Source organism: Schistocerca americana, chromosome 2 (genome assembly GCF_021461395.2).
Source record: "Schistocerca americana isolate TAMUIC-IGC-003095 chromosome 2, iqSchAmer2.1, whole genome shotgun sequence".
Lineage (NCBI taxonomy): Eukaryota > Metazoa > Arthropoda > Insecta > Orthoptera > Acrididae > Schistocerca > Schistocerca americana.
This window is the reverse complement of record NC_060120.1, coordinates 420,895,139-420,956,086: the sequence shown is the minus strand read 5'-3', so window position 1 is coordinate 420,956,086 and position 60,948 is coordinate 420,895,139. Positions and strand designations below refer to the sequence as shown.

General features: G+C 42.0%; 1 protein-coding gene across 1 annotated transcript; it reads right to left on the bottom strand.

Annotated features, from left to right (window-relative positions):
- Positions 1-201: 201 nt before the first annotated feature.
- LOC124594063 (Down syndrome cell adhesion molecule homolog) lies at positions 202-25,687 on the bottom strand. The gene is made up of 6 exons (XM_047132413.1): positions 25,597-25,687; positions 25,245-25,483; positions 11,699-11,762; positions 8,834-8,980; positions 7,535-7,690; positions 202-329 (listed from the first exon to the last, which is right to left on the bottom strand). The coding sequence occupies exons 1-6, from the start codon at positions 25,685-25,687 to the stop codon at positions 202-204; spliced, it is 825 nt and encodes a 274-aa protein (XP_046988369.1).
- Between the last annotated feature and the right edge of the window lie 35,261 nt (positions 25,688-60,948).

Below are 60,948 nucleotides of genomic sequence, written 5' to 3'. Positions count from 1 at the left end.
TTTGTGCCTTTTACTTTCCTCACAATTGATAGAGAAGTAATATACAGCGAAAAAAACACGCAAAACCGGAAGAGATACTTTTCAATTTTTTAAAGTAAAAGGAGAATCTGTATCGAAAAACTAACTCTGGGAGCCGATGTAACTTTGTTGCATTAACATACAGTATTTTTTACAGCAAGAAAATCGGAATTCTTATTTTCCTTATGTATTTGAATCCGCCGCCGCCGACCGGAGCTTGGGAAACAGCGACGACTCCAGTCGTGTTGCGGCCGTGTCGCCGTCTGCCGGGGCGGGAAAAGAGAAGGGGGCAGCGTCGCAGTCGCAGCCAACTGTCGCGTCTTGCACAACGTAACTTAAGCTGGGCAAAAGGAGGTTCGTCACGATATTAGGAGGTACTCCACCTCAGTGTAACGCATCAGTGAGGTGTCAGTGCAACGGTGTATTACTTCATTGAAGGTTGTAATCTGATACTGTGTTGACTGCCCCTTCCCTTACCACAAACTCACCTTCTTGTCTGCAATTGAAAACGCTATTTTATGTGGTAGCGTTCTGTTCAGAGGTAGCCATGATTTCTCAAAATGTGGGAAGTTTTCAACGCCGGTATTTGGCTGGCGGCAAGTGGAGGACAAGTGGCGAAGCGAAGTTCTCGATCACCACACTTTGCGCTCACGCCATATACTACGAAACCTGTTCAAAAAGTTACGGAACTTCGCCCAGAAAATTTTTTTACTCTTACCTTTCGCTTATTGTGCACGCTCTCCTTCTAAGTACTCTCCTTTACAATTGGTACACCACTCCCAACACTGTTTCCACCTCTGGAAGCAGTCTTGGTATGCCTCTTACGGGATCGCGCGAAGCGTCGTCTGCGAATTTTCTTTTATCTCGTCTACCATTCCAAATCTTTGTCCTTTCAATGCCGTTTTCAACTTTGAAAGTAAAAAACAGTCCGCAGGCGCCAAATCAGGACAGCACGAAAGATGAGGTAGTAGTGATTTCGTTTTCTGCGCAGTAGTTACATACCAACGTGATGCAGGTGCTATGAATTATCTCGCCATATTTCAGGCCGTTTCTCGCAGGCGTCGTACTGCGTCCCAATAGTACCATCAATTAACAGTCTGTCCCTGTGGCATGATTTTATGATGAACTAATCCCTCGAAGTCAAAGAAAGCTATCAGCATGGCTTTGACATTTGACCTGACCTGACGAGCTCTTTTTGGTTTTGGAGAATTTTTCGACTCCCACTGTGAAGATTGAACCTTCGTCTCAACAGCATAGCCGTAGACCCACGTCTCTTCACCAATTATGAGTCTCTTAAGGAAAATCTCATTCTCACTTGGGTGATCCGAAAGCTCTTCACAGTCTGCAAGGGTGAAGGTCTTTCTGGTCATGCCTCATGAGCCGTGGTACGAACTTTGCGGCAGCACAGTGCATTCCAAGATGCTGTGTCAGGGTTTCATGACATGATCCAACTGAAATCTTATATTCTACTGCAATTTCTCGGGCAGTCAGTTTTCGATTGGCACGCACAGTTTCATTGACGTTACCGACATGAATGACGTCGGTAGACGTTAAAGGGTGTCCTGAACGAGGGTCGTTTTTAATTTCCGTCCGGATATTTTTAAACTGTGTGAACCATTCGTAACACCGAGTACGACTGAAGCTCTCATCAACGTAGGCGTCCTGCATCATCTCGTGTGTCTCCGTAAAGGTTTTCTCGAGTTTCACGCAAAATTTAATGCACACGTGTTGCTGCTCTAACTCTACCGTTTCGAAATTCTCGAACTGTGTGACACAATGTTCCGCTCAATACAGCGCTGAACAAGAACTAACAGGCATACAAAAATGAAACTTCCGGCATTACACATTAAACACGGGTATGTGCAGGGATGCCAGCCGCATTTCTCTCCAAAATACTACTGGCACGAAATTGTCACTGTACCGAATTTTTTTTGAAAAGATAACGTATGTTATAAATCTTACCGTAGTGTATAATGGGATGAGGGTATGGGATTGTTAAGGTTTTCCTGCATGTGTCATGTGTTAGACGGGGTTGCTTTGGTGCCACGTTTGATGCCATTTGACACGATTAGGTTTTATGTTTCGATACTGGGTTTGTTTTTCTCCATCCCTTGCCTCTCATCACTTTTATCACACGCGCTAATGAACACCTCTACCCGTTATGCATTCACCTAACTTGTAGTTACTGTAAAAGTGCATGGTTAAATTAAGGCTCACTAATTGCCCTTTCCATGGAAAACTGAGCAGAAATTATAATCTGCAGGCAAACACTGTAGCAGCAGTTGAAAATGGGGTGACAAAATGCGTACTTGGGAATACTCAACGTGTTTCAGTATGTTGACCATACGATGCAAATTGTGGCGCTGCTCAGAGGAGCAGAAAGTAGGATTTCATCCTTCCTATGTGGTAACACCAACAATATTTATACATCAAAAATGTCAAGTTGTGACACTACAATCTAGTGCCTCACGTATTTTTCATCTGCTTGATTTCATGAATATAAAATCGTTTTGTGTAACTATATCTATTTATGAATTTTTCAGTAATTAGTGTTCTTGAAAAAAAAAGTACGCTGAAAGAATAAGTAAGAAATCAGTATGTCAAATGGTTGCAGTAAACACTTTGGCAATGTCAGGGAAATTTATAGTGTACGAAATACAAAGATAATCTTTCGTGTAACCATAACATTGTCGGCGCGATAGCGCTTAGTCGGAGAGGAGAGGGAAGAGCGGAGTTGTGAAGCATCTGTGGTTTTATTTATTATCCTTGATCTGTGGTGTGACGTGTCTGTTGGCGTGTAATTTCCAATGGAGATTGTGCTGGAAACGGTGTTATAACATGCGTCAAGGCAAAGTACGCATATCGGCTCTGTACATGGTCACAAGAAGATATTGAAATTAATAAAGAATGCTGTGTGGCCGAAATTTGTTAAGCCTGTTCGCTTATCAAGAAGAGCCTATGGGCAGTAATGAATTTCATAAGTATTACATCGCACCACAAACAACTCATCGCAAAGTAAGATCCAACCAGTATTTTTATAGCTGTGTAATAGGCATGTCACCGTAACAATAAATTGTCTGGAACATCAGAGTATGTTTACTCAAAGAATAAACTTTGCGAGTGAAACTTTATTGACTCAAGTCGTTAATCAGTAGCAGTGTCCTATCCTTGTAACTTCCGAGAAAGTCAAAAATGAAAGAAATAGTTGAAAAACGGATTCAGTTAAATTTACATATGATTTTCAATCAAATAATTATTGTAATAAAATGCATTGCTAACTGTAGTTGTTCATATAGTATTGCACTAATACTGCAACAATCATTTCAAACTAAAAGTGATTTAAATGCAATTCATATTTCGAAGACAAAAGTATGTTGGCTCTCTCGTAGTCAAAATAATTTTATGACTTCATGTTGTGTTTCGTAAATGATATTACACTGACCAGCCAGAACGTTATGACTACCTACCCAGTTGCCTGTATGTCCACCTTTGGCACGGAAAACAGTTGCGACGCATCGTGGCGAGGAAGCAGATAGGCCTTGATAGGTCACTGGAGGGAGTTGGCACCACATCCGCACTCACAAATCACCTACCCCCATAAATTCCAGGGAGTGGTCGATGATCTCTGACGCCATGTTCTGCCACATCTTAGATGTGTTCAGTAGGCACAGATCTCGCTAGTTGGGAGGTCAGCATATCAACTGAAACTCACCATTGTGTCCCTCGAATCAATCCATCATAATTCTGGCCTTGTGACATGGGGCATTATCTTGTTGAAAAACGCCACCACTGTCAGGATATATGATTGTCATGAAGGGCTGTACGTGGTCTGCAAGCAGTGTACGATACTCCTTGGCCGTCATGGTGTCTTGCACGAGCTCCATTCTACCCATGGATGCCAAAGTGAATGTTTCTCAGAGCATACTGGAGACGCCACCAGTTTGTCTCCGTCCCGCAGTACAGATGTCAAGGAGCTGTTCCCTGGAAGACGACGGATCGCGCCCTCCCATTGGAATGATGAAGAAGGTATCGTAGTTCATCAGATTATGCCATACTCTGCCATTGCGCCAACTTCCAGTGCGATGGTCAGGTACTCATGTCGTGGTGTTAGCATTGGCACATGCATGAGTCGTCGGCTGCGGAGGCTCGTCGTGCACTGCGTGTTCAGACACACGTGTACCCTCCCCAGGATTAAAGTCTGATGTTGGTTCAGACACAGTTCGCCATCTGTCCTGTTTCAACAGTCTGCCCAGCCTACGATGTCCGACATCTGTAACAAGGGTGGCTGCCCAACCCGATGACGTCTGGAGGTAGTTTCACCTTCGTTTCGCCACGTGTTGAAGACACTCACCACAGAAATCCTAGAAAACAATCCTCGAACACCGGACAAGTCGTGCAGATTCCGAAATGCTCATGCCGATCCTCTGGGCCATCACAATCTTCTCTTGGTCACACTCAGACAGATCGATCACCATCCTCATTCTACACATGGACTGCACGCTCACTGACACTTCATGTTACAGTTCATGTGTCTGTCTAGCAGGCACTCCTCGCCAGGTGACGCAGCTATCGCCTGAACGGCTATATATCAATAGCAGGTCGGAGGTCATGATGTTCTGGCTAATAATTCTATGTGCCTATGGTTACGTAACATTAAGGTTGACAAATATTTGTTGCCATGAATGAAAGTTTTTACGGCATTAATCTGAAAAGCAATCATTTTCAAAGTAATTAGCGAAGAATAATAATCAGTATTGGTCACCAGTAAGCAAATTTTCAAATAAACAACGCCATCGTGAGTTATGTAACGCAGTGCAGTTTCCATGAAGTGTCGCTAGTCGTTGCACGTAATTGGTTTTCATAGTTATAATTAACACCATTGCGTTAAAAAATTAACGCCTGAAGTGTTCATCTTAGAAGTGTATTCTACATCTAAGCTCGCGCGAGTGCGTTTTGCTCAGTTACTGCATTACTGTCCTTGCTAATTGCGTAATTTCGAAGTCAATACATATACCAAATTTAACTTTCATTAATTCTGGAGCTGACGACTGTTTTTTATTGTACACAGCAAACAACTGTGCGATAACGATGAGTTGTAATTATCTAGATTCTATTGGGAAGCACTGGCCTTCGGATTCGATGTCTTGTTTCCATTAATTACGGAAAATTAGGTACAATTATCAAAAGGACCTTTTATGCACCGGAGAGTACAGCTACATTATCAACTATTCATGGCCGTGGTGTGAAAAATGTCGGGATTACCTGGTCCCGTTAGGTCTGAACCGCCTATACACAGCTGCCCATTTCCTAACAATAGAATGACTGCCCCCATTGCCATCTTTTGGATTAACGAGCCTTCCTATCCTTGGCGCTACATTTTCTTAAAATTGCGACTGTGACTTACAGAGTCTCTGTGAGAAAATGATTAGCAGAGTCCTCAACACTAATAATTATTATTTACGTTATTTTGATTTAATGTCTCTGTGAGGAATAATATAACACTTTCAAGTACCACGCATCCACGTATCAGCAACGAATTAAGATTTGTGTCTAGCAGAATGTGACCTGTAGTCATAATGCCACTAGGTGGAGACATATACCAGGTTTCCCACGCAAAATGTACATTCTAAATACTACACATACATTTCTTTAGTGATGGATGCGAAGGTGCAACTACTTTGATGTTATAATTTCAGGTGGAGGGTGAGAGCACAGGAAGTGACACCAAAAGTGACAGCCAATGCGCCTTAATAGCCACACAGTGGGCTTGACAGCGGATGCCACCAATGGAGACAGAGAACAAAGAATACACGCTAGAACCCGCAGCTGCGAATTCTGTTATTTCAAGGCTTTCGACCTTATTCAGATGGGTTCGTTTGTGAAAAGCTATTGACATAATGCAGTGTCACTCCAGGGCATCCTTATGTTGCATCAACAAATTCGTAGAGAGCGGAGACCACGTCCTCCAACGAGATGATTTCTTTCTACCAAAAATTCGGTTTGCGTAGCTGGAAACACAAGCTGGCCAAATGGATATGAGACTTGCGTCGTTCAAGATTTACTGGAGTTACGTGACAAGACAGAGAGATAATTCCACAGTAGGGTTCCTGTTGAAGACGTCTGCCTCAGAATTTTGTGTTAGTCCTGCCACTGAAGACCTCTACCTGAAACTTCGCGCAGGCCTTTGGTTGTGGATTCTGTTCGGAGAAGTTATCAGACAATGCCTGGTTTGTGACGTCGTAGAGTTCTGCGCAGGCTGCTAGCAGCAGCGAATGCCAGTTACATGCTAATGTTAGCTGAATGTCATTGCCTTTCCAGAGCTGCTTACTAAGATGATCCAGACATCATTTACCGCTGGATAATACAAATTGATACGGAACACGACTGTAATTCTGCCTGTTAATATTCTGGGTTAGCCTAAAAGTCAATAACATTGAACACCAAGGAAAACTACATGACATCATAAATACAAAGAGCAACAATTTTACTAAATGCTAATCTGCAATGAAAAAGCTTCAACTTCTTAAGTATTGTAAAAGTTACGCGTCTAAGATTGCGGTGTTCTGAGAAGTGTCGGCCTAAAGTAGTATAATAGTTAATAATTCATATGAAATGAAAGTAATTACGACATATCTGCGTTCCATACAGTATGATACGTGCTATGGTCGGTTTTGATGTTGTATCATTGTTTACTATGACTCCTCTTAATCAGATGATATTGCAGTTGGAAGGCATTTTCACAAAGGATATTGCTGATTTCTTTAAACACTGTCTCATATCAACTTACTTTGAGTGGGACAACATATTCTATGGTCAAATCTGTGGTGTGGCTATGGAAAACCCACTCAGGAAAAATTTGAAGAAACTGCTCTTCAGAAGGCCAATAAGAAATCCTATTGTTGTTTATATGATCTCATGGAGAAAAGAAGTGTCTGAATTTATAAATTTTCTGATGTTAGCTCTAATATGAAGTGTAATATGACAAAAGAGAAACAATGTCAAATTTCATTTCTGGGTGTACAGGTACTTAAAAAACTCGACAAAATTTTAGGGCACGAAGCCTGCAGAAATCTCATGCGCATGGATAGATAGCTCCACAAAAATTCCAGTCACCATCCCAACCAGAAAAGACGTGTGATTAAAACATTGGTCGGGCTAAATGTATCTGTGGACTACAGCAGTTCGAGGACGAGCTCGATTATTTAAGAAATACTTAGGGAAAAAAGACAACTCTGACAAACAGATAAGTACGGCACTGCATCTGAAGAGTTCTGGAGCTTCCAGTGAAGAAAGACAAGTTTTGCTCTCAATCATCTTGTGGCGGTTTGTGTGGTGGGGAAAGCTTGCTTCTTTTGTTTCCTTCTTGCCATTCTATTACTACCCAGAAGTTGATTACATACTATATCTGTAATTGCTACAACCTAATTTAATAGTTTCTACAAGAAGCAAAAAGAAAAATGTTCCGTTTTTTAGCTTATCGAACATGGATAGACTACGGTACTTTTTAAAAACATACCATCTTCCTGTGTTCTGCAAAAGATCGGACGGCTGGGAACTCCATCACCCTTCCGTGTGAAGGCTTTCACTTCTATGCTGTAGTTACAGAAAGGAGTGAGATCCAATAATTCAATCTTGTTTTCTATTGTTGTTTGCTCATCCACAGTGAACATATCTGAAATAAGAATATAAAATAAGATTTCAGTATAGCTGAATGCTTTCACATAGTTACGAAGGAAAACAGAAAGGTCTTTCTGCACCTACGCTCAAAATATAATACATTTGAGAAAAGGAATAAAACAGTAAAACAGGATACGAAGAATGATGTTATCTGCCTGCATATTAAAAAAAAATATATTTTTCCAACTTTCGAAATACGTTTACATGTCACGGTGCTTACAAAAAGGCTCACTTTGGCTTTTAACTTGTTAAATCATGTAAAAACGTAAACTTGTGTCCGAACAGGTCATGAATGTTCATGCATAGCACTTTGTATCTGGAGATGGCTTTATTTTAATTGATGTGCACAGTAAAGTCACTTTACTGTTTGGTTATCAGAGCGCTGAAATCGGTATTCTCATCCAAAACGAGAAGTTTCTTATTGACAACTCTACTAATTTCCTAGAGATATTGGTGTGAAACACAGTTAATGAAGACAGATTTTGGAACTTAATTTTGTGGCGATTTACTACAGAATTGTGCATACTCTCACTACAGGGACACACAGAAACATCGGTAAGATTGTTGAATAGGTGTTTTAAAACTGCCATAAGTTCAGGACATTTGAAGAATATTTTGAAACAAGAAAAGTGTTACTTATTTTTAAAAAAAAGTTGTATTATATTTCCTATTCAACCATATAAAAAGGCTACATTTTACTAGCGTTGCCTATGAATCTCTGTAGTAGTTACTGCTGTAAAATGTTCTGGTTTGTTTTCTAAGGACCAAGTCAATTATTTAAGTGATAGAAATGTCTGATACAAGATACTTTCAGCTCTGTGAAACTAGGAAATGCATCTTCAAAAAATAAACAGCAAAATTGACACATAATCCGCCAAAGTGTTCCAAATTGCGTTGTTTGCAAGTCTTGCAAACACACAACGTGATGAATCTATTTCTTTTAGAAAATACATTCTGCTTTTAATATAATAAGCTTCTAGTATTTATACTCGTATATCGCACTGCACTGCGCATCTTTTGTATTAAATGACAGCTACGGTATTACTAAAATTAAAGGATGTTAAATGGCAGTTAAAATTTTGCAGTATGCTGTTATTGTAAGTAGCTGATCAGAATGAATATGAAACTTTAAACTCACCATCCCAGTTCGAGAGAGCATGGTAAATGACTCGATAACCCAGAAGAATTCCATTTATTTCTGTCTCAGGGGGTGGAGACCACAGAACCAGAATGCTATATGCCGATAATGCAGTGCATTGCACATCAGTTGGAGGAGCTCCAGGCACTGAAACAAAACTACAGTGTTCAAGTTTATGTGTAACAAACTTTCCCTGAAAATACAAGTAAAAAGATTGCGTTTACAAATTTTAATACATAAAACTCTTTCAGTTATTCCGAATAACATAAAAGAAATTAAAAATTTTGAAATTTATGCAAATTTGGGTTCAACCAAAAAGTATCTATGGTAGAAGTAGGTCAAAAAAATGTAAAAGTCTGAAGCGAGGCGAATTAGTGTGACAGGAACATATGGGGCGGCAGAGGTGAGACTGTTGAAGGAGAAGGATTCGTAATTTACTCTTCTTTTGTCTCAAATTCACACTTATTTTTCTAAGCAGTTGCAGGGCGAAACAAAATTAGCATTGTGGCACGAAGCATATGAATCATGTCTAAATAATCCACGTGTCTTTTGCGTTCATAGTTCAGTTCAAGGTACTCAACATGTACGTCAAGGTTACTGAAGGATTGTCAATCACTCGCAGACTGACAGAACTTTTGTGGGACTTTATAGTGTGACGTATGTGATACCTGTAATCCAATAGCTGCAAACGACACCTTATCGACACTGAAGATAGTACTGAAAGCAGTACGCTACGTAAGCCCAGGTGTATCAAGGCCGTTATTACGGCCAGAGGTGGTTGTTCTGGGTACTGATTTCTCAGGATCTGTGCACCCATATTGCGTGAAAATGTAATCACATGTCTGTTCTAGTATAATATGTTTATCCAATGAATACCCGTTTATCATCTGCATTTCTTCTTGGTGTAGCAATTTTAATGACCAGTAGTGTATCTCGGTGTTGGGAGACCCGTTTCAGTACGTCCTCCTGGCGGGGTGGTTGCCCGCACGGTCTGCCTGTTGTGCGGAGGAATTGACTACTAGGCGGATACAACAACAGCGTTTCTGGAAATTGAAATCGACGTTGCAGGTTTTAGTGCACTGCAACTCAGCTTCTGCTGAACCGCTCATTTCTTTGACTGCTACTATTTTTATAATGTTAAGTTACGTTCACAGTAAAAAATGTGAGCATAAACTATGTCAGATTCCTAATAAAAGGTCCAAAGTGTTGTGACCTTGCAAATGAACGCAGCCGGAGCTGGAGCACTGAGACAGTTCCCGACTGGCGCCACTGGCGGCGCTTTGAAGTTCACCGCCAACCACAAATGCGGTCCAATCAGCAACCTCCACGGTGCCGCCATTGAGATGGACCTCCGCGTTGTGATAAGCGGCGGCCAAATGTAGCAACGATTCATTTTCGGCAATTGTGTATAACAGTTCTGGTACGGAGTTCCAGGATTGCTGTTCGTAGCTACAGTACATAGTGGAGATCAGCCACCCAGACTTAGTCTACAAGTGGGATCGCCTATAGCCTTCGCGTAGGGACAAGTGTTTACTACAGCGATTGACAGTGTGATGCCCAGGACGGACGTAGTCTTGTTGACAGTGTATTCGGTAACGCACGCCTTGACAGGCCACTGCTTAGTTGTATCTGTCAGCAAGCACATCCAATGAACTGTCGTAAAACTTTAGTTAAGTAAAGCTGTTTGTGTGTCACCAATTTGTTTGCACTGCCAAGGATCCTCCGTCCACCTCAAAGGACCTGAACTTGATACGACGTGTGTGAACTATTCTACCCTGACGACCCGTACACATAACAAAAGTTACTGCAAAATTAGTTTTCTCGTATTTTTGTAGTGGCAGCTTGCCAAATGTAGCACCTATTTAGCAAATTTTCCTCATACTTAAATTTTCATGTGAATGTCACTTACTCTTTCTTATAATACTCTGTGGCGACAGATATTTCATGTACCTTCAAGCGGCAGTACCGGATTGTACATATTTTTTATGTTTTCATCTGCAGCTACAATTTTGAGGCGTTCTTGGTGTGGCTCACAGTGATTGAGTTACTCATATGTTTCTTAACTCCTGAAGTTATGGAATAGACGCTTGATAAACATTAATAAACTTTGGACGAAATTTTGTTGTTAAAAATCTGTCCAAAATAAAATAATTTCGTGACAGCAGAGTACTTTAGTTATTTGATTTTCATGGAATTCCCATAAGGTGGCTAATGTAGAAAGCTACATAAATATAACTCTCCTACAAATCAGTTTGGAGCCTCGTTACATTAATGTGCAACATATAACAATAGAACAAAGCACTAACATCAACAATGTCGTCTAGAGAAACCGAGAAATTTTTCTGCATGTACCAAGTAAATAAATAGGACTACATGTTAATATAGTGCCACCTGACTTTAGAAATGTTCAATAATGATAAAATTAGCAAAAAATATGGAAACCATCTGCGTGCTTATCATAAACGTGTTGGTAGAAACTTAAAATTACTATGGCAGTAAAAGTGAATTGTTTTAAAAAAATAAATCGTCAGTGACAGCTTTTGTATGCTTTTCCGTGGGAGGTTGTTCAGGAAAAGAGCAATTGACGATATTTACTTTGTTATTAATGACAAAATTATCAAGGGAGTCTTTTGATTTTCATACAATCACGTTAGAACTGTGCAGTGCACTGAAGCTTGTATTAGAAAAAAATAAGTCTGTTGGATAACTCATTCACATTCAATCAGCAGGTACTGGCAGTACCAAACAATCTTTTCAAATCCCCATTCCCTAAGAAGACGAGTTTCTGGACTATAAATACTGTCCATTCAAATACATGTCATGTAAAATTACCAAATAATTATTAATATTATCTCAACTACTTACCATCTTCATCAGTTGAAGCAACAAGCTGCTGACTACGGGGTCCAGCTCCTGCTCTGTTGTATGCCTGCACAACGATAGTATACTCCGTGAACTTTTGCAAATTCGACAACGTTATTTGGAGGTCAGTCCCTGGAATTACTTCGTAGGATTTAAAAAGGAAAGACTCTGTCGAATTTCGCACTCGGTAACCAACATGGTATCCAGTAATCTCACCATGTTGCAGGTAACTTTCAGGCGGCTGAAATCACATGATACATACATGTTAAGGCATTTATTTTAACGATATTCTCGTAAAATAATGTGTCTGTAATATGTGTTTCTGTAATGTATTACTAACGAAAAAGTTAAGTAGCAAATGTCTTAATCAGCCGTACAGGGGACCAAAATGTAATGACATATCGACTACGCGAATGTAAAATGAAATGAACTTATTCATTCTAGCATCATTTACCTGGATTAGAAATGACTGCATCGAACAAGACACATTTATCGAATGTGGAATACTAAACCGGAAAGCAGATTTCGGCAAGTTCCGATGCATTGTACGGAAAAGAGAAGGGCAAAAATAAAAAAACTTCCACGCAAGCCTCTGTACAAAAAAAGCAACAACAGAGGGGTGTACTGTGCATGCATGTACAAATATTTTCAGAATTGTAAATAGACGTGGGGAGAGGATACTTGCTATGTTTATTAGATGTATATGAAGTGGCCCTATTTATATGACATTATTAAATCGTTGATCGTTGCCCTCCAGAATAATGATTAAGGAATCCGTTATATATGAAATTAAACAAGAATGACAAATAACTCATTTTATTACATTAAAATGCATGATAAATGGTTTGACAAACATTGGCAATAAAAAGCTAATTCACTGACAAGCTTGGGCAAGGGATCTGGAGTATGGTTCAAACGAACGCAAAAAGGATAAGATAGTTAGTTCTATTCGCATAAGTCGTACCATTATCTCCGAAAGGTTAATGTTGAAAGACTGAAAGCGCTACAGAAGGATAAGTGTTTGCATCTATGGCCAGAGTTGAAAGCACATCGATCGTTAAACTGCAAACCATGTTAATCTGCAGGTTGAGGCTGAAGTGAGCGCAGAATCAGTCAATGGTTTCGTACCAATAACTTGCATCTGCATTCATACCAGAAAAAAAAAAAAAAAAAAAGTGCGGGTCCCGAGCTCATCAAGTCTGCTCGAAGAGTCCCCTGGCTGCAGAGACACCTGGTTGTAGAGAGGCTCGGATGGAGAGACACTCGGCTGACGATACTCGGACGGAGAGTGATCTTGTGCCGACTGCTCCCTACAGGAAAGACTCGTGTTTCTGCGTTTTTCTTTCGTTACGTAACTTCGATTGGCTGAACAACAGAAATCCTGGGAGCCAACTCGTGGAAAGTTATCTTAAAGGATGCTGGCCTCTTTTCCCTGACTGTCATTTCAGTCATTTGACCACTAACAAGGTACCTAAGACTTGGCACTGTAAAACTGTGTCCGACCATCTTTCTGTTTCTGTGCGTGGTCAGTGGGAATGGACCTCTTTTGGACCTCGTTTGAAAAGTCCGTGCAAAAATAAAAACTACTTACGTTTTTGGGGTAAACCTTTTTTGTTTTCCTACATAGTCTCCTTTTACACTTGTACACTTCGTCCAACGCTGTTCTAATTTGTTCATCCCTTCCGAATAATAGGAATTGTCCAAATCTGCAAAATAGCTATTAGTTGCTGCAATAACCTCCTCGTTTGAATAAAATCTTTGTCCTGCCAGCCATTTCTTCGAATTGGGGAACAAATAGTAGTCCGAGGGAGCCAAGTCTGGAGAACAGGGGGGATGTGAAACGAGTTGGCATCCTCTTTCCATTAATTTTGCGGCCACAACCGATGAGGTGTGTGCTGGTGCATTGCCACGATGGAAAAGGACATTTCTGCGGTCCAGTCGCCGGCATTTTTCTTGTAGCTCGGTTTTCAAACGGTCCAGTAACGATAAATAGTATGCACCCGTAATAGTTTTGGCCTTTACCACATAGTCGATGAGGATTATCCCTTGCGAATCCCAAAAGACAGTCGCCATAACCTTTCCGAGCGAATGAATGGTCTTCGCCTATTTTGGTGCAGATTCTCCCTTGGTAACCCATTGTTTAGATTGTTGTTTCGTCTCAGGAGTATACTAATGTATATATGTTTCATCTACCGTGACGAAACGATGCTTAAAGTCCTGCACATTCTTCCTGGACAGCTGAAAACAATCCTTGCAATACTTCACACGAGTCCGTATTTGGTCAAGCGTGAACAATCGCGGAACCCATCTTCAATCCAGTCCAGTTTTTGACAATCACTGGACTTCCTTGATTCTCACGTCCAAATGTTTGTGCAAAATATTATGTACCTGTTCATTCGAGATGCACACAGCATTAGCCATCACACGCACCTTAACTCTTCTGTCATCCATCACCATATCATGGATTTTATCAATGATTTCTGAAGTCGTAATCTCCAAAGGCGTCCAGAACGTTCAACATCACTTGTGTCCATGTGGTCACTCAGAAGATTTTGAAACCACTTATAAACTGTTCTAATAAAGGTGCCGAGCCACCGTAATGTTTATCAAGCTTCTCTTTAGTCTCCTAAGGCGTTTTGCCTTTCATAAAGTAATGTTTAATCACCACATGAAATTATTTTTCGTCCAGTTTTTGACAATCACTGGACTTCCTTGATTCACACGAATGCCAAACATAAAGAAATAGACCAATATGGCTGAAACTTGGTGTGCGTTCTTTCCAAAGATGCTACTAACTAAACATGACCTCGATACGCGCCGTTGGTGCCATCTCTCGGTCTTTTCACGGACTTTTCAAACGCCCCTCGAAAGTACAGCGGCGTTTCTCTCTCACATTTACGTTAACCAACCGTAGCATTTTTACATGGCGTTAAAATTTTTGTCTTGCAATGCCTGAGGCCGAGGGCAGCGACTTCAAAGGTGTGATAAACTGTGTTGTCCCTCACTCCACTCACAGATGTTATCTATAGTGGCCTGCGTATTTCGAACAATTTCTGCTTTCTACCATTCTGCCTACAAAGCGTTCTTTCAGGTCTCTGCCAATAGCGGCAAGTCCCCTCCTGCCACACAAATTATATTAAAAACAGGCTGCCGTGTCCAGACACGACGGGAGATACAATCTGTTTTGCGACTTTTAGCGTCCGTCACCGAGGGACGGCTTCCTCAAAGGCGATCGGCTTTTGCAGGTGTCCGAGAGTCCCTTCTGCGAATTCTCCTGCGGCGGTCCTCTTGGTGGCTGTTATGGCCCTTAACATGTTCGCTCGCTCACAGTCTAGGGCAAGATTTTTTTATAGAGGGCTCTTATTTAGGTGAACGTCCAGTTCGTTATGAAAATGTAATCTACGTTAGTTGAGTATTGGCAGTCACTGGTACTGATGCACATTTATATATCGGTGGAAATTAATTATTCTGATTTGAATTAATTTTTTAATTCTAGTTCTACATCAGTTATGGGGCAATTTGGGAAAAAGGTGGAGTCTGGGAAAAAGGTGGTGTTAAACCGTTTCCAAAAAAACGAAAAAACAAAAAAGTGCAACATTGAGGTTTTATAATGCATACATGTACAGATCTTTTCAGAATAATTACACCATTGTTGAGGAATTCTTCGTAGCGTGGTACACTAATATGGCCCTCGTACAAATGTTCCATCTTCTGTGGTCAATCATGAAGGACTGTTCGGCGATTTCAAGAAACTGGAACGCAAATATCCTCATTATAGAATGTTGATGGTTTTTAAGTGTTACATCATATCTTTCCATCACTCCTTTCCTCTCTGCAGAAGACCATAAGTTTCACTTTTTATTATGAACATCGTAACTACCTAAGCTGTATATTCGTCTCCGCCTGATTCACAAAGAGCCTAGTTCCCACAAACCTCTGATTGTGAATGCTGTGGTCATTTCGATTTGGTTCATTTTTTCGACCATCTCTAACAACTCATATATATGTCACAACTAAATACCAAAGGCTTTTATGTCTAGCAGAAACACGACTGGTTAATGAAAGTTACTTTCAGGATAATGAAGTATGTGGAACAATTTCTAGCAGTAGTAAACAAGAGAACTGGCATGCCAACATAAAAGTCACAAACAGGATGTTTCGTATCATTTGTTGCTTGATGGACCACATAACTTTCCAGCTGATAAATCTAGCTGTTTTGTTGCATCTCTAAGTCCCATTACATCTCTCTCTAAGTCCCAACACTGTCCGTTAGCTCCAGTTGCCCAGTTATTACCAATATATGACTTACATATGATGCCAAGTTTGTATTCAGTTTGCACTTAACGGTAGTGACAATTTTTTAGGAAAATGAACACACTACACATGGCAAGTTGAGCATGTGTGTTACAGAATAATGTACGATGACGTTTAACATCGATGACAAACAATCAGGTTTCACGACAATTTACCTGACAAAGGAAAATAGCAGGCACAACATTTGTGACAAATAACTGTCTTTTTCAGAGAACTGCTCTCTCTGATACCAAAATTTCCACATCTATTTTAGCAGCTCTAAAGAAAATATTTTTTATTTCTTCAGTAATCGGAAATGCAAGCTGGAACGGAACATGATGATATTTCTTCATCTTCTCTGCGAGTACTTTGTGAAGTGAGGGACAGGCCCATCTAACGCAGGCGGGATTAGACGGAACAGGTCCGGACACAGGCGGACATGGCCGCGAGAATGTAGCGTGGAGTTATTAATAAGAGCAGACAAAAGCTCGCATGATGTACCGACCACGAAGTAATTGCCGGCTGCTATAAGGGCAGGATACCTTGAGCTACCTTTACTTTTACCGTAATAAAAAATAATCAAGTCAAATTCAAAGTTTAAGAAAGTTTTATTTAAACTGATTATACACATATACAAGACAATGCCACCTTACGATATAAAAAAGTTACAACTGTGGTTCTCTTCCTTAAATGATGAATTCAATTAGCCTATTCTTCCTGGCAAATTGTTTAATTACGTCGTCAATAGGACAATCAATGTCAGGGTGAGTGTTCAACAGACCTAAGCCATTGTCGACCTCAGCCATGTCTTTGTACGCCGCAATGTTCAAAAACTTCTTTCTACTGTAGCAATAAAAAGATTCAAATGGCTCTGAGCACTATGGGACTCAACTGCTGGGGTCATAAGTCCCCTAGAACTTAGAACTACTTAAACCGAACTAACCTAAGGACATCACACACATCCATGCCCGAGGCAGGATTCGAACCTGCGACCGTAGCGGTCGTGCGGTTCCAGACTGTAGCGCCTTTAACCGCTCGGCCACTCCGGCCGGCTACTGTAGCAATAGATGGAGGTAGACAAGCAAATATTTTGTACAGACAACGCTTGCATAACAGAATCACGATCATTAAGGGCATTTATGCTCGTTTGATCGTAGTGAATAATCTCTCCCATTAGTCTCTTTTTAATCACAAAGACTGATTCTTCTTCAAAGAACGGTAGTTCAGTTAAGCACTGATTCAGTTTATGTGCCAGATCATTACCGTCACGTTTCAGTAGTTGTGAGGGTAACAGTATGTTGAATTTTAAATGATAAATGTTTTCTTCAGCAAAACGTTCTCTCATGTCAGTCGTAACATGGCCCAGTATTGGAATAAAAACAGTTTTTTTTCCGATATGTCATAGCACCAATGCCAGACAGAATAACGTATCGAGATCGCTAGAATGGCCGCGACTTTTCTCGTAGGTATGTGTTAGATATCTATCTGCCAGACAGAAACGTATAAAATACGGTGACGCGGACGCACGTGCTACATAGGAAAAGCACAACTACTCGATTAACTCGATTCGGTCCAGTCGACTGACGAAAGAAACGACCGAATAGCGTGCGGGGTAACTGGCGAGGGCGGCGCGGGTGGCAAAGTGAGCTGCCCCTCAAGGGGAAAGGGGAGGGGGAGGGGGAGCGGGGCGCCCCGCGCGCTAACCATTTGTATCCACCACTGCTGGAAATACGGGACAATTTATAACAGCCATATGTGGATGTATAGTTAGTTCTCCTTAGGTTTACGTAGCTGCTGGTGACCACTTCAGCATAATGAGACGCAAATAACACAATAATTAGGTCTATTAGACTTGTATCAATAGGTTCAATGTAGTGTTTTATTCGAAGAAAAGTGCATAAGTTACCTATGAGAGGTGTTACCCAAAAGTTGCTTATAAAAAACTGTCCAGTTCGCACATTTCAACAGTTCAGTGATAACAGCTCGTAATTACGAGTTACACAAACCTTTATAAGTGTAGCTGTAGCAATAATGTGTACTTTAGATGCATTTTTGTGAGTTTTGAAACGACTGCTGGAAGGCATTTAAGAGCAGCACCCATATTGACTAGGGCGCACTCTGTACAAAGTAGGGATGGGCTATTAATTAGCCTTTTAGATTATATAAATGAATCGATTAATCATATCGATTAACTGAATCATAATAATCGAATATTAGATTAATTGCTGCGCTACATACTTATTTTTAGGTCTACAAAGAACTATCCTAAAATTATTTTTTTATGATATGAAGGTATGAGCTAGAAAAATGGACTTATATTTCTCCTTTTGTAACTAACAATACGTGCTCAGTTACATGGAATACATAGTTACCATTTTTATGTGTGGCAGAATTATAAGGGTGTGTTATTAATTAATGGCGTAAACTCGTACAGTAGAAAGTGCACGACACTAGAAGCAAAAAAGTCTTATTAAACATAGGTCTGAACCATTTGCAAGATAACTGCGACGTTGTGGTTACCAGCCACTGCTGACGTGATTCTGTATAAATGCCGCATGCCAATCCGGGTTGTGGTCTTTGTTTACATTTTCGAGACGTGGAGTTATGAACAAACTGAATACGACGGCAAAGTACACAGTAAGGCTGCCACTCACGTCAGTTGCTTGCGGAGCGTCAGTTGTACGAGTGTTGGTGATAATGCGAAAATATTACAGTAATGAGGAGTATGCGGATGTGCATTTCATTACTCGCATGGTAGGGCTAACAGGTATTGTACGGAAGGCAGCACGCTTTTACCAAGAAGCATATCCTGCCCGAAGGCACCCAGAGAGTCGAGCGTCTACAAGAGTGCTTCAACGCCTCTCTGATGCACATGGCTGTGTGTAGACCAGTGCATATTACACCTGTGCTTAATGATGTTGTGCTGGAAAGAGTCGAACACTTGCCAGGTCTCTACAGGCAGATGTGACACACAAATTCCTGCAATGAGCCACAGTAGTGTTTGCAGAATATTACGAGGGTTGAATCAAAAGTAATGCCTCCACCTTCGTTAATTGGGTTTAGATGGGAATATTTCAGTAAATCAAACGTAGAAATAATCCTTAGAATACGATCTTCAATTACCAATATTCACTTTTCCACATAATCACCAGCCAATTGGATACATTTCTGCCAACGAGGAACAAGTTTTCTGAAGCCGTCATGGAAGAAGTCAACACTGTTTCCACAACCGCAGTCTCACAGTTCTCTCAACGTCTTCGTCAGAAGCATAATGATGTCCTCGCAGATCGTCTTTCATTATCGGGAGCAGATGGAAGTCAGACGATGCTAAATCTGGACTGTATGGAGGATGCTGTACAGTGGTGAGATTCAGTCTCTGAAGTTCTGCTGTGGTGGCACGTGAAGTGTGTGGTTTGGCACTGTCATGCTGCAGGAAAACATTTCCATTTTCTTTTCGGACCCTTGTTAGCCGTCGTTTCCGAGTTCGCAGCGTTGTGATGTAACGCTCTGGATTTATTGTTCTTCCATGATCAAGGAAATCAACATGGATAACGCCATCTGCGTTCCAGAACACTGTGACCATGATTTTTCCAGCTGAGGGCTACAAACCAGAAATCAAGAAAAAGTTATTTTTTTAACCAGCTATTGGCCAAAAGCAATGATCATACCATAGTTGCAATTCTTTTAAACCCACTTTCTCATTCTTGCTTGCTGTGACGTTAATTTTCGCTTGCAACATAACGCACGCGAGAAAGAATAGTAGTGGGAGGAACAGCTCCAGCTTCTCGCAGCACTTTATACAACTTTCTAGCCAATTTACCATCCAGAGTAACGGTCGGCTTAATTGTATACGAATGCGTTAAAGCAGTGATATTACCTGATCTTGATACATCTCTACTGATACCTCTAATTTCCAGGGTTCCTTTCACACGCATTTACTCTTCAAATCCGGATTGGTCGGATTTGAAAAAAAATCCTTACTGAACGAGAGATAAGTTTATCTCATCTAAAATTTTTTGGGTCGATTCCGCGGTTTGACGTGCATCGTCAATTGACGATTTGTTTGAAATTTCATTATCTTACGCATTCCAATTCCATAGCACTGTTTGAAGTTATGCAACCATCCACTTCTTCCTTGAAGCCACTATGATCTATGTCGCTCGCAGTTTGATGTGTATAACGTAATAGGTCGCTATCGTGCACATCCTGTAAACTGTGTGGAGCATTCTTGAAACGCGCGAACACTAGTTTCTGTAGCAAGTGCGACTTGTCCTCCCTTGAATATGAGAAGTTTTTCTTTTGCATTACACGATCATATTGTTGCGGGCTTATTCGAAATATTTTCATAACTGTGACTTTGCTATTTTGCGACGGTCTTCCGTGTACATTATTCTGTTTTGTACCCATTCCTTGGACAAGCATTGATGATGATGATGATGTTGTTTGGTTTGTGGGGCGCTCAGCTGCGCGGTTATCAGCGCGGGTACAAATTCGCAACCTTTGCTCAGTCCAATCTCGCCACTTCGATGAATGATGATGAAATGACGAGGACAACACAAACACCCAGTCATTTCGAGACAGGTGAAAATCCCTGACCCCATCGGGACCCCATGCTCGGGAAGCGAGAACGCTACCGCACGACCACGAGCTGCGGACGCTTCTTTCTCATTTTGTTAAATCCTTGGGCTCCTTTCTGACGAAATGTCAACTTCGGCAACTGTTATTGCTTTGTTTATCGTTGCCAATGCTATACTTTGTATCAACACCACTAGCACTATAGCACTGTTGTCGATTAAGCAGTTCATCTAAGCCCCGTAGCCTCTTGTTGTGCTCACCATTGGATACCTACAGTCCCGTCTCGCGTTGCCATTATCAGCCAGTATTGTGTTTACATTGAAGACAAAATATGGTGGTCGAATACCATAAACATCATTGATCTTCTATGAACTCGCACTCAAGGGGTTCCTTGTCAGTACTGCCCTATAACTATGATCTTTTGTGGCAGTGTGAATAAAATAAAAAATATTTATCACACAGAAGAGTGCAGTTAGAATATTGTATTAAGTTGATAAAGGGACATCCTGCAGCAGTGCCTTCAGATACATAGATATTCTTATATTTCTGTATCATTTCATGTCCTGCCTTATGGAATATGCAATTTATAAGAAAGACTGAACTGTAGAATTCACTACTAAAATATTAGAAGCAAAACTTTCCAGATACACTATGAATCCTTTCCTAGAATTCAGAATGGAACTTAATGTTCTGGAGGAGTAGTTTATGAAAGGTCGTTTATACATTTCTGGCAGGAATTGAAAATCGCCTTATGTTAGGAATAAAGTAAATAAGACCTCATTGGCCACTCCTATAATTTAGTCTACATCTGCATTTATACGCCGCAAGCCACCAACGGTATGTGGCGCAGGGCACTTTACGTGCCACTGTCATTACCTCCCTTTCCTGTTCCAGTCGCGTATGGTTCGCGGGAAGAACCACTGCCGAAAAGCCTCTGTGCGCGCTCGAATCTCTCTAATTTTACATTCGTGATCTCCTCGGGAGGTACGGACTTGAAAACGCGTCGAAGAATGTAAAAATATTATTTATACCACGCACAATTAGTCTGTTACACAACTGAAATACTTTAGTTGTCTTCATGAAATTCTTCTTCAGGGTAGTGTACGTAGATTCGAGTATTACTTCCCTCAATGCTTGATTGGACATATCTGTCGAAAATTATACCAAAATATTTGTAGCTTCCCCCTGTTTTCTGGAATCCCAAAGTTGCTGCTATCAGTCATTCATATGGTGAAATTGCTCTCGTTCAAGTATTTTGGCCATGTTATATGAAAAGTTACAAGCGTCAATTAATATTTACAGGGTGTCCAGAAAAGGGCTCCCTGATTTCAAAATTAAATATCTCGAAAACAAAGATCGATAGAGGAATGCAGTAAACGGTATGTTTATTGTGAAAGCTGTAAGAAGTTTATACAGCAGTTTGAAATAATAGTTACAAAAGCTTCTAACAGATGGCGCTGTACGCTGTACAGGTCATATCAGCATACATAAGTGAAATAATCGTATGAAAACAATCTTTGCAAACAGTCACATCACAAAGTTTTCAAAATGTTCACCATTGGCACTACACAGGTGGCGCAAACGAAGAATGAAATTCACCATCACATTTCGTAGTGTCTCAACCGAAATGGATTCATATGCCACAGAGATCGCCGATTCAAGCTCGTCCAGCGTGGCGGGATGCTTCGGGTGGACCTTGTCTTTCACTGTGGCCCACAAAAAAAGTCACAGGGAGTCAAATCCGGCGATTATGGAGGCCAATCCATGCCTGCACCAGTAAATTTGGGATATTCCAAAGCAATGACTCGATTTCCGAAGTATTCCTCAAGAAAGCGAAACACTTGTTCCGTCCGATGTGGTCGGGCCCCATCTTTCATAAACCATTCAGTACCTGGTCGATCCTCTGACGCTTGCTGTGTGACGACAAATTGTTCCAAAATTGCAACGTAACGTGCACCAGTGACCGTTTCTCGAATGAAAAAAGGGCCAATAATGCCTCTGCTGCATACTACAGCCCACACAGTAACTTTAGGAGAATACAGGGGTTTCGCTTCACACCAATATGGCTTTTCGGAACCCCAAAATCACCAGTTCTGCTTATTCACGTATCCATTCAGGTGGAAGTGTACTTCATCTGTAAACCAGATGGCCGGCCGAAGTGGCCGTGCGGTTAAAGGCGCTGCAGTCTGGAACCGCAAGACCGCTACGGTCGCAGGTTCGAATCCTGCCTCGGGCATGGATGTTTGTGATGTCCTTAGGTTAGTTCGGTTTAAGTAGTTCTAAGTTCTAGGGGACTAATGACCTCAGCAGTTGAGTCCCATAGTGCTCAGAGCCATTTTTTGTAAACCAGATGCAGCCAACATCAAATCCTTCACTATCAATAATTGTGAGCATCTGATTGGCAAAGGCAACCCTTTGTAGCACAGCTCGTACGGGTATGGCCTGGTGCGTTTGAATTTTGAATGGAAACAAGTGTAGACTCTTTCTCAGTATTTTCTGCGTGCTGGAACGCTTCAAACCAGTCTCAGATGCAATTCTACGGACGGATGACATTGGATTTCGCTGAATAATACCAGAAACTGTAGCGATATTTTCAGGCGTAACTGCGGTTTGCTTGCGGCCAACATGCCCTACTAGATCATCAGTTACGCTGCCTGTTCGTTGAAATTTTGCGAAGAGCATACGAATGGTTTTCACATCGGGTCCTTTTGGAACATTAAATCGTGCTTGAAAACTTCGCCTTGTTGCCGTAGGACTCTCTTCTAACCTGTGGTACTCTAGCACCAGAAAAACGCGTTGTTCAATGGAGTACATGGTTTTAATCTCTTCCTTCGGTACGATAACCTCCTTTCACGTTTCAATAGTGGAACTGAACGCTCTGGGCTTCGGATCACTATTTGTATTAGGCATTACGTATGGTGATTAAGCGCCATCTGTTAGCAGCTTTTGTAACTATTATTTCAAACTGCTGTATAAACTTCTTACAGCTTTCACAATAAACATACCGCTTACTGCATTCCTCTATCGATATTTGTTTTCGAGATATTTAATTTTGAAATCAGGGAGTCCTTTTCTGGACACCCTGTACATGTATCCATGGCCATTTACAAATAATGTCGCAGTCTCTGGGCTCACCGTGTCATCCGCGAAGTAAATCAACACCTCTTGTAAGCACTGCCATCGCTTGAGGAGGCACTGTGGCGAACGCTAACAGCATTGTTAGCGCCTCTGACTCTTCGCTAGCGTTTCTTAATGGCTAGGTGCGATCACAGACCACAGTAGAAATTCTGCAATATGTTCCTGAACTGCACTATCCTTTATGAGAGTGTAGCCGCTTGCGTCTGAAAGTTCTTTTGTGGACCGACAGAAAGCTGGCCAGCAGTAGACTGAAATTGTCTCTTGTGTACGCACAAGATTTCGTCGATTTATTGCACGCGCAGATATGCTCGCTGACAGATCCTTGCTTGTTGACCGGCGTTATGAGTCACCAATGCAAGATAACTGATGATGGGACAATACACAACAGGCTTCAAAACAAAAACAAAAAGGTGAAGTAGTTAATCGTAAGGATAATCTATTGCGTAAAAATAATTGTCTTGGAAGAAAAATCGGTATATCCGTAATCGACTGAGAGAGTAATAAAGATTAATTGATTAACTGCAATACATAGGTCATCTCTAGTTGAACGAGCTTGTCGAAGCAAGGTAGATGTGAGGCGAGCTAGTCGTGACGAGGAACGAAATTCTCCATGTAACAACACTATGAACTTGTGAAATTTCTACACGAGTTTTTGGAGGTAGACAAGTCTTTACAGTTGGTTTTGTGGCCTTTAACTGTGACAGCAGCTTGACGTTTAAGACTTGTAAAATCTCTGTTTCTCCACAGCAGATTTTTTTCCAATCTTTTGAACATCAATCTAGAGTTCAGAAATTAGTGAATCCTTTATCGGGCTTGTGGATCAATCTGTCATTGCACTCGTAACAGTTTTACAAGTGTGTAACAAACATTTTTATTTGCTAAACGGTACCGACACAGTGTTTACGGCGTTTTCATTTCGTCAGTCGCATCCTGCCTGCAGTTATCTGGAAGTTGGTAGCACAGAAATCTGACAATGCGGGTATGTGGCCATCCCCTACAAATAAACACAACCATCTAACGTTATAAATCGGTATATAATTGATTAAGTCATTGTATATAAAGTGTACACACACACACACACACACACACACACACACACACACACACACACACACACACACAGACGCACACACACACACACACACAGAGAGAGAGAGAGAGAGAGAGAGAGAGAGACTGGTCACAACTTTTCACTCTGAGTCTCAACGCTAACTTGTAGCCGATTTAAACATGCCTAACGTTCACAGATGACAGTGGAAGTGATGATGTTACAGGTGGATAGCAGACATGACATAAGTCACAGTGTTTGACCGTATGGCATTCTCGTTATTTACTGAAAATTCTGTACTTAAACTTGCATTTTATGGCTGAACTTTCTCAAATGCTTTCACTTTATAAATTGAGTACTGTAGGTTACACACACTTTTAAAACAACGCAATTAAAACTGTTTTTATGCTATAGACGTATTTCAATTCTTTTCCTGTCTAAAAGAAGACTGAGTTGACCCGAATACGCCAGCAGTAATGTGCATATTGTATTTACCTTCCAACTGACTAGCAGAGCCTCTGAATTCCTGACTTTGATTTTAACATCGCGCGGCGGTCCTCCTGGAACTTCTTCGGACGTGGTTACAGAAACGACGTCGCTCGCATTAGACGTTCCGACAGAATTCTCTGCAACTACCCGCAGCTGGTAGCTGTGAGCAGGGTGGAGGCCGGTGACGTGGGCCTTGGTCTGATCGCCGCTCACACTCACTCGTCGGACGTCCTTTGACCACGAACCTGGTAAGTGACAAACAAAGAGTGTACAGACAGATGAATTACGTTTCGCACATTACAGATGTTTGTTGTTCTGTCACGGGTAATCTTAGGCTTCGCCAGAACCGCTTGCTCACCGCCTTGAACAAACGCCGCTCTTTCCCTTTCAAAGGAGGTGTCAAAGAGTGATGTCTTACGGAGGAATGATGGAAGATTAAAGTTTAACATCTCGTCGATTACAAGCTCATTAAGGACGCCGCACAAGCTCGGATCTGCGAAGAATGGTGAAAGCGATGGCCAGCGCATTTTTTAAAAAAATAGACGGAACCGTTCCAGTATGCGCCCGATGCGACTTCCAAAAATCTCGGAAAAACATGGAAGGAACAAAATATTGCTGGACTATATAGCAAGGCTGATGTGGTACAGAACGAACAGAGCAACCGGAGAAACTATAGAATCTAATAATACTACAATATGTGTGTCTTTCTCACTCCGCAGTGCAGATAAAATGTGTGTAATGACACAAGAAAACGTACTACTTGACTGTGCTGTGAGAATCAGCGACCTAAACACATTCGAGTATAATCGTAGTAGAAGTACTCGTATAGTATCAGTATCACACTTCTCTGCAAAACTTTAAGGACTACATAGATAAAGTAACATAATATAATAACAAGTCGGTGGAAATGAATGGAAGTGCAGGAGCGTGTTGCCAGAGATATCCCGATCGTGCACAGAAAGCTGGACGTCACGTGGCATGAGATCAGCATGACTACAGAGCCAAATGGGGCTGCCCGCAACACGAGGCAGTTGAAGGAACGGGGGAAAGACAGTGCTTGTCAATCAGTTATGGCGCACTGTGCTGATGTTCTTAATTACAACATGACCCGGAGACAATATTTCTTACATGGGTAAGGAACACCGGAAAACAAAAAGAAGAACGAAGTTAACTGCTTTCCGAAGGAGAGGAGGTGATCGACCATGGTCAAATATAGCTGCTGACGACCGCTACATCGCGTAACAGGCAAGAAGGGACCCACATCAAATAGCAGGTGCAATTGCAATCACATTTAATAGGACTGCAAGCCATGCAATCTCATGCTGCATAGTGGCACGGCGGCTGAATGCCCGACGACCGATATGTTGCGTTCCTTTGAGACGCACTCACATCTGCGGCACCGTTTGAAATGGTGTGAAGAGAGTAGAGAATGTGCCCAGAAGGAGTGGTACCACGTGCTCTTCTCGGATGAGAGCAGATTTACAGGATGAAATTTTCACTGTGCAGCGGAGTGTGCGCTGATATGAAACTTCCTGACAGATTAAAACTGTGTGCCGGACCGAGACTCGAACTCAGGACCTTTACCTTTCGCGGGCAAGTGTTTTGCCCTCTGAGCTACCCAAGCACAACTCACGCCCCGTCTTCATAGCATTACTTCCGCCAGTACATCGTCTCCTACCTTCCAAGCTTCACAGAAGCTCTCCTGCGAAACTGGCAGAACCAGCACTGCTGAAAGAAAGGATATTGCGGCGACATGGCTTTGCTATAGCTCTGAGGATGTTTCCAGAGTGAAATTTTCACTCTGCAGTAGAATACGCGAGAGCAGATTTAGTCTGAGTAATGATTCTGGACCTACTGTCATACGGTGAGATGTGGCAACACGTAATGCCATTCAGGAACATTGTCGAGCATATCGTTTTAGTGGTCCACGTGTTATGGAATGAGGAGGTATAACGTTGCATGGGTGGACTGACCCCCAAATCTCTGAACGCGGAAAACGCACCGGTCAACACTGATGTGATATTAAACTCCCTCCCCATTTGCGTCTTCTCGGGGGTGATTTCGACCATGACTTCATTTTACGGATAACAATGCGCGACCACATCAAACGATGCAGATCAAGAAGCCCTGAGAACGAGAGAATATGCGTTCCCCCAACTTAAATCCCACCGAGCACGTTTGAGACGAACTGGCGACACATTGAAGCATGTACACATGTACCAACGAACGTCCAGCTGTTGTCAACCGCACTGGCAAAGGTATGTGAAATTCATTCAACCGTGGCATAATAGCTTGGAACATTTTATTAATTGTGACTTCTCCGACCGTGAAAGTTTGCATTTTGCAGAGGAATGGAAAGCGTTACCACAAGGACTCCTTACCAACGTTGTGGCCAGCATGGGAGCACGTTGCGGAGCATGCACTGCCGTCCCTTGTGATCACACACACAGTATTAAGGACCACGTCCCGTCTTTTGTAATGTCCACTGTCATCATTAATCGTGGCGTCTTCAGTGTGATTATTGTCTTTGAGTAGAAGTGTTGTTTCCGTTGATCCCATTGCGTATTTGTTTCAGTTACTTCTTGTACTACAATGTGGCTGTTGTTTCTATGTACCGTCCAAGTTTCATTGAGCTGTGTTACTTGACAGTGTAGTAGTTTTAATATACGTTTTAGTGGTAATAGTTGCTGTGGCAGTAATAGCGATGTGGCCTATTGATTTATCTGTTATATACAGGGTGTCCCACGTAACTCTGCCACATCATACACCGGATGGTTATAATTAAACATTCCCTATTTAACACGTTAAAACGCGGAAACTAATTATCGAACGAGTACCAAACTTGGCATCATAAATGTCCAGAGTATAGGGTGCATGATTTTCATGCGTCACAGCGACATTCCAGTTCCAATTATGACCAGCAAACGCAGTGGTCAGCCATCGTGATTCATAGTCTCACACAACTGACCAGTCGCAGTGAACTTGTTGACGTGTTAACATGAGCTTGGACAAAAGGAGCAGCAAAAGGTGAAGCTCTATTATCCATCGATCACCTCGAGTGTGAGTGTCTGCAGGTTTCAACATTGCAGCAGCCACAGCTGTGTGAGGTCGGACGGCGCGTGGGGAGAGCGGACAGATTTACGCAGCCTTGTTGCGATGACAGATGCGTCGACTACTAACTCAGCGTGCCTTTGTTTACTGCTAGGTGTCCGTAGACATCCTGCAAGCGCTTATGAATGTCTGGGATGCTCTGACTTTCCGCAAAAGAAACTCAGTGACAGTTCTGCTTGCAGCGCACTTCCGTTACAGACGCCATTTTGAAGACTACTTACAGCGTCACCACCTATTGGAACTTTATGAAACTATAGATGCTTAAGTGGGAATATTCCACGATGTTCCACAACAAATTCGTCAGCCGAAACTGGACGAGAAAAACAATGTTGGATTACTCTTTGATGGGCCCTTGTGTGTTATGTCAAGTTATGTGCAAATATATCCTATTGTTATTGCAACAATGGAAATTGTAATAAAATAAAAGAAATGTTTTAGTAAAGACTGATGTATAGTTCCGCATAAAATAATATCGGTTTCAATGTATCACTGACATCGGGAAGTACTTACGATGTGGAAGGTACAAAAAGTTGGTGCGCGGGCCCGAAAGCGAATGGAGACAATGACAGTCTGTAGCATGCCTTCAGTGTAGTAAGATGTACCGAGCATGGTAAATACAAGGCCAGAGCAGTGTGCAGTTAATAGTCTGACTACAGCAAATGCGATATGTAGCGAGATGCATTACCTCAGTAAAGAACTGAGCTGTGCTCTGCGATTTTATTTCGCGCTTACAGTTAACTTTTGTTGGTGAAAAGTACTTGTACTGCCGTAATAGTGGGGATATTCTGCCACCTGGAAGAAAAAGACTGTTAGAGTGGAGGCATTGTGGAGGTTTTCTTATTTAAATATCAATTAACAGCCTCCAATAAATTGCCTACATGACATACAGCAAGAGGAGTATAAATGCACATAACAGCACTTCAAGACGATAACATGCTTACGCGTATGTGATCGTTATTACATGAAGCCAGCGTGAAGAGTGACCAGCACATTTGAGCGATTGTTTCGTGGACCACGACTACAGAAAGGTAAGACTGAACCATTAATTATATGTGTAATAGTTTGTGACAGTGTGAGAGAAAACCTAATAGCAAGTTTGAAGAATATAAATTATGCTGAAACGCTGTTTGTTAATGACTAACAGTCCCTCAGACAGACCTCTCATTTTCCTTAGATGTGTGTATATTGTGTACAGAACTTGAGAGATTCCTTAATTAACTTTAAAAGAAATGATTATTAATAATGATTCACAGTTAATGCAACAATGTGCATTTTTAAAGTGGTTATCTTAACATGCTTTGTTCGAAACTGATGTAAATACTGAAGGCCTTCAGCCAAGTATCAGGACAATTTTTGTTCTGAAGTAGGAGTAATTATTTCCATGTAACCACTTATTTGAATAACAAATACAGCAATTTTTGATTCAGTGGAACTGTAACAGAGACAGTAGGTTTTTGCATTGCATTATTCTCAGTACTATAACAATGGTCACTTAAACTTACAGACGTAGTAATGAATGCACACATTACTAACAAACATTATTAACATTACTAACTAACTAACTACAAGAAATATGACAGTTGTTTAATTGAGTGTGTCAACTCGGACACGACAGTGTAATAATTAAATGACTACTGTAGAAAAGTGGAAGTACAATGAAACTTTGCTTTTATAGAAATAGTGTTGGTACAATTAAACAATTCAAAGTTATTAAAGGACCGTTGCCTTTGCTTGCACAAAAATAGTGATAGTACATTGCAGTGGACAGGTGAAACTTAGCTGATTCAGTAGATACATGTTGTCAGCTTTGCAAGTAGATAAAACACCGTCCGAACAGGACTTGAAGGCCCAACGATGGGTCTTGCAAGTAGATGCTTTGCTTGTATAAGTTGTTACATTCAAGCTGACTGTTAAATTTGAAGCTTACACAGTAATTTCAATTAACACAGCATTAGTTTTACACAGTAATTACAGTCTCTTGTTTTAAGAATACATAATAGCTTTCCATGTCAGTCAGAGCTTATGCTGTTTCCCACAAAGCATTTGTTACTTTTTATTGATTTTAAATTATTAAAGTGATCTTCCACAGTAAGGTTATGGCAGACTTTCATGATATCATTAAACTTTCCGGTATATTGTTTAATCATAAATACTGGCTTTGTCTTAAATGTGTGTACTATACTGCCACCAACTGTCTTCCAGAAGAAGAAGCAAAAGCAGGTTTGGAAGTGGTGTCATTAATTAATGGGCAATTTGCAGTGTATTTTTGTACCTTCGGATACTGATTACTAAAGTCGCAATCTAGGCGCACTGTAACTATTTAGGAGTGACTTATTAAATACTCCGTGAGAAGCTAGCTCTCGTTTATAAATTCTTATAAATTAAAAATGATTGATCGCAGTTTTTTCCATCATTTAACCGAGTTGGTTCTTCAAGACTACTTTATAAATGCGACCGTGTATTCAAATTAATAAGGGGAATTAATTAGTTAACTTAGGTGCACCATACTGATTACTTAACTGAAAAGCAGATGTTATTAAATTATATTCCAAAGTGAGTGCACGGAACGAATGAGGGTTGTCAGATTCGTTTTATTAATAACAAGGCTTATCGTAACTCACGTAAATTACGTTAGGGTTGTCGCCGCATTGATGGGCAGAAACTATTCTAAATCTGGATAGTTGGATTTATGGATCTCGGTGAATATGACAAAAGAAGGTAGAACCGTTGTAAGCAGGGCTGCACGCCGTCATTCTTGGTTTGACGAACACTGAGGCAGTCCGGCGCAAATCGATTGAACCGCTCTTCACCCTTTCTTAATCTCCTAGAAAATGTCTGGGAGTGTTTGGGACGGGGAGTTAAATGTAGCTATAACTATCCTCGAAATGTGGTAACTCCACGCAAGGGCGCCCGAGGCAGTGAGGCATGCGGATCGCTGCTGACAAAAAAATGGTTCAAATGGCTCTGAGCACTATGGGACTTAACATCTAAGGTCATCAGCCCCCTAGAACTTAGAACTACTTAAACCTAACTAACCTAAGGACATAACACACATCCATGCCCGAGGCAGGATTCGAACCTGCGACCGTAGCAGTCGCGCGGTTCCGGACCGAAGCGCCTAGAACCACTGCTGACACTGTGCACTACGCCTACTGAGCTCGTGAAGAAGTTCGGCGCTGTGGCCGCGGCGGAAATCAAACTGCTTGCCGTTGTTTTAACAACGAGTGCAAATTGTCGTACTCTACGCGCCACAGCGTGGGCAAGAAGGCTGCGCAGAAGAAACCTGCCTCCGTCAAGCACCTATCGGTCGGCAGCTCACTGAGTCTGCCGATCAGGCCAAGAAGATTCGAGAAGTCGAAAACTGTTACCCAATTTGTACGAGAAGTGCAGAGGCGGGTGACAGCACTGTTCGACTTGATAACGAGCTGCACAAAGCACGAGGTGATCTACGAGTCTGTGGATTCAGATTTGATGATCTGCGTGGAGGCAGCAAAAATGGCGATCAAAAGGCGATCAAAAGCACTGTGACCGCCCATACTGCCGACGCACCACTGGTGTGGGAGAAGAAAACTGCTGCAAAAAGTATGAAGACTATCAAAGCGCTCCTGAGAGGGCTGCCTTGGTGCTGTGATGAGACAGCAGTCCGAGAAGGGCTCTTGAGCACAGGGTTCGGTAATGCGGCTGTACGGCTGCAAAACTGAACCGACAAGAGGAGACTACCGTCGTTTGCCGTCGCAGTGCAAACTACGGACGGCCGTATCGACGTCTTCTCACTGAGGAGGTTGCTAGGCTCCCCTGTGACTGCAGAAGCTCATCCGTCCGGAATGGACACTCAGCCCCAGTGCTCCAAGTGCCAGGGCGAGGACTATGTAGCGAAGTTCTGCAGCAACGCAGTGCGTTGCGTTAACTGCTCAGGCGGGCAAGACAGCCGCAGATATGCTCTGCCTACCTGTGCTCGGAGTGGCTTTTTCAAACTAAAGCCGGGCCGAAGGCGGCGTAACGGTCGAGGTCGCACCGACGGAGCGGAGCAGAACACGAAGACGACGACGACGGGCTAAGACCAGCTCTGCAGAGGGACAGCAAGGAGGCGGCTCTTGCCGCCAAAAGCGGGGACGACCGCCCGAAGGTGGACGGTCAGGATGGAGATTCCGAGAAGAGCACCGGCGGCGAACTTTGCGCAGCCATGAAGTTTCAGCGGCCCTTGAAGCGCTACTGGTGGAAGAGAGGGCTCTTGAGCACAGGGTTCGGTAATGCGGCTCTACGGCTTCCTAACCGAACCTTCGCAGCCGCCCTGGCTGCAATCTTTGCCCAAGGCCTACGATAAGCAGCAGGGGTGCAAACCCCGGCGAAGCTCCTGCACCTACGCAGTAGTTGCAGAACCCCTGCAACCGTCCCAGCAACGCCGCTGGAGGAGGGTGCCAGGAAGACATCTATCACCAGAACGGCAACGGCAGCGACGCCGAAAGCCACGGGGATAACTAGCGCCAAGGCAGAAGAAATGAAGGCAGCATTCATCGCTACAGTGCGAGAGAACGGCCTGCAGCTCTACGGAGAATCAGCAGTGCAGCTCGTCGAGCAAGCAGAACTGCCCGAGGATAAACTGCAGAAAAAGTGCGACAGGTGGTAAACAATAGACACCGCACAACAGCGAGCTTTCGACCTTCAACTTCAGACCGATGCTGCGCCAAGTCACCAACGACACGGTGCAACAGGAGGCTCAAAGCAGCACACTGTGCAGCCGCACTGGACTGCTGTCACTATAACGACCTCTGGTCTGCATGATGCCCGTTACTAACAAACCTACCCATGCATGATCTTCGCACGCAGCAAGAAATCCGTTGCTGTTCTTACTACCCGACCTGACCATTGCAGAGGTTTTATTCCTCTTCTCTGTTGCCTTTGCGCTGTTTTCCCTCTTCCCTTCAGACCACTACCCTTCGTTCAACTTTCGACTCAATCTATCTCCAGATGAATGTGTATTAATTGTTAATCACAAGCAGATGTACACAAACGTCGCAGTACCCACAACCTCCGAAGAACTCACTTAGTGAACACTAATCCATATGCAGAGATCTTTTGTGTTGGAAATCATTCCGGTGTGGGCGTGGAGGGGCTCTAATCCTTTTATTTAAAAGAAAAGTTTGTAGGGGGCAGGCGGGCAGACCTGGGGTATGAAGTATTTTTAATATTCTGGAAGACGAATGGCGATTTGTAACTAGCTACAATCTCCGGTTCAAACCTGCAGACCTGCATTATACTGACTTCTAAACCATTTTATTGAAATAAAAACAACTGACCACACCATTTTTTTTTCTTTTTCCTGAGAGCAAGGGGCGGGAGTGTCGCCCATTCCCCTGGGTATGAGCGCCATTGGCTTCAGGGGGTCTAATCATCAGCGCTTGAGCAGGTCATGGCATACCTGCAGAAACTTACGCTTTCCGCTCGCCGAATTGTGGCATTACAAAGGCTAGAGACGATGTTACACGGTATTAGCGTGATGCCTCTTGATAATAAAAAATTGTCCGGTGTCCCAATCAAGTGTATCTATGATTCAACTTGAAAGTACGTTGTCTTGGTAATTTGATATTCGTATTTAACACAGTGTACACGGCTTTTAGTTTCACTGTAGCCCATATCATAATGTATGTCTCTCTTCAACAGTTTTCGATTGCCATTCGAAAGTACTCCTCATCCCTTTACCTGCTACCTCACTGTTTCAGTATGTTAAAATGGTGATGTAATGTTAAGTAAACTATGATACGAGAGGCACCCTATTATTTGCGTAGAAACATCTCCAGTCTTTCTTCTGTCGCTTGTACCTTTGTCCCACAGTTTTCGCAGGGTCGGTATTGTTAAAGTCGGATTTGGCATGGTTAATTTAAACGAGTGGCTGGATGCTCTTCCTGCCACCACCTCACACCCCCGGAACGGAATCAGTGAACCCCAGCTGTCTGTGTCTAGTGTAATCCATGAAATAGTGCAAACGTGTAGTAAATGTCTGCGAGTCGTGTAACTGAGGCGGGATGTGGGGACCGGCCCGGTATTCACATAGTGGGATGTGGAAAACCGCCTAAAAACCACATCTAGGCTGGCCAGCACGCCAACCCACTTTGTTAATCCACCGAATCCGGGGCCGGCGCGCCTACCAGAGTCCAGGAAGCAGCGCATTAGCGCTCTCGGCTAATCTGGCGGGGTGCAGAGACATCTCCAATCAATATGGAAGTTTGAGTGAGAATGTGAAGCATCATTGTTCATCACAAACTGATGCGCCATGAATTTCAAGATTATGTTACAGTTGCTCAATTGAAAAGTGAGGATACAAATTACAAATCTCTTTACTGGTTAGTAAGAGAAAATGAAATTATGAATTCGTCTTTCGCTAGGAAATCTGACAACAGTGCAAAGGTTGTCGTTTAATTTTCATGGAACGAGAGAAGCAAATTGTAGAGCCATCTTTTTAGAAGCAATAAACAAAAAAACTTAATTTTGTGAATATGTCATACTAGTAATTAACTGTTCAACAGAAGCTGCTTGTTAGTAGCATTTTATTTTACCATACTAGTATCAGGCGTTGCCCCGTGTCAGCGGTATCTGTATTGCACAAAAGACAATATCAGTGTCTTATGCATATGAGAATTTTCAGTTCAATGTAAAGTGATGTTCTCCAGCCAAAGCCAATGACAATATTTCGTAAAATTCATGTAATGATGTGATCACAAGATTTGTATTACATATATGTAATCATTATAAACAATTTCTTACGTAATATTTGCAGTTGTCATTGGTAATTCCTAAACTTGCAGAGATTACTTTTGGTATACGTCATAATATAATGCTATTTTTAATTTGTATTTTCTCTGTCAGCAGAACAAAGAAATGCGTTGTTACTAAAGAATACTAGCAGGACTTTCGATGTTCTTTTTTAATTTCCTTTTTTAAGATTAGACCGTTCGGTAAAATCAAATACTACCAGCAAACAGCTTCCGTCGAAGAGTTCATTATTGCTATGATATATTTACAATTGCTACAAGCTGCAGGGCACTTAATTTACAAAACACTCTTAATTTTGTGATTTTGACAAATATGTTACGATATCTACGTGGAAAGAGATTGAGAACGCACGATTTTTCTTACCTGAAGTGTTTTTGATCTGGATTATGAAAGTGTGTATCGGGCTATTTCCATTGTAGGGCATTTCCCAGCTTATATTCAGTAACCTGCTTGAAAAACTAATCAAATGCACATTGACTGGAGGCTCTGGATTTTCTTGCACGATCAGCTGGAATTCCATACGATCACTACCGTACTGGTTACTGGCTAAGCAACCAAACGTCGCAGTGTCGTCCCGTTGAACATGCTTTATTGTCATTTTTGAACGCAGTCCAAAATCTAAATGCTCCTCCTTGATGTCTAGTTTAACGTGATTCGGTTGGACTAAGCGGTTTGCTTGAATCCACTGCACTTTTAATGGTTTATCTCCCTCGGCTACACAGTCCAGTATTGCAGTGCTGTCTTTCTTCGCAGTTACATTACGAAATTCCGAGGAAAATCTTGCTGGTACTGAAAAAAAAACATCATATTACAGTTTATAATAGTAATTTGATGATAGTTGCTGGTAACTTTCATCATAGCATTCACGCAACAGTAAATCAGTGTAACAGTGAAAAATTAAGAAACTTACTCAAAAATTTACTGACCATGAACGGTGATGTAGATTCCCTTGCTCAAACCAAGCCCGATGCCACTACTAGCTTCACAGACATAGTAACCTTTGTCCTCTAGAAGTACATGCTGTATCCATAGGCTCCCATTCTCAAGAACTCTATAAGAGCAGCAACAACGGAAGTGAAATTAATAAACTGACATCATTTTGTGAAACATAATAGACAGGAAACAAAAAGAGAGACGTTTTAGAATACGTCAGTAATACACTCCTGGAAATAGAAAAAAGAACACATTGACACCGGTGTGTCAGACCCACCATACTTGCTCCGGACACTGCGAGAGGGCTGTACAAGCAATGATCACACGCACGGCACAGCGGACACACCAGGAACCGCGGTGTTGGCCGTCGAATGGCGCTAGCTGCGCAGCATTTGTGCACCGCCGCCGTCAGTGTCAGCCAGTTTGCCGTGGCATACGGAGCTCCATCGCAGTCTTTAACACTGGTAGCATGCCGCGACAGCGTGGACGTGAACCGTATGTGCAGTTGACGGACTTTGAGCGAGGGCGTATAGTGGGCATGCGGGAGGCCGGGTGGACGTACCGCCGAATTGCTCAACACATGGGGCGTGAGGTCTCCACAGTACATCGATGTTGTCGCCAGTGGTCGGCGGAAGGTGCACGTGCCCGTCGACCTGGGACCGGACCGCAGCGACGCACGGATGCACGCCAAGACCGTAGGATCCTACGCAGTGCCGTAGGGAACCGCACCGCCACTTCCCAGCAAATTAGGGACACCGTTGCTCCTGGGGTATCAGCGAGGACCATTCGCAACCGTCTCCATGAAGCTGGACTACGGTCCCGCACACCGTTATGCCGTCTTCCGCTCACGCCCCAACATCGTGCAGCCCGCCTCCAGTGGTGTCGCGACAGGCGTGAATGGAGGGACGAATGGAGACGTGTCGTCTTCAGCGATGAGAGTCGCTTCTGCCTTGGTGCCAATGATGGTCGTAGGCGTGTTTGGCGCCGTGCAGGCGAGCGCCACAATCAGGACTGCATACGACCGAGGCACACAGGGCCAACACCCGGCATCATGGTGTGGGGAGCGATCTCCTATACTGGCCGTACACCACTGGTGATCGTCGAGGGGACACTGAATAGTGCACGGTACATCCAAACCGTCATCGAACCCATCGTTCTACCATTCCTAGACCGGCAAGGTAACTTGCTGTTCCAACAGGACAATGCACGTCCGCATGTATCCCGTGCCACCCAACGTGCTCTAGAAGGTGTAAGTCAACTACCCTGGCCAGCAAGATCTCCGGATCTGTCCCCCATTGAGCATGTTTGGGACTGGATGAAGCGTCGTCTCACGCGGTCTGCACGTCCAGCACGAACGCTGGTCCAACTGAGGCGCCAGGTGGAAATGGCATGGCAAGCCGTTCCACAGGACTACATCCAGCATCTCTACGATCGTCTCCATGGGAGAATAGCAGCCTGCATTGCTGCGAAAGGTGGATATACACTGTACTAGTGCCGACATTGTGCATGCTCTGTTGCCTGTGTCTATGTGCCTGTGGTTCTGTCAGTGTGATCATGTGATGTATCTGACCCCAGGAATGTGTCAATAAAGTTTCCCCTTCCTGGGACAATGAATTCACGGTGTTCTTATTTCAATTTCCAGGAGTGTATATCCCCCAAAGCCATCATTTTTTGCGAATACTGCCAATTTTCAATTATAAGTAATAGTAATTTACATTTTCTAAAAAGTTGATGCCTGGAAATCGTGCTCAGTGCTCACTGTTGGTTACTAATATGGGAAAATCACCATTGTTACTGAAACCTTTTTCTTCTGGAGGTACATTGTTTATGTAGTAGGAGACACTGAAATATCTCTTCAAAGTGGGAAAGGTCCTTTTATACAATATTTCTAGCGTAGAAGGTATGCAGTTGTCACTTTTAACATTTTAAACTTTTATACTGGCTTGACTATCTCTGTAGCAAAACTATTTGACTTTATAGTTTACGCTTGATTTAAAACACTCAAACATATGTCGGCAAACTTTTACCTTCCCAAGTGAGTGTTTGTTCTTGAAAATGTGAATAAAAGAAAGGATTTACTTCCTAATCACTATAAATTTTAGTTCAAATTAACGATTTTGTTTGTTCCTTCCCTCTGTTTTATACTTACTTTTGTTATTCACGTTTGTATTCGCCAAGATCTCTTATTTCTTTTCCCTCTCCTGCGTACCAACACCTAGCCCTCATTCACCCATCACATCCATTCTTATCTTTTTTCCTTCGTGAAATATATCTTGAGTCATTGAATTCTTCTTTTACGCATTTGCCACTCTTCCTGTATTTTACTTTACGTATTTGTTTGTTCATCACTTCCACTACTGACGTAAGGACTCACAAACACGGCATTGCCAATTTTTTATTAGAAAAGTGCAGTTTCTATACGCTGGGTGCAGCTGCTTTGTATCTACAACGCAATTTTGTAAACGTCTCTATGGCAACGTCTCTTCAAAGCTCTATAGACAGTTAGTGTTTTCGCCTACATCATTCGAAGTTGACAGCTGCAAAAGGGGTGCCAGGTATCAGGCATTTCCTTAAGTTGAGTCGACTGTAGGATTGTCTTAGTAGCAAAGAGTAACTACTGTGTATTAAAACTTCATCTATGATGTGGCATTTTTCACGCAACTCATTGTTTATGGCGTCATATAGCTTGAACTGTGAGACGTACAGTGCTATATTTGTGCAGGTACATTCAGCGGCATTTAAGGATACTGTCTGTGAAACAAGTTGCGAATAGAATTATTAACAAAGAAATAATAATTGTAAACGTCTGTCCTTCACGCATATCAGTGTTTATGGCTTCATATCTCCTGATCTTTGTGTCATACAATGATATAATTTTGTTCTACATTCAGTGATATATGTGACTACTGTCTGCAAATTGCGTTGTGAATAGAGTTAATAGCAAAGAAGAAATAAATTTAAACATGAAGCATAATGTGGTTGTTTTGCACACATTTCAGTGCTTATTACGTCATATCTCGTAAACTATGAAAGTTTGGTTGTTCTTAACCCCACAGCGATTGTTTCATGACAGTAGGCATAAGTGTACCAAGTTTGCTTGAATTCAGTTCTGTGGTTTAAGAAGACATGTGGGAAACACATGTAAAAAAAAACCAAAATGAAAGTGTTAACCATTGAATGCCTAAACACAGCATCTTGCATTGATTATTTAATGATTAGCATAAGCTGAATTGATTAATTTTTATGTACATGCTCTTTTAAATGACACGGCGAATGTTAAAAACACCGATGTTTTGTATAAATGTGCTCAGAAGGTATCGTTTTATGAACTATCTCCTGATACTTTTACAAAAATTACGTTTATATCATATATTTCACCCGTTACTGAAACTATAATTAACCTCTGTAGAATAAAATACTACCATTTTCTTTTATTTAATCTTTCACTCACTTGAAATTTTCTGCTCTTTGGATGTTTTGGAATGGAGACCTTGGTACTGGAGACTCCTTCCTCCAGAGAATACTTGGTAAGGGCGACCCGTCCGCTGCACAGTCCACCATGAGGCTGCTCCCTAGCACGACCTCTGTGTCGTTAGGCTCATGCCGCCATGTTGGAGGGACTGCCAGAAACCGAAAAAGAACAACTCATTATAAAGAAGTAACAACCTGTTCCATTTTACTACAAATGTATCGTAAGTCGTCTGGAAGAAAGTTTCAGAGAAGTGATGAAATTTATAGGATATAGATTCTCCTTTATTGCATACACACTGTTTTTTTCTTTTTACCCAAACATATTTCAGCCCCTCTGTGCCATCATCAGTGAGATTTTGTTTATTGATAATTGTAAATATTTTAGGTTGTAACTGATCTAAGAGGCAAAAAGGCGGAACCCATACCCTATAATTTAACTGTAAACACGGAAAGAAAGACAAGAGCTGCAGATCTAAAAGATGAGTAATGGAATTTGTTTGATACTAGAAGTACGTCCTTATTTTGAGACCAGGAACAGGTTTCCTGCTACTGTCTATTCAACTACACTTTTTTATATTCCATAGATTTTTAGTACGGTGATATTTTAGTGTAAATTTTTAATCAGATTTAAAAACGTCTGAAATTGAATAAATGAGCGTATTTTGTGTGCCTAATTGCTGAAGATGTTACTAGCATTTTTCGCAGTTAGTCATTATAGTACGTCAGTCTACGTAACAAAACTGTAATGAGGGAAAGAAAGGTAGCCTGTAAATGTAGACGAACGTTGCACACGGTGTATGGGAGAATTTAACAGAGTTGCTTAGTAGTAAGAATTCTGATTTCAGATGCGGGAGCCACATGGTTTAAATCATCTTCCGGTTTTCTTTGATATCCTTACAGTCATTTGAGGTAGACATAATAGAAAAGACTGCTCATGTTGGTCACTGTGAAGGACAAAAGATCCGTTTCTGCTGGAATACGTCTATCTGTAGAGGTATAAGCTCGAAACCCGCCTGTGTGGTTCAAATACACTTACGGTGTGCCGGGAGGTAGCTTTATGTTCTGAGCCAAAAAGTAAATGTTGCGACATGCAAGAAACTATAAATGACTGAGCACTGGCCACAGATGAAAGAAATATTAGACTGTTCATTGCGACGCCTCGGAATGTGGCGATCTGGGATAAAGAAGCAAACATACAACGTAGACTTTCACGGCCTGTACTGACTTCACTTACAACTTCCGGGCTGATAGGCCATGGTCGAAGCAAAAACTTTCCCTAACGTTTCATCTCCGACTGCGGGAGACATCCTCAGAGGTAAAGTGGCGAACTACAGCCAGAACTCGAGGGAGCGCCAAATATATAGGCAGTGTAGAGGGAACCACAGTCCACCACACGACATCGGCTATGAGATTGTCTCTGGTAATGCCAACATTCACGACTGAAAGAAACAGATCATTGTTCTTATGGTGCAACGTTGACATCCAAATTATATCTAATTTAACTCTTACCTTGTTTCTGTTAAAATTATTACGATGGTTATAAATCTCAATAGCCTCCCTACACAGGAGCGCATGACAACGCGATGTTTCCGAAATGCCCTGGTCTTACTGAATTTTGTTTCATGATCATCCTCTTGCAAAACATGTTCCACTACGGCCGATTTATCCTTATGTCTCAGGCAGCATTTCCTATTGTGTTCAACCAGATGGGTGTTAATGCTTCTTTTCGTGGTACAAATATAAATCATTTCACAATTACACCAGGTGTAACCAAATTGTGCCGTATATCTTTTGCTGATCTTAAACGTTCTTCTATCTGCTTGGTAGATCTGAAGACAGTTTCGACATCATACTTGCTCAACACTTTCCCAATGCAATTTGTAATCTTAGTCATGAACGGAAGGAAAGCTATCCCCTGGGGCGGCCGTTGTTCCTCGTTGATCCTGATTATCTTCCTAGGACGAAGTGTTCGATCTATCTCCTTGTTAGAATAACCATTCTTCCTGCATGTCTATCGCACATGTTCAATTCCATCTTTTAAATAAGACGGCTCAAAGATTATGTACACTTTTTCTGTCAAAGTTTTAATCACACCTTCTTTTTGTCTGGATTGGTGGCTTTTCTCCTCTGCACCTTGTGTCCGTACCACACCCGTTTTTCAAAGGTCTCGGTAAACAAATTGCCCACAGTCAGACTAAAAGGACTGAACGTGTCCATCCCGTCAGTCTGCTGATAAATATCATTATTGTTTTGAAAATAGGTTCTGGTGAGGCAGTACCTGAATAACTCCTGTATCTGCTGGGAAAACATCCACTATGCATGAGATACCTTCACCGGAATCATGGTAAATAAAGACACAAAATCAAAACTGACAAGGGTCTCAATTGGGCCACATGCATTTCTTTTAATTTGTCAATGAAATGATATGAATTTTTGGTATGACAGCCAGTTCCACCAACAAAAGCTTGCAGCAACGAAGCAGACTGCCTGTAAAAGACCAGCCAGATAGTACCGGCACGTTGATGATATGGACAGAGGAGTTGAAAGCCTTCTTGATAGCCCCCAACAGTACCAATCTGAAAATCAAATTTGCTATGGAGACGAAGAGTAATGGCCTACTGAATTTTTTGGGTGTTTCTGTTATCAAGCAAGAGAACGGGAGGTTAGGCCGCAGCGTATATAGGAGAGCCACGCATGCTGACCATTACCATCATATATATTCTAACCACCAATCTGTACAAAAAAGAGGTGTGATTAAAATCTTAGTAGACAGGGTGCACAAAATCTGTGAATCCCCTTATTTAAAAGATAGGTTGAAGATATGCAGTCGACATTCAAGATGATTGGTTATTATAACAAGGAGACAGATCAAGCACTTCTTCCTACGGAGATAATCAATAATCAGGATCAACGAGGAACAACGGCCGCCCAAAGGCGTTGGGGAAGTGTTGAGCAAGAATGATGTGTGGAAAATATCTTAAGACCCACCAGAAAGATAAAATCGGCAAAAGATATACGACATCGTTTGGCTACATCGGGTGTATACAAATCCCTTGTAGTTGTGGACTTCTTCATATAGGGAGCACGAAAAGAAGTGTTAACACCTGTTTAGTAGAAACAAGGCAAATGGTCGCTCGAGACGTACGGATAAGTCGGTCGTATCGGATCATATTTAACAAACGGTGATCTTGAAATAGAATTCCGTGAAATCAGTGCCATATCGAAAACATAGCATTAGCATGTGCGCCTGTGCAAATAGGCTACCGAGGTTTATAAACACCGTAATAATTTTAACAGGAAAGAGGAAAGTTAAATTAGATAAAATTTGGGTGCCAGTGTCGCACCTTAAGAATAACGATCGATTACTTTCAATCGAGAATGTTGGCATTACCAAAGATAATCTTGTGGGCAACTTCATATGATGGACTGTGGTGCCCTCTTCTGCCTATATATTGGGCGCTCCCGTAACTTCTGACTGCAGTTCGCCGCATAACCTCTGAAGGTATTTCCCGCAGTCGGAGATGAAACGTGAGGGGAAAGTTTTATTCATCGACCACAGAATATTAACCTGGAAGTGAAGAAAGAAGCAATCATTAACAAATTAGTTGGATGGGAAGACTACGCTCTGAAGTAATATTACTTGTAGTGTTTTGAGTTCACAGAAAGATATGAGAGCCCATCTGAAGCACATGTAGAGTGTTTGTTCTGAATGATCGTTTCTGGAACCTAAAGTGTTTAAATGTACCTGCTTATGAGATGGGTAAGTAACTTACGTTCTTAGAAACATATTTACGTTGAGAAGTAGCAACAAAAAAAATGTTATGTCCGGAGTAGCATAGTGAATGTGGCACTGGGGGCAACGAAGAAGTTTCGTAATTGGGAAAACAACCATAACCACTTTTGAGGAAACACCGTCTGGATTACTATGATTATTATTTTGATACATAAAAATAATAAATCTAGTGATCTGTAGAGTGTTTTCTTTCAATACACAGGGTGATTCAAAAGCAACTGTACACATTTCGTGGGTGTAATGTGTGCATCAAAATAAGACTAAAACGTTAAATAAACTTTTGTCTGAAATTGCTTTATTTCAGAGTTATGCAATAGAGGAGAGACCATAAGTGCAACACAATCAACACAAAATTAATTCTTCTCAGAAAGCAACGACACGAAGGAACCTGAAATTCAAGACAGTTATATACTGTACATTTACTCTAGAATATGTTCAAAATAATAACCATGTAGACGAAGATAGAGACGTACTCCATGTCTGAATGTTGCAGGCTCTGTTCATCTCCTTCTGCACAACGGATAACACCGAAGTCAAGTAAACAAAGGCATTTCTAGCTAAAGTCAATCGAGAAGTGTAAACGGGTGTACAAAGCAACATCAGTCGATATTCAGGCGAACACGACATGCCAAAAGCCTGTACTGACCCTTGATGTAATGCCTGCCACAAATGACATTATGCATGATAACTCAGAAATAAAGCAGTTTCAGACAAACCATTATTTAACATTTTACTCTTATTCAGATCCATACGTTACATTCACGAAGTTTGTAGAGTTACTTTTGAATTACCATCTAGAAAACATTTCAAAAGAGTGTAAATAAAAGTACTTAAGCTTAGTTACTACAAATAGCGTAGTTCCATGTTACTGGTAAGGAGTAGTCATTACCCCATTGCTGAACTCATTTAAAATTCACAATGTGTAGTATACCACATTTTAAGCATGATGCAAGAAAGGCGTCATTGTATTTTAATTTAAAACTGGTTTTAATGATTTGGTTGACGCTTTTACACTTTAACTATAATTGTAAAATGTAAACTTGCACTGCCAGAAATGTCACAATTAATAAAATATTCCGGGCTATTGTGCATCCGTCGAATGGATGTCACATTAAAACCAAACGTTTCGTCCCCATATGCGGAGAACATTTTCAAGGATGGGTCGTGGCTTCTTTGAGTGTCCGATTCACACCCTGACACACTATCGACAATGCAAGCCAGGGTGTGAATCGGACTATCAAAGGAGCTACGATCCCCCTTGAAAATGACCTCCAAAGATGAGAACGAAACGTTAGATTTTAATGTAGAAACCATTCGACGACGGCATAATAGTTGAGAATATGTTATTTATTCTGACTGTAACCACAGTTCGTAACCCAAGTATAAAAGTGACGTGACTTGACGTACAAACTAATTTATGTGTTTAAAACATGAGCTAAGTACAGCAACATGTAGGTGACTGCCGTACCATTCACTACTACTGATACTGTGTAATTAGTGACAGCTGCCGCGTTCGATGCTTGGCAGGTATAGTTTCCAGAATGCTTCACTACGAGTCCGTTGAAGCTCAGAGTGCTTGAGTAATCATCTATAGTCTTTTCGGTGATGCTTTGTCCGTGAGGAATCGCTTTTCCGTCTTTTAGCCAGTGAATTGCCACAGGAAAATCTCCTTTACTGATTATACATGTCAGGTGGATTCGCATTCCTCTTTGAAGATTTGGTTTCACCATTATCGGGTCTATCTCTGGAGCTTCTGCAACAGGAAATACATCAGGCTGGTAACTTTACTGAGTGTTGCACTGTGCTGCACCCTATCAGATATGTTGAACATTAGGATTCTATGTCATACCGAGACAAGTATTGTACTGAAATATATTTAACGTTTTACCACACGCTTACCCATAACTTGAACATTCAGTTTCCTCCTGGCGGTGTCCCCATCTGGATTTCTTGCTACGCAGACGTATCCTCCTTCATCATCCATTTTACGAACGTCGTTTATTAGAAGAGTTCCATTTGGAAACAGGGTTTGACGATGGGTATCGGTGAGGGGTCTTCCTGAAACAAACAATTCAAATGAGAAGATTTCTAGTGAAAATTTTTCTTCTGGGACATCAGCAGAACGTTAATAAACCATACAGCTTAGAAGACAAGAGCACACTCGTACGAAAATTCACAGAAAAAGTTAAAGAAGCAAACAGGTTCGAATTTTGGAGATATTATGGCACACTGAAAGTGACACTTACGCAGTTCAAATAGCAATAGAAAGCTACCCCGAATGCAAATCTATTTATGTTCTCGTATTCAGAATCATCGGATCATTGCAGTCAGTCACGTGGTGATAAGCGATGTAACGAATGAAAAAATTCGCAGGTTTCGAATAGCTCGACGTTACCGGCGATAATGCAGTTACAAGTAAATGACTTATTATTCTATGTAGTATTAAGTTAAAGAAAACATTATGTAGCTGTGCTACGGCTGTCCCTTTTTTTTGTAGAACTTACATCACCTTTATACCGTATTTTAGGAATAAATTCTGAAGCAGCAAGAAAGATGTTTTTGGAACGTAGACATAGGTACCATATCCCTGCGTAAAGCCCTACATCTTTTCTGTCCGACATGTTTAAGCAGCACCATCTATGAAGATTTAAGATCTAGAGATAATTTTATTTTTGTTGTTATTTTTTTATTTGTGTTCTTGCAGACCCCTAATTAGATTCTGCAGAATTCTCTACATTACAGGTATTATCGTCTAGCTCGGAAGCAAAGATGTTCCAATTAGATATTTCTTGGTGAGATTACTTGCAAAAGTCCCTGTACTTATTCTAAGAGAAGCTACACTTAGTTTCTAACTATAGCAGTCTATGTTGGCTGTTATTAATTTGGTGACACTTGAGAACAGCATAATGAGCTTTACTCGCATTAAATTCTTGGATATAATCAATTACAGTATTTTCTGAATCTGCCAAAATCCTAGATGGTAGACATTTCCATCTCTAAATGCAATTCTTCCATTTGCTGCTTAATAGACGAATTTTGTACGAGGTGGGCGTAGAAAATTCGTGAACTATATTGGATCCCAGTATCTTGGCATCATTCTGAAGGATTTATACGTCACATTTCTCTGCCAGGTTCGACGGGTTGCAAATTATCAAATCTTGTGTATGTGGAAACTTCGCGATAGAAGCATATTCCGCAAACCAATACTTCTCAATTACGATGCAATTCCATTTTTCGTCTACGAAAATCAACGTCTAGGCCTTAGTTCACAAATGATACTAATTCTTTCGATTTAATTCTCAGGTCCACCAAAGGCCAGCAGAGACCTCTCAGCACGTGTTGGCTTTTTAACTGTATGAGAATGTGATACGAAATGTGGTTGACACGTACTGCACAAGTATTTTTTCTCGGAAACGACGCATCTGGTCGAATATTTTTCGATTGAAAAACGTTTGAAGGTAAATCGATAAATAATGAACCTTAAATTGGCTGAAGGTTTCTGGAAAAGTAACTCAATTTCACAACTGTGCGTAGGAACATAGAGGAAAATCAGTAGAGTTGAAAACAACTGTCAAAACTGAACAGTTTTTCGTTTTGAAACTTCCTAGCAGATTAAAACTGTGTGCCGGACCGAGACTCGGACTCGGGACCTTAGCCTTTCGCAGACAAGTGCTCTATCAACTTTTTTATCTCATTTTTTGTTCGTGATTGTTCGTTCGGGGCGGACGTCCCATGACGCTTGATCAAGTTGATCGTCGTTGATCCATTAACTCAGTTTTTTATTACAGAAGGCGGCTAACCCTCTTACTGAACATGCTGAGTTAGCGTGCCAGCATTACACTCTACTTAAACTAACTTATGCTAAGAACAACACACACAGCCATGCGTGAGGGAGGACTCGAACCACCGGCGGGAGCGGCACCAGCTGAGCTACCCAAGAACGACTCACCACCCATCCTCACAGCTTTACTTCCGACAGTTTTAATCTGTCAGGAAGTTTCATATCAGCGTACACTCCACTGCAGAGTGAAAATCTCATTCTGGAGTCTTTTGTTTTGCTTCCGTGAGGATCCACAGCCTCTAAGTGTTTAACAAAACAATACATTGTCCGTTGTAGGCTGTATTGTGCTTTATTAAAGTCGTGCAATCAGCTAATTTCGGCAGTGAACCATTATGAAGCACATTTGCTATGTCATGCATTACATTTCGTTAAGATATGTACTATATACATCAAAGACTTTTTTTCTTTTTTGCTGAGCAAGGAGACGAACAGCTAGAGGCAACTGCTTGTGCATGGCTGTGTGTAAACTGGCAGATGTTCAGAGGATGGAGGTTGTCTTTTGATGTCGCGGAGTATTAGTCACAAAATGAAACTGGAGGCACTGCGAGACAGAGGAAAATGCCAGTCCGCTACTAAAAGGACGACATCGACAATGCGTACATCCAGCAACCCAGGTAAGAAATACAAACATTGCAAAGTGTAGCTTTCGATATTTCTTGAATTTTTAAAACAAACTGTTGTGAATGATTCTGATGATTCTATAGTTTTGATGACTACTTTACCCATGAACATCGGCAAAAACTTTTTCGGGGGGAGGTGGAAAAGCTCAGAAATTGCCATATTTCATATAAATGCGGTGGTCATTTTTGAGACGTATAATGCTGCAAGAACGAAATTTTATATATTTTGACACAAACATTTGTTATGTCCCAGACAAGAGCCTCCTTTTGCTCCTCCTTGCGGACGCCTAGATTTTAAGCATGATGACAAAATTATAAATGTTGTGAAACAGTGATAAACAGAATTAACTATTGCACTGCACAATATTGTTCAAATTCATTTATGCTATCTGGCTCCAAAATTCATTTTAAAAGACTACATTTTGGCTTTGCAAAAGAAGTTTGATAGCATTACGTATTGACAAGTCATCACAATCATTTCGTCAGTATTGTACGAGCTGCTCAGTTTTTCCATAGTACGTTATTTTTAAAATTTGTAGTTTTTTTGTTTACGTAACAATAAGTTAGTGTAGATGTGTGTGTGTGTGTGTGGGAGGGGGGGGGGGTGTTATTTATTATTTAAATGCAGTGCTCATAGTTTTTTTATAAATCATCAACCACACCTTTGTCAATCCTGATTGTATTACACGATTTCATTGAATTATTTCATTTCAAGAATACACACTTGAAGGTACGGTACTTGTACTACGCGTCCTTTAAAGTCTTTGTTGTGACGGTAGTAGGTGTCCGATTAGCCTACGGCCAACATTCCTTAACAAGACAGGTGTATAGAGTGAAATCCGTTGTCCCTATTACATTTTCTTCTTACAGTGCTATGTGCGCAAAATAGCTAAGATACTCTAATTTTATGTGGTTTGTGGCTTTACTAATTTGGCCAGATACATAGAGGAGAATAATTACATTCTAGAATTTGAACATATACAGAAAGAATATGTGACGCAACTCACCATCTTTCTCCCAGTAAATGCTGCTGATAGGGTACCCCGTGACGTAGCAGTTGAAGGTGACAGTCGTTCCGGCAACTACTCTCCTGTCCTGCATCGGTTTGATGTACGGTGGGCCAAGCACGTACAGGTACGCCTGTTGTATAAAAATCACTGCATTTTGTGGAAAACGTTCCGTGTACGAAAGGAAAAAAAAAGTCATCACAGTAAGAAAATATGCAGTAGCGAAATACACTGATGAGCCAAAACATTATGACCACCTGCTTACTAGCTTATTTGTCCATCTTTGGAAAGAAATACATCACTGATTCTGCCTATCAGGCATTCGAAAGTTTGTTGACAGGTTTGTGGAGGTGTGTGGCATTAAGTGTCTAAGCGCAGCCCACGTAATTCGCTTAAACAACGGGCCGCTGATTTGCGGTGATGGCACCCGATAGCGACCCATATGAGTTCCATAGGATTTACATCAGGCGAATTTGGTCGGCGAGACATCAACATGAGTTCACTATAATGCTCCTCAAATCGCTGCAGCACAATTGTGGCTCGGAGACACGGACAGTTATACCGCTGAAAGATGACATCGCTGTCGGAGAAGACATCAAGCGTGAAGGGGTGCATGTGGTTCGCAGCTGTCAGCGTGTCTTCGATTACTACCGCAGGTCACACACAAGCACAGGAGAATGTCTCCCATAGCATAATACTGCTCCGTGGCGCGAGGCACGTTTTGAGGCACCACTCACCTCGATGACGGTGTTTGTGGAGACGACTATTGAGCTACTTCAGCAAAAATGTGATTCACCAGATGAGACGACATGTTTCCACTGATAGACGGTCGAATCCCGATGGTCCCGTGCCCGCTGCAATCGTAATTGACGATGTCGTTGGGTCAAAATGTGAAAACGTCGGACTCGTCTGCTGGGAAGATCTATGTTGAACAATGTACGATGAACGGTGTGCTCCGAAACACTTGTGCGTGCACCAGCATTGTGCTTTTTCGGCAGAGATCCTACTTTACAGAGCAGAAAAGCCTCCGAACCCCATGTTCTGTGAAGGGTTGTGGACATCCAAGCATTTGGCGCCTAGTGGTAGTTTTACTGTCCTTCTACCTCTTTTCATCGATGCTCACGACAGTATGACGTGACCATTAGAGAAGTTTCGCCGATTTCGATACACTCGCTCACAGGCTCTGCGTAGTAATAATCTGCTCTTTGTCAAAGTCGCTTATCTCAATAGATTGCCCCATTTTCAGTCCATATCTTCGCTAGGGTGATCCCCCGTCCGTGTCTGCTACGCTTACATACTTTTGTTACCGCATCGCGTGCCTGAAACGTCACCAGGCGGCATCGAATGTCGCGGTGGGTACCGTTCATAATGTTCTGACTGGTCAGTGGACAGCTGCTAAACATGCGTTAAGTTTTCACAGGTGCGCTACGTTAGCACTCGAATAAAAGACATGTCACAGTTTATAATTTTCAATGTTTAACGTTCTTACCTTCTAGGAAACTTCTCTTATATCGTCATAAAATATACGAGCGGCAATTATTTCATACCATGATTGTTGCGATTCTCTCTACAAAATTTGAAAGTTTGTGTATGTTAGTATAATTATATAAATGCTCCATCGAAGGGAGAGGAACAGCATATTCAAAGCATAAACCAGGAAAACAACTAATTCACCAAGAGTTTTTGTTTGTTCAGGGCATAGAGGGATATGTCTTCAGAGTTATTTAGCAGTGTTTGTGACCTTGCAACGACTTTCCATTTTATTTGACCCTAAATAATAACTGTCTCACTACCATACAATGCTGTGCTCCAAACGTACATTCTCAGGAATAGCTTGCACAAATTAAGGCCTACGTTTGATGCCAGTAGAGTTCTCTTGGCCAGAAACACCCTTTTTGCCAATGCCAGTCTGCTTTTCATGTCCTCATTGTTCCGTCCATCACGGGTTATTTTGCTGCCTAGGAGGCAGAATTCCCTGGCTTCGTCTGCTTTGTGATCCCCAATTCTACTGTTAAATTTCTCGCTGTTCTCATTTCTGGTACTTTCACTACTTTAGCCATTCTTCGATCTACTCTTAATCCATATTCTGTACTCATTAGACTGTTCATTCCCTTCAACAGATCCTGTAATTCTTCTTCGCATTTGACGAGGACAGAAATGTTATCAGCGAATCTTATCATTGGTATCTTTTCATCCTGAATTTTAATCCCGCTATTGAACCTCTGTTTTATTTCCGTCATTGTTTCTTCGATGTATAGATAGAATAGTAGGGGCGAAAGACTGCATTCCTGTTTTAAGATGTAAGGTGGCAGAATAAACGGTCAGATTCGCACCATACATGAGACCTTTACAAATCGCAATGAGATGGTGAAGATGACACCCAACGTAAATCGACAGTTGTGAGAACATTTGCCTATCAATATGTAATGCAAAAAGGGATGACAGTCAATTGACAGTAATTAACACACCATTCCTATAGAATGCATGTCTTTGAGCAGAAGGTAGCACAGAGAACGCGAGTCGAGTCGCTTTTATTTTTGAAAAGCCAGCTCCACAACGGCATAGTGAAGCCGTGCTGTGAGAGTTACGCTGGCAACCACTTAAAGGGGTGGCAGAAAGGAGGACAGTGACCCCGGGCGAGGTGATTCAAGCTGGAGGGCCGCCTGTTGCGAGGGCATCGGTACAAGAGCAGAGAAGAAGCTTTAGAAAACTGCGTTCCGAAATTCCAATGGGATACGAACAAAAGCAAGGACACATTTTCGTCCAGTGAGTGCGACACATGGAAAGGTCAATGTACTTTAGGCATCTAGAACGGGCACAAAACGTCCGATTGGCGGAAACTCACTATGAAGGAGAACACTATTGAAGTTTCGACGCAGTTTGATAGAAAGGACGTTGCAATTGGTAGAAGGTGTTTCTACAAAATGAGAGGAACGCTCCAATTGGTCGGAAAAAGCCGTGACGTGAAAAAGGAACCCAAGTGGAGGGAGGCAGTTCTGCCATAAGAGGACAAGAGAGAAATTTTGGGAGACTCTTCTCTGACCTGGCATCAAGTGCAGAAAGGAGCGCTTAACGCTCCATACGACACAGAGAAGAAATTGGTGTGGACACTGTTCACAGCGGCTGCACTCCAGCTAAAATTAGCTGTAGCAAGGTTTAGCTCCAACTGTGGAGAAACGAACCAACGAAATTACTTAACTGTTCTAGCGAGAACTGAGAGGGCACTATAATATGCACGCTGCTCCAACCATGCCTGTGTATATCGCCACATAATAAGACTGGGGCTGAGTACATGTTTTCTCGCCTAACAAGAAACATAAGGAAAGTTTCTGCTGGAAAGTTCAGCAAAGGCCAGATTAGTTTTGTAGGAATTTCAGTGAGAGAGAGCGGCCTAGCAGACAGCATCACGTCGCAGCTTAAGGTAAATACCGAGCGCAGAGGCCTAAACTTTGTTGGTTTAACAGCTTGCGTCCACTGTAAACTCGAGCAGCCTTGGATAATCTTGCACTCAAATTTGTCACTTGACTAACCATCCACCGTAGAGTTGATTGTCATCCCAAATAGTACCGAACTTGGAACCAGAATCGGACGATTTTCGTAGTACTGACCAATATCATGACGTATGTATAGGAGCAATTTTGTACAGAAACGTCCAATTAAACTTTCATATTATTGTGCTTAGGATTAATGTAAAGAAACTTCCAATTAAACTTTCATAATATTGTGCTTAAGATTAACGTTCTTTCAGAGAGTTAATATTTAACATTGTTGTGTAAAACTTATTTCACTTTTTGATGTTGGCAAGATGCATTATGCATTGCGCTATTTTTATCTTGAAAAATGTGTGAAAAGCTGTAATGTGGTGAGAAATATTGCGTCGTTAAACTTGTCATTTCACCTCACACAGTTGTTCTCAATTCAAGAATAATCTATCAAAAAACAAACCCCCGCAACCATACAAGCTCCTTTCTTGATCTTCCAGTCTTATTGTTCCCTCTTGGTTCTTGTACATGCTGTATATTACCCGCCTTTCCTTATAGCTTACCCCTGTTTTTCTCAGGATTTTGAATATCTTGCGCCATGTGGCACTGTCAAACACTTTTTCCAGGTATCCAAATCCCATAAATGTGTCTTGATTTTTCTTCAGTCTTGGTTCCAATATCAACATCAATGTCAGAACTGCCACTCTGGAGCCTTTACCTTTCTTAAAGCCAAACTGACCGTCCTCTAACACATCCTCATTTTTCTTTTCCATTCTTCTGTAAATTAATCTTGTCAGTAACTTCGATACATAAGTGAAATGCCCTGCTAAACCCGCAGGACAGGACAGGTAGTTGGAACTGTGGAAAGGGGCCAAATGAGCGGCTGTCAGTTACAATCGAACACATATAACTTTATTTATTTGACCAAACGTTACAGTACAAATTCTTGAACTTATCGACTGAATACGCCACACTATCTTATGCCTTGAAGCACAACCACTTTAATTTTAAAAAAATGGCTGAAAGCCATTAACTCAAAATTCAGACGCCAAAAGAATATTTAGAAGACAGAAGGTCTCATGTTAAGTAAATTCTATAATTTGGCTAAAGGCCCCAAAATCTAACACTTGAAAAGCAACAACCTTAATTTAAGGACGGCTGAAGGCCGATGATTTTAGACTCAAGGTAAAATTAAATAAAAAACACAAGGCAGAAGGTCTTATTTTCAATTAGGTTTGAAGGCCCCAAACAGTCTTATGCTCGAAAGACAAAGATCCTTAATTTAAAAACGGCTGAAAGCCCCATGACTTAAAACTCAAGGTAAAATAAATTTAAACAACATGCCTTATCTTAAAGTAGGCTGAAGGCCCCAAACAATCTAGCACTTGACAAGCAAGGAATTTTAATTTAAAATGGCTGAAGGCCCATAACTTAAAACATAACTAAAATAATTTTTAGTAGGCAGAAGGCCCAAGGCTTTATCTTTAAACAATATTTTAATCAGGCTGAAGACCCAAACAATCTAACACCTGACAAGCAAGAAACTTCTAATTTTAAAATGGCTGAAGGCCCATAACTTAAAAGACCACTAAAAACAATTCAACTTTAATTCAAAACCATCGGCTATGAGCCATACAAATACACAAAGCAGAAAATAAGAAAAGGCAGTGCATCTAACGGCGCTCAGAAGTTTCGAGGGTCGGCCAGCACTTGAAATACCAATGTTCACTTACGTGAGACAGGCAGCCGGCTCAACAAGGTAATTTGCGCTCCACTCAACCAGCACACAACCGGGAGTTCAATGCAAACCTAAAAGGCATGGACGCCCACAACCAAGCAGACATTAAGCTGTCGAACTACTCTCTGTGCTGGACAGTGAGGAAAGAACACTGCGTAAATTTACGTCAATGGCCAGGACGGGTAACCGGAACGTTAACGGCCACAAGGCAGAAAATTCCGCTGGTGAACTTCAATTTGCAAATAATCAAATTGTTAGACTCCACCAGACGGTGGCTAAAGCTTCGCCAACTCTAGCACACACGTTGTTGCTCGCGGGGATGTTCAAAACAGCCAACAACGAGAACCAAACGGCACAATGTAAAGAGTCTTGACTTGCTGGCAAATTAAATCCAAACTCAACTTCCGTGTCCAGGGTTAGTGAGCCAGGGACCTCGTAGCAATCTGAACAACCCCACACACTCTGACACTGCATAGAGACCGCCAGCGGGCCCAGCCAGACTATGCCCTGTTGAGATTTCCTCGCTGCTCCACGCCAACCGACCAACTCCTCAGAGCAAGTACTCCGACAACATTTAAAACAACTTGTCAGTCAAAATCACACAAATTACACATAGTTTCATGAACACTTGCACGAAGAACCAGACAATGCTAATGGCAGTGACCGTACAATACTAGGACGGATCACGAGTCAGCACACACAGCCAACCCATAAGCGATCGCCAGCCAAATACACGTCATCTGGCAGAACGACTGACCGACAACCAACCAGAGTTGTCGCGACTCCAATCATGTGTGTCAGCAACTGTCGGGTGAGTCGTGGCGGTCCGGACCTCACTGCTGCTGCGCCCCGTTTGTACTTGTGCCGCGTGCCAACTCAAACACTGCCAGGTCCGAACTAACTGCTGACACGTTGCAACTCACTGGTCGACACACGACTACCGGGAAGTAATAGCAATCTAGCAAAGACAATATGGCAGGGCTTATATCGATAAACGCTGCTGCTGCCACTCATGGGCAGGCAAACCAGCAACTCAGAGACGCAAGTAATTGAAACTAACATAACGAGGTGGCAATACAGCAAAAACAGGATGTTAAATAAGAGATGGCACCAACACGAGCCACGCACAGCTGAATGAGCTGTTAAGCTGATTGTGCGACAATGCTCGCAGTTGTCGGCTCTTGCAATCTTCAGAATTGTTTGGATGATGTTTTCCCAAAAGTCTGATTGTATGGACTCTGAGAAATTCGGAACAGAAGAGAAACGAAGCATCTGAGATGTATTGCTGTAGAAGAACGTTGAAAATTAGTTGGAGAGGAGGCGAATGTATGGAAAACACTGAGAAGAAGGGGCATGATGATAGGATATGTACTGTATGAAGATATCAGGGAATAACTTCCATGGTACCAGAGGGAGCTATAGAGGAACACAGAGATTAGAATACAACCAATAAATAATTGAGGCCGTAGGTTGCAAGTGCTATTCTGAGATTAATAGGTTGGCACAGGAGAGAAACTGGTTTCAAAAATCACATCCATCACGTGGCCCAGAGATTATGCTTGGAGCCGCTCCGTACGAACAAAAGGTAGCCATCCCCGTTTGTAGTGTACAGCAGCTACGACTTCAACTCATCACTTAGTCTCGGTGAATTATTTGTGGTCATAAGTTTGCTACGACAAACCAAACCGGTAGCTGCCAACAGAAACGAAAGAAATTGAGATTTAGGAGGTTACTGTTTTTCTCTTATATCCGAGTTACTTGGTGCTTTCGATTAATATTGTAACTAAGCAGTTCGAACCCCTCTCTCTCCCCCCTCCCCCCCCCCTCCCCCAATGAACTATGGACCTTGCCGTTGGTGGAGAGGCTTGCGTGCCTCAGCGATACAGATAGCCATACCGTAGGTGCAACCACAATGGAGGGGTATCTGTTGAGAGGCAAGACAAACGTGTGGCTCCTGAAGAGGGACAGCAGACTTTTCAGTAGTTGCAGGGGCGACAGTCTGGATGATTGACTGATCTGACCTTGTAACACTAACCAAAATGGCCTTGCTGTGCTGGTACTGCGAACGGCTGAAAGCAAGGGGAAACTAGAGCTGTAATTTCTCCCGAGTGCATGCAGCTTTATTGTATGGTTAAATGATGATGGCGTCCTCTTGGGTAAAATATTCTGGAGGTAAAATAGTCCCCCATTCGGATACCCGGGTGGGGACTACTCAGGAGGAAATAGTTATCAGGAGAAAGAAAACTGGCGTTCTACTGGTCGTAGCGTGGAATGTCAGATCCCTTAATTGAGCAGGTAGGTTAGAAAGTTTTAAAACGGAAATGGATAGGTTAAAGTTAGATGTAATGGGAATTAGTGAAGTTCAGTGGCAGGAGGAACAAAACTTCTGCTCAGGTGAATACAGGGTTATAAATACAAAATCAAATAGGGGTAATGCAGGAGTCGGTTTAATAATGGATAAAAAAAGATAGGAGTGCGGGTAAGCTACTACAAACAGCATGGTGAACGTATTATTGTGGCCAAGATAGACACGAAGCCCACGCCTACCACAGTACTACAAGTTTATATGCCAACTAATTCCGCAGATGACGAAGAGATTGGTGAAATGTATGATGACATGAAAGAAATTATTCAGATACTAAAGGGAAACGAAAATTTAATAGTCATGGGGGACTGGAATTCGATAGTAGGAAAAGGAAGAGAATGAAACATAGTAGGTGAATATGGAATGGGGTTAGAAATGAAAAAGGAAGCTGCCTGGTAGAATTTTACACAGAGCATAACTTAATCATAGCTAACCCCTGGTTCAAGAATCATGAAAGAACGTTGTGTACATGGAAGAAGCCTGGAGATACTGTAAGGTTTCAGATAGATTACATAATGGTAAGACAGAGATTTAGGAACCAGGTTTTAAATTGTAATACACTTCCAGGGGCAGATGTGGACTCTGACCACAATCTATTGGTTATGAACTGTAGATTAAAACTGAAGAAACTGCAAAAAGGTGGGAATTTAAGGAGGTGGGACTTGGATAAACTGGCAGAACCAGAGGTTTTAGAGAGTTTCAGGGAGAGCATTAGGGAACGATTGACAAGAGTGGGGGAAAGAAATACAGTAGATGAAGAACGGGTAGCTTTGAGAGATGAAATAGTGAAGGCAGCAGATGATCAAGTAGGTAAAAAGACAAGGGCTAATAGAAATCCTTGGGTAACAGAAGAGATATTGAATTTAATTTATGAAAGGAGGAAATGACTACGTAGGAATGGCTAGAGGACAAATGTAAGGATGTAGAGGCTTATCTCACTAGGGGTAAGATGGATACTGCCTACAGGAAAATTAAAGACACATTTGGAGAAAAGAGAACCTCTTGCATGAATATCAAGAGCTCAGAGGGAAACCCAGTTCTAACCAAAGAAGGGAAAGCAGAAAGGTTGAAGGAGTATATAGAGGGTCTATACAAGGGCGATGTTCTGGAGGACAATATTATGGAAATGGAAAAGGATGTAGATGAGGATGAAATGGGAGACATGATACTGCGTGAAGACCTAAGTCGAAACAAGGCTCCGGGAGTAGACAACATTCCATTAGAACTACTGATAGCCTTGGGAGAGCCAGCCCTGACAAAACTCTACCATCTGGTGAGCAAGATGTATGAGACAGGCGAAATACTCTCAGTCTTCAAGAAGAATATAATAATTCCAGTCCCAAAGAAAGCACGTGTTGACAGATGTGAAAATTACCGAATTATCAGTTTAATAATCCTCGGCTACAAAATACTAACATGAATTCTTTACAAATGAATGGAATAACTGGTAGAACCGACCTCGGGGAAGATCAGTTTGGATTCCGTAGAAATGTTGTAACACGTGAGGCAATACTGACCCTATGACTTATCTTAGAAAATAGATTAAAGAAAGGCGAACCTACTTTTCTAGCATTTGTAGACGTAGAGAAAACTTTTGACAGTGTTGACTGGAATACTCCCTTTCAAATTCTGAAGGTGGCAGGGTAAAATACAGGGAGCGAAAGGCTATTTACAATCTGTACAGAAACCAGATGGCAGTTATAAGAGTTGAGGGGCATGAAAGGGAAGCAGCGGTTGGGAAGGGAGTGAGACAGGTTTAAAAATGGCTCTGAGCACTATGGGACTCAAGTGCTGTGGTCATAAGTCCCCTAGAACTTAGAACTACTTAAACCTAACTAACCTAAGGACATCACACACATCCATGCCCGAGGCAGGATTCGAACCTGCGACTGTAGCGGTCGTGCGGTTCCAGACTGTAGCGCCTTTAACCGCTCGGCCACTCCGGCCGGCAGGGAGACAGGACTGTAGCCTATCCCCGACGTTATTCAGTCAGTATATTGCGCAAGCAGTAAAGGATACGTAAGAAAAATTTGGAGTAGGAATTAATATCCATGGAGAAGAAATAAAAACTTTGAGGTTCGCAGATGACATTGTAATTCTGTCAGAGACAGCGAATGACCTGGAAGAGCAGCTGAACGGAATCGACAGCGTCTTGAAAGGAGGATATAAGATGAACATCAACAAAAGCTAAACGAGGATAATGGAATGTAGTCGAATTAAATCGGGTGGTGCTGAGGGAATTAGATTAGGAAATGAGACTCCTAAAGTAGTAAAGGAGTTTTGCTATTTGGGGAGCAAAATAACTGATGATGGTCGAAATGGAAAGGCTATAAAATGTAGACTGGCAATGGTAAGGAAAGTTTTTTTGAAGAAGAGAAATTTGTTAACAGCGAGTATAGATTTGTCAGGAAGTCGTCTCTGAAAGTATTTGAATGGAGTGTAGCCATGTATGGAAGTGAAACGTGGACGATAAATAGTTTAGACAAGAAGAGAATAGAAGCTTTCGGAATGTGGTGCTACAGAAGAATGCCGAAGATTAGATGGGTAGATCACATAACCAATGAGGAGGTATTGAATAGAATTGGAGAGAAGAGAAATTTGTCGCTCAGCTTGACTAGAAGAAAGGATCGGTTGGTAGGACATGTTCTGAGGCATCAAGGGATTACCAAGTTAGTGTTGGAGGGCAGCGTGGAGGGTGAAAATCGTAGAGGGAGACCAAGAGATGAATACACTAAACAGATTCAGAAGGATGTAGGATGCAGTAGGTGCTGGGAAATGAAGAAGGTTGCACAGGATAGAGTAGCATGGAGAGCTGCATCAAACCAGTCTCTGGACTGAAGACCACAATATCAACAAGAAGCAGTTTGATCAAATATTAGAAAGATGTTCATTACAATGTTGTTCACAACTGGCAAGAACAACTTGCAGTTTTTGACGACACGTCGCCATGTGTGCCATGATAGTGCGGACTGTATTTGCACGACACTCGGACCTCTTCCACAAAATGCCGTGCATCGCTGCTGTGACTAGTCCTATTGTCACATTAACCCTGTCACCCAGACATACAACAAGAGTGCGACAAACTTACTGCTTCAAAAATCCCCACACGAAGAAGGCCAATGAGGCCACTTCCGGAGAGTCTGCAGTTCGTGGTCTAGTGGCTAGCGTTGCTGCCCCTGGATCATGGGATCCCAGGTTGGCTTCCCGGCCGGGTAGGGGATTTTCTCTGCCTGGGGACTGGGTGTTTGTGTTGCCCTCATAATTTCATCCTCATGGTCATCATTCGTGGCAGTAGATAGATTGGACCGTGTAAAAAATTGGACTGTGTAAAAACTGGAACTTTGTACGGGCGCTCATGACAGTGCACTTGAGCGCCCTACAAACCAAACATCATCAACCATCAACTTCCGTCGAGCGTCGTGGCCACAGCATTGATCCACCTCTCCTTCTTGCTTTGCGGCAAATTGATCGACCTCGTTGGAAATAGTATGCAGAGCTGATACTGGAAATTTCCGAAGATGACGCTTGTCTGTTGATACAGTCACCTAGCACAAGCCAACATTTCATGTCGGTGGGATCATAAAAGGCACAATTTCAGCGTGTGCGATCTTCTCAGTTAAAGGTTTGAATATGTGGGACTGTCTTCTGAAAGTTCTTGTTTCATGAACGTAAAGTCGCCAGGATCACGCCGCTGTTCCTCAGTTGCCACCGGATGCTAGTTTTCAACAGGACGGTATCTCTTCGAACGTGCCGACTTTGTGTTCTTTTTTCTCTACAAAACATTTTTCCAGGCCATTTGACTGGGAGAAGCATATCAACGTTACAACTACCGCGCTCACCAGACGTGATCCTAATGGACTTCTGAGTTCAGTGGAAGAAATGCTGTGTGGTTGATAGATTTGTTTCACCGCTGCTTCAAATATTGGAGAGTGTTTCCTATGGGTTTAAGATTGGATGATTAGCAGATCAGTCTATGTGTGATCGGATTCCTGAGTGTTGTGCCGCCCTGTAAACACAACTATTCGCATCTTGGGTGACGTGTCCACAGAACACTCATCACGAATATCTAGAAAGAAGGACAACTGTTGGTCATGGAGAATACTGCGATAAGAAAAACACAATCACAAAACCACATTTGGCCTGCGGGCTTAACACCTCATTGGTCGGTCGGTCGACTCCATGCCTTGCATCATTTGAAAAGAGACAAATCCCTAATCATCAGACCACACGCTTCGAGTCAGCTATTCCTGTGTTATTTGGAGCACTGAAGACTTGCTGCTTTATTTGTTGCTGCGGCCAGTGACTTTTTGCGACGTGCCCGACTCCAAATGTCCATTGCGTGTAGTTCCCTTCGCAATGATCGCTCGAAAACTGTTTGCAATGCACCTGCATGTACTGACAGCAGGAGCTACGTCGAGCTTGAAACAAACTGTCACTGACAAGGCGTGACAATCGTATCCGGTCCCTGCCGGTTGGGGTCTTCTTGCGGTCACTGTTTTTACGCAGTGGTATATGGCTGTGAGAGCGGCACACCATTCCATGGTGGACAGTCCGCGTTGACGCAATAAAAAGAAAATG

Excerpts from the sequence above, each read along its gene's own strand:
- LOC124594063 (XM_047132413.1), bottom strand. The coding sequence starts at position 25,687 with ATGTTAAACTTTAATCTTCCATCATTCCTCCGTAAGACATCACTCTTT. Across the intron at positions 25,484-25,596 it reads AGCGGCGTTTGTTCAAGGCG|GTTCGTGGTCAAAGGACGTC; the intron begins GTGAGCAAGCGG and ends GTCACTTACCAG. Across the intron at positions 7,691-8,833 it reads TGCTCTCTCGAACTGGGATG|ATATGTTCACTGTGGATGAG; the intron begins GTGAGTTTAAAG and ends TTCTTATTTCAG.